Source organism: Erpetoichthys calabaricus, chromosome 7 (assembly GCF_900747795.2).
Source record: "Erpetoichthys calabaricus chromosome 7, fErpCal1.3, whole genome shotgun sequence".
Classification (NCBI taxonomy): Eukaryota; Metazoa; Chordata; class Cladistia; order Polypteriformes; family Polypteridae; genus Erpetoichthys; species Erpetoichthys calabaricus.
The window spans coordinates 54,909,013-54,963,791 of record NC_041400.2 but is presented as its reverse complement, the minus strand read 5'-3'; the positions used below and the strand labels follow the sequence as shown (position 1 = coordinate 54,963,791).

Here is a 54,779-nt window from a genome sequence, read left to right as displayed (position 1 = left end):
TGGGTTGGCACCCTGCCCGGGATTGGCTCCCGTGACCCTGTGTTCGGATTCAGCGGGTTGGAAAATGGATGGATGGACGTTAGATTAAGTATTTACCTGGACAATTGTCTGCTCCCAGCAGGAACCACAAAGAATCTGAATCTTGCATCCATTTTTCATACTTAAAACCTCTAAAAGAAGCTTAGAGGAAACGTCACAAACAGCAATACGGTTGCATAATGCCTCACTGTCACTATGATGGCCATGTCAGCAGTTTTTCTTTCTTTTTAAACTTTAATATATTTCTTTATTTATCTACCTACCTAAGTATTAATTTATTGAGATTCTGATAAAAGCTAAATTCCCTCCTGGGGGCAAATAAAGTTCTTTTGATCTACGTATTCATAGAAATGTTGTCATGAACAGCTCTGGTTGGGTCATGTCAGAATTTTCCTGATGTGTGCAGACTTCTCAACTATAAACATTAACATATAATTTTAAATAAAAATGGGTGTCCCTATTTTGCTTAAGTTCATACACCTTTTACATCACTAAAAAATCCAATCAATCAGTGTATATTGCTGGTGCCTGCTATGTCTCAATTAGCATCAAATCACTGTGATAGATACTTTCTGACATTATCATCATCGTTCGACAAAATACAACCATATGTATTTTAAAGGTATGTAAACGGAGGCTTTCAACTACTACAAACCTTAATTAAAATGGCAATGCCTCAATTTTAGAATGATAGGGTTTTAAGGTGAGAAAGGACATGCCACAATAACATGAAAAGAATATGCAGACTACACAGACTGCACAACTTGAACCGCACATCTGGTAACAGGGCTCACTGCTGTGCTCCCAGGTGTTTGTTGGTCAGCACACAATTGAAAAAATATTTTCTATATATACATGCCTATTCTTTCTACACCAGGATTCTACATTTTTTTGGAAAGTGAAGCCTCATACTTCTTTTTTACAAATTGTAAGGAGCATACATAGGCGTCCTTGCTGGCTTTTCCAAATTCAGTGCTGTTCTCCTCAGGCGGTAGGTGAAAATCAAGATGCAGCACAATGTCTTGTTAATGAAGCTTTCTTGATAGTGGCCTCTGACCCAGAAAAAAGCTTGCAGCACCAGCCACAGGGTTCTAGGTAAATAATTACATTGAGTCTATGATAGAAAATTGAAAAAAAAAATCTTAAGAAAACAAGGTTGGAGTTGTTATAATAATAAGTTAAATTACGCCCCTTAATGAGGAAACGCATCTGCTTGTACATCAATTTAATCAAAACTGACATAAAATTAAATACTTATCCACATAGCACATATGGTGCAAATCAATACCATTGTAATTTTCCCTTTTGTTTGTGTTGTATTTATATACTGTTTTATTGGCACATTCACATAAAATGCAAAAATCACCTGGTGTCAAACAGAGCATGCCAATTAACTTACTGTTTCAAATTTATCTTGAGAGGTTATTTCAAGTCGTATATTTTCATATTTTACTTGTCTCATAGTTGTGCCTGAAGAACTGAAATGCCAACAGAGTCACACTTATGGTAGGGAACACAACATCACATCAGTGATTTGCACACAACTCTGCAACATCTACTCACTTCTTCTGGTGAAGTCATACCAAGTCAGTTAAATGACCATAAAAGTAAAAAATGCAAGCTTGGAAAGCAAAAGTCAAGTAACTTTATTTAGAATTTTACACAAATGGCCAAATGCCCCAGTTTGTATCTATAAGGAGTTATATATACAATGAACAAATGTACTCAGTCTTTATGTTACACTATTAAGGACTTTGCAGATAAATTACAAGTAGATAATAATTTAACATTTTATTGACAATGTTAAATTATTAAATCAGTGCCCAAATGACCTGCTATCCATATTGGCCCGTGGAAGCTGAAATTTTAGCTTTTTAGATAAAAATGAAATCACTTGAGTAGGAATCTCTTATCTACAAAAGATATTTACATTATTGTAAAATGCCACATTTTGTGTATTCTAATGCATGTATTATCAGTGTTATTTTTGGAGGACTCATTGTTACAAAAATATCTCTCTATATATAAAAAAAAATCCTGGAAAGGAAATTTCCTGGGCGACGATATGTGATCTTCTCGGAAGTTTTCAGAAGACATTTAAAAGACACGCGAGACAAAAAAGACTGGCCACGGAGCGTCTCGCGGGGACCGTAAACATGAGACTTGGTACCAAGAGATTGTCCCAGGGCCGTCTCACGGGGACGTGGAACATCAGATTCTTGAAAGACACGCCCTTCTTATCAAATAAGAGCACAGCCAGCTGTAGCACACACAGATCCTGTGCTCTCATCAAAGAAGAAAGAGCAGCACGGAGAAAAGAGACCTTTGGGAGAGAAAAAAAGGCAGATAAAAGATTATGAAAGCAGTGGAATTATAAAGGCTCAAACAAACGATGGTGCGATAAACATGCAGAGAAAGTTACAGAATATGAAAGCAGTAAAATTCGAAAGTATTGTAGCATCCCAGCCAAGCTGAAGCCTTTTTTGTTTTAAGTCACTGTTAGGTCCAATTGATGGAGGGCACTGTACTATCATGTATCTTGCATTTGAACTTATGTTTATGTAACTTATGTTTATTAAATTGTATTAAATTGGTTAATAACATTTCCACTTCCAATCAGAAATACCCCCGTTTCTAATAAGCACAGGATGCTGCCTATGGTTAAACAGAAAGATTTTGTTGGTTATACAGCAAGTATATTGTAAATGTACTTCTGTAAGTCAAAAGTCATATTAAAATATATAAACCATCATTTCAGACTCTGCTATTTTATGTTCTAGTTATAATTATGACTTAAGATGGCAAAATGCACACAACTAACATTACTTCAAAAAACAGCCACTTTTCATAACTATTTAGACAAATTCATGTTTGTAAGCAACTGGAAACTATCATAAAGAGCAGAAGGCTCATTGTAAGGAAAATCTGTACAAATCTGTAAATCTATAAAAAGTATTTTATTGCTATACAACACTGAAATCATGATGCATTGGTGTATTTAATTTGGCCTTCTTGACACTAATTAACAGAACTCTTTAATGTTGTCTAAATTAATTACAAATATAAGACATAAAATAATTACTTGAACCCTGTTTAATATGACACCTAAATAATCACAGATTCAGCCAGTTGGTTTCAGAAGTCACATAATTATTTAAATGGTGATCACCTGTCTGCAGTCGACATGTTTCAATTGACTGTAGCATAAATGTACTTTTTTCTGAAATGTCCAACTGGTGATAAATCAATATCATGGCAGTGTAAAAGGATCCGGGAAACAAACCCAGGTCTCCTAACTGAGTTCAGAAAATTAATGGATCAGTGATTTATATTTCTAAATCTGTGCATGCATTCTGAACCAGTTTTCTAATGACAACACTAAGAATAAATCAAATCTTCTAAATAAATACATGACAGCAAAAATAATAAAACTAAATTTTATGGTGTACTCATGTAGACATATAGTACAGTATGTTACTGCTGGTCTAATACAATGAAGTGTGCAAAAACAGCAGAAATGATGGATTGTACAAAATGAGCACTTCATTTTAGTATCAGTAACACTTCCTGCTTCAGACAGACTGGAACCTATTCAACACTTTGATATAAGGTAAACATTCCCATTAAGTGCAATTAAAGTTATGAGTCCATTTGGTTTAAGTCCCCCGGTGCTCTTTTTTTTTTAAATGGGGAATGCAAATTCCAGCAATGGTGAGAGCTGTGCACTATGATATTTAGTCATCTGACTCAAAGCAATCTGATAGTACAGTACTTCTAATTTTAATATAGAAGGATTATGGAAAACAATCACCATTTTATCCTTGTTGTAACATTTTACACAGGCAAAATATAGGGATGAAAATAATTAACCTTTAGTTCCTTTTCTGAGCCTACTTCTTCCAATACAGGGATATTGAGAGGGAAAAGTCCATACACTGGGCACTGGGCAAAAGATGGGAAACTTCCTAGGAAAGGATGCCAGCCCCATTATAGGATACACTGGCTCATAGACTCACGCAGATTCATACAGGGCCAGTTCAGAATTACCAGTTAACCTAATCTTTATATCTTTGGGTGTGGGATGAACAATCCAAAGAAAGACATGGGGGAAAACATGCAGACTCCACACAGAGTGTTTAAGTTGGGTATATGAGCCCACTGCCTTGAAAGTAAACCCTTCACGATTAATTTTCCAAAAACACAACTTAACATTCTTAAATTTGCTTAATCCAATTCAGGGTTATGGGGGGCTGAGACCTATCCTGACATCAACAGGCACAAAGAAGAAACCATCATAGTGTCCACTGATGCACAGACTCACACTAGACCAATTTTGAATCACCATTTAACTTGAATTAAAGTAACAAAAGTGAAGTTAATCACAAGACTGGAACAGGAACTAGAACTAGAAGGGCAGTTTTCAGAAATGTGCAGCATCATTCAAACAAATTTATAGAATTACTAACTCACTATCCTTGGTCATAGCTTAAATGCTGCTTTGGATGTTTACTTTATGTTGTCTTCATATTCTCCACATACATCTGCAGGTCTTCGTTTAGTATCTACTCTCTATTTAAGGGAATAAAGTTAAGATAACTGGCAAATCTAAAATGGCCTAGTATGAGTTAGTGCATACAAGAGTGCCCTGCAGAAGACTAAGGTTTATGATTGGATTCTGATTCATTGACAAAGCTGCCAGAATAGGCTCCAACTGCCTGGGGCATTGTATTTAAAATGTTTCAGAAAATAAATAGTTTTCCATGCTTAAATTAAACAATACACAACACCTGTTTGCGGATAACATGGTGAATAATGGTTCCCCAATTATCCTGTCATGTACAGAGATTTTTGTTAGGATAATGTGCATTTCAAACTCGAGCTTAAACTCAAAATCTATTCAATCTTTCATAACTTTGTTGGTTGCTCAAAGTTTTTGTCAGACTGCCCGTATTATGGTGATAGAGGCATTGTTTTACCAGATGGAATCCCTCAAGGCAGGAAATCACTACTATAACTTAAAAGCCAGGTTATCACTCAGAATCATTAAGTAACAATTATTGCTGAGTTAACCATCTAAGGGAGCGAGGGTTCCCAAATCACATGATGGAAATGCACTCCATTTTGATATGGAATCATCACTGTTTAAACCAACAATTTAAAGAAGTATGCACCACAATTGCCTCTTTGAGGCTGGTATTATGAAAGATGATTCATTTGATCTAATTACATCTACCTGTTTCCTGATAGTCTGTTTTCTATGCTCTTCACACCATTCTATTCACAAATATGAATTGCCAGGTATGACAGTAGAATTAAAATAAAAAGGAAGTGGTTATTTCTAAGTGGGATTTATTTTTATCTATATATTTCCATAATTAGTGTATTGGATTTTTCAATCACAATAATGTAAAGTTTCTTTGCATCTTCCTATGGACAGCTAATGACTGTTACTTAGTTTACTATGCTGGGTTTACTAACATGTAGTAATGTTTATGTCTGAAAAATTCTCATAAAGAAATTTATGAAAGTGCATGTTCTTTTTAGTAAGGATGGTACAGTGTTTAGCACTACAGTGTGAATGAGTGTGTGTTAATAAGTGATTTTGCCTAGCGGTAAGCTGTTTTGTGCCTTGGGTACTACATAAATTGAATTAGGAGAGATTGTTAATGGACGGCTGGATGCTTACATGCCAGGAACTTAAATGACAAAGTGGTTAACTAGTGCTGGCTAGTCAGATTGGTGACCCTTAATGGAATAACTGACCATCCTGATCTAAAACAGAATATTAATTAGCAACTTCTTTAAAAATGATTATTTTGTTCTGTCACACTTCGCTACCAATTATATAGTCCAGTACTTCCATTTTCTGAATGGACAGTACACCACACTTATGCACATTCAGTTTGTACATTTAACCTTTGTTTTCAGTTTTATCATAATTTTCTGGGAGTGCAACTTGAGGAATTTATATAGTATTTCTTCTTTATCTGCATACTAATGTTCAATATTTGCTATATGCAATTTGTTGTTGAGAGCTTTTCCAATTTTGTATATCATATTTCCAACAATTTCAAATGTACTTATATCTATTAACAACATGATTCATTGTGCTTTCCCCCATTTGTACTACTACAGTAGACTTTATACAGTTTCTACTCATGAATTGCTATTTTTGCATTTCTAATCTTATTGTGCATTGACATTTTTTTTGTTTGCTGATGCAACACGTGTAATGCAAAATGTTTTTGTTTGGATGTTTTTGAAAGTGTTTGTTGCTTACCAGCATTGATTTGAATAGACCACTATTCTATCATAATTATTTGTTTCCATTTTTCATGACTTTCAGAATTTTTATCGGTCATTAAAACAAAACACATGTGGTAAGTAACATACAGTATAATAAAATTTTTTTTGGTTTAGTATTCCCTTAATCTCATGTTTTCAACGGAGAACAGAGATAAATACTTTGTGTTAGAATGGGCATCTATGAAGACCAATCTGGGACAATAGCAAACAATATAAAAATGACCAAGAAAAAACCTAATTATTCATGTAACATAATTCTCATGTCAGCTTATACAGTTGTATGCTCACAATGGGCAAAACAAATGTATTTTGCATAAAACATACTGTTAAATAAACACTTTAGGAAAACCAAACCAGTATATGCAGAGGAAACATGTTCACATGGGATTGACCATTTGAAATTTAGACATGTCTCTCTCCCTCATTTACTGGTCAAGAGTGCTGACTTCAATTCAAAAGGTCTTTCCCATGTGAATGCATTTCCTATTCATGTACTGCTCTGAATTTCTGGAAATATTATTGGTTAGGTGGATTGGCGATTCTAAATTGGCCTTAGTGTGTGCTTGGTGTGTGGGTGTGTTTGTGTGTGTCCTGCGGTGGGTTGGCACCCTGCCAGGGATTGGTTCCTGCCTTGTGCCCTGTGTTGGCTGGGATTGGCTCCAGCAGACCCCCGTGACCCTGTGTTCGGATTCAGCATGTTGGAAAATGGATGGATGGATAGATTATTTAACAATATAAATGAATATATTTTGCCTTTTTTGAGCATATAACTGGATGACCTGACACAAGAATTATGTGACTTGAGTAACGTGAGATTTTTTTCATGGACCATTGTGATATTGTTTTCTTCAGCCAGCGTTAAGTTTCAATAGATGCTCCTAATATCAGAAAGAATGTTTTCTCTGTTCTCCATGAAGACATGAGTTGAAAAAAATTTTCGCGGCAATACCATGTAAAATATAAAATTGATTTTTGCCCATTAAACCTGAACTTTATTTAAACATGCTTACAAGTCTCCTCCTCGAGCCACCACCTTATCGTGGTGGAGGGGTTTGCGTGTCCCAATGATCCTAGGAGCTCTCTTGTCAGGGGCTTTATGCCCCTTCGTAGGGTCACCCAAGGCAAACTGGTCCTAGGTGAGGGATGAGACAAAGAGCGGTTCAGAAAACCTACCATGACGAATAAAAACTTTGGACGGCGTTTTCCCTCGCCCGGATGCGGGTCACCGACGTCCCCCTCTGGAGCCAGGGCTGGAGGTGGGGCTCGATGGTGAGCGCCTGGTGGCTGGGCCTGCACCCATGGGGCTCGGCCGGGCACAGCCCGAAGAGGCAACATGGGTCCCCCTTCCCATTGGCTTACCACCTTTAGGAGGGGCCAAGGAGGTTGGGTGCAGTGTGAGTTGGGTGGTGGCCGAAGGCAGGGACCTTGGCTACAGAAGCTGGCTCTTGGGACGTGGAATGTCACCTCTCTGAAGGAGAAGGAGCCTGAGCTAATGCGCAAGGTCGATAAGTTCCGGCTAGATATACGAGGGTTGTCTGGGTTCCGCACGGAATTTTATCGTTTGTCGAGTGTCAGCCTGTCGAAACCTGTTCTGCTGTTTAGAGGGATTATTCAAGTGGTTGCATGTTTTTGTTCAGATGTTTTGCTCCCAGGTGGCACGGTGGCGCAGTGGGAGGCGCTGCTGCCTCGCAGTTGGGAGACCTGGGGACCCGGGTTCGCTTCCCGGGTCCTCCCTGCATGGAGTTTGCATGTTCTCCCCGTGTCTGCGTGGGTTTCCTCCAGTTTCCTCCCACAGTCCAAAGACATGCAGGTTAGGTGGATTGGTGATTCTAAATTGGCCCTAGTGTGTGCTTGGTGTGTTTGTGTGTGTCCTGTGGTGGGTTGGCACCCTGCCCGGGATTGGTTCCTGCCTTGTGCCCTGTGTTGGCTGGGATTGGCTCCAGCAGACCCGTGTTCGGATTCAGCAGGTTGGAAAATGGATGGATGGATGTTTTGCTCCCTCTCTTCCTTCAGAATGAACACGAGAAGCAAACGAACCGAGAGTGCGCAGCTGGCGCTAGCGGCGAAGCTCCCGACTCCGTGCGTGCGTGACTTTCGAGTGATGATTTTTTACGACTTTTCTGATGGTTTAATCCGCTCGGTGGAACGCACCATGTTTGCCATCTTTTTCAAAATCGATGGCATTGTCGCGTCAATTCCGCTGATGGAGAGGACAACTGTGACCTCTGAGTGGTACACCACTCAGTGCCTGCCTGACGTTTTTTCTGCGATGGGTAGAGGCCGGTCCAAGAACTTGCAAAGGCACTTTTTGCATCATGACAATGCGCCAGCCCACATGGCTAATGCGACGAAGCATTTCATTGAAGACAGTGGTGTCAACGTTTTGAACCCGCCACCCTACTCGCCTGATCTTGCACCATGTGACTTTTGGCTCTTCCCGAAGGTGACAGAACCCCTGCGAGGCCACAACTTCGAAACTCGAGAGGAACTGATTGCAGCTGTCAAAGAACAGCTGGACAACCTCACAAAGACAGCCTTTCGCGAGTGTTTTGCGGCGTGGGTCAGAAGAGCCCAAAAGTGCATTGATGTTGGCGGTGAATACTTGGAAAAAGTTTAAAAAGGATCGAAGTACATGAGAAAAATAGAAAAAAAAATCCTTGGCTACTTATTTCGAGTGATTCCGCGCAGAACCCAGACAACCCTCGTAGTTGGGCTCACCTCGACACACAGCTTGGACTCTGGAACCAATCTCCTTGAGAGGGGCTGGACTCTCTACCACTCTGGAGTTGCCCCCGGTGAAAGGCGCCGAGCAGGTGTGGGCATACTTATTGCCCCCAGACTTGGAGCCTGGTCATTGGGGTTCACCCCAGTAGACGAGAGGGTAGCCTCACGTATGCGCCAAACAGCAGTCTGGAGTACCTATCCTTTTTGGAGTCCCTGGAGGGGGTGCTAGAAGGCACACCTTCTGGTAACTCCCTCATTCTGCTGGGAGTCTACAGTGCTCACGTGGGCAATGACAGTGAGACCTGGAAGGGCATGATTGGGAGGAATGGCCCCCCCGATCTGAACCCGAGTGGTGTTTTGTTATTGGACTTCTGTGCTCGTCACGGATTGTCCATAACGAACACCATGTTCAAGCATAGGAGTGTCCATATGTGCACCTGGCACCAGGGACCCTAGGCCTCAGTTCGATGATTGGCTTCGTGGTCGTGTTGTCGGACTTGCGGCCACATGTCTTGGATATTCGGGTGAAGTGAGGGGCGGAGCTGTCAAATGATCACCACCTGGTGGTGAGTTGGCTTCAATGGTGGGGGAGGATGCCGGTCAGGCCTGATAGGCCCAAACGTAATGTGAGGGTCTGCTGGGAACGTCTGACAGAGTCCCCTGTCAGAAGTAGCTTCAACTCCCACCTCCGGCAGAACTTTGACCACGTCCCAAGGGAGGTGGGGGACATTAAGTCCGAATGGGCCATGTTCCGTGCCTCTATTGTTGAAGCGGCTGACTGGAGCTGTGGCCGTAAGGTGGTTGGTGCCTGTCATGGCGGCAATCCCCAAACCCGTTGGTGGACACTGGCGGTGAGGGATGCCATCAAGCTGAAGAAGGAGTCCTATAGGAGCTTTTTGTCCTGTGGGACTCCGGAGGCAGCTAATAGGTACCGGCAGGCCAAGTGGAATGCGGCTTCGGTGGTTGCTGAGGCAAAAACTTTGGGGAGTTTGGGGAGGCCATAGAGAACGAGTTCCGGACGGCTTCGAGGAGATTCTGGTCCAACATCCAGCGTCTCAGGAGGGGGAAGCAGTGTAGTGTCAACACTGTATATAGTGGGGATGGTGCGCTGCTGACCTCAACTCGGGATGTTGTGGGTTGGTGGAGGGAGTACTTCGAAGACCTCCTCAATCCCACTAACATGCCTTCCAACGAGGAAGCAGAGACTGGGGACTCGGAGGTGGGCTCTCCCATTTCTGGGATTGAGGTCACCGAGGTGGTCAAAAAACTCCTTGGTGGCAGGGCCCTGGGGGTGGATAAGATACGCTGGAGTTCCTCAAGGCTCTGGATGTTGTAGGACTGTCTTGGTTGACACGCCTCTGCAACATCGCATGGACATCAGGGACAGTGCCTGTGGATTGGCAGACCGGGTTGGTGGTCCCCCTCTTTAAGAAAGGGGACAGGAGGGTGTGTTCCAACTACAGAGGGATCACACTCCTCAGCCTCCCTGGAAAAGTCTATTCGGGGGTCCTGTAGAGGAGGGTCTGTCGGATAATTGAACCTCGGATTCAGGAGGAACAGTGTTGTTTTCGTCCTAGTAGCGGAACAGTGGACCAGCTCTACACCCTTGGCAGGGTCATGGAGGGCGCATGGGAGTTTGCCCAACCAGTCTACATGTGTTTTGTGGACTTGGAAAAGGCATTCTACCATGTCCCTCTGGGAATCCTGTGAGGGGTGCTCGAGGAGTATGGGGTACTCGACCCCCTGATAAGAGCTCTTCGGTCCCTGTACAACCGGTGTCAGAGCTTGGTCCGCATTGCCGGCAGTAAGTCGAGCATGTTTCCAGTGAGAGTTGGCCTCTTGTCTTGTTCACGAGAGAGGGAAGAATGGAGCGGGAGATTGACAGACGGATCGGTGCGGTGTCCGCAGTGATGCAGGCTCTGCATCTGTCTGCCGTGGTGAAAAAGGAGCTGAGCCGTAAGGCAAAACTCTCAGTTTACTGGTCGATCTATTTTCCTACCTTCACCTATGGTCATGAGCTGTGGGTAGTGACCGAAAGAATGAGATCGTGCATACAAGTAGATGAAATGAGTTTCCTCAGCAGGGTGTCTGGGCTTTCCCTTAAAGATGAAAAGGGTGAGAAGCTCAGTCATCCAGGAGGAGTTCAGAGTAGAGCCACTGCTCCTACGCATCAAGAGGAGTCAGATGAGGTGGCTCGGGCATGTGATCAGGATGCTTCCTGGACGCCTCCCTGGTGAGGTGTTCCGGGCACATTTAACCAGGAGGAGGCCCCGGGGAAGACACAGGACACGCTGGAGGTGGAGGGACTATGTTTCTCGGCTGGCCTGGGAACGCCTCCGGATTACCCCGGAAGAGCTAGTAGAAGTGGCCGGGGAGAGGGAAGTCTGGGCATCTCTGCTCAAGCTGCTGCCCCTGCGACCCGATCTCAGATAAGGGGAAGAAGATAGATGGATGGATGATTACAAGTTTACACACTTGCTGATCAGACTTCCAAAGACAATTTAAATCAGTTAAACCAAGGTAGAGAACGTGTGTATATAAATTTCCCACCCTATTTTTTTTAAAACAAAACTAGAAAATACCTAATAAATATTTGATATGAATGTGAGTTTCAGTCATTTACATAAACTACAGTTATTTCACATGAACGCCACTGCAGGAAAATGTAATGCGGAAGTATGAAAGATATCACAATCTACATCTTCATCCAGCAGCATCACAAAAAACAAGTTATTTCAAATTACCCCGTATTTCACTTCATGCTATACAGTAGTCAATGAAAACACGACATATGCTAGATTTTAAACCTTGAATATAAAAATGCGACAAGCAAATCTGACACACATTTGTCACTGTTCACAATCTTTCACAAGTAGTAGTGTCTAATTACCAACAATACCATCAATTTCTAACCATTGCTTTGCTATTTTTCATTCTAGCACCGTGTGTCTGCCTGTGAAAAGCAGCAAAACCTTGTAGGCTGCATAACCTGTCATCTGCGTCTGCTATATTTTGCTTCCCTTGCTTTTGACGTCTACAGCTGCAGAATGCGAAAAGGCAGCAAAAATGGCAGAACTACGTTAGCCGTATATATCACATTTTGCTTCACTTGATTTTCACGTCGACTGCAGCGACGGTAGCGAAGGCAGAAAAGATGACACAGCATGTTTTTGTTTTTAAACATGAAATAATCAGACAGTTTCTAGACAATTACTTACATTGCCACGAAAATCTGTGGCCGCTGCAACTTCCCAAGAAATAGCATGTTCTGAATTGTCTGCACCTTCTCGTTCTATTCGACATCTAAAGTGATGAATTCCGGTAATAAAGTTTGTTTAACGTTGTTTTAAATGCAGCATTGATTTAATGGAGTGTTCTACATTTTTGAAGCGTCGTTTATCAATATATGGTATTGTAGGCATAAATACAAAATACATGAATACCGTAATCGCGAATATAATAAGGAATTGCATTTACTCTAAGCAATTAAGCAAACAAAATATATTGCATTTGTTTATTCATGTTTCTTAGCTTACCGAGAGAACAGAGCGCTTGGCAAGCTAACGGTTGTGACAGATTTACATAATACCGCCTTGCAAGCATAGCTCCAGCGTATACAAGGGCACGGCTTATCTGGGGCACGCATTCCTAGTACCGCCCCCAAAGATCAGTCAGTCAGTCAACCCGGCTATATTCTAACACAAGATCACGTGGTCGAACATTCCAGTTTGAAAGCGTCACTCTCTTCTAGTCCAATGAATAGCATCTCATGAATGTAGGCGGAACTTCAATTAGTCATCTTCTAGAAAGCCAATGAGGTTCGAGAGAGATTTGTCAATCGTTAAAAAAAAAGTTTAAAGGGACGCCCTTCTAGGGCGCTAATGTGTTTATTCCTTGCTGCATTACTTCTACGTGGGGGAGAGGAAAGGTAGTGTTTTGTGCGCAAGCGCATTGGTGTAATCTGGTAAGGGGTTATTTGTAAAGCCAGTGTACTGCGGGTCCTGCCTCGTTTGGAATAAAGGAGTTTGGTAAAAGAGCAGATGGAAAGCAACCAACTATGGAAAACCTGGTGTTGCCTTCATAGCAGGAGCAAGATGATGTAGCGTGGGTGGGTGTAATAATCCCATGCTTGTCCTCCCTTTAACGCTGTGGGAGGAACACCCCATCGGTAGTTGCAAATGTGCTGAGTCGTAAACTTCTGTCATAGTGTGATATTCGTTACTGAATACAATCATACTCATTTTAACTAAGCAAATTTACTTTTGTCACAAATTACATTCCGCAGGTACAATTTTTTAGTTATTTAGTCAAATCACAGTAACCAATAAGTACTGTAGCCATTAGTTTTGCAGTAGCATGCGAGTTTAGCACTATGAATTTGGAAGCTATTCCGTATTGCTACACTGCTTGATGTTATGCAACATTGTTGGATAAAATATATAGTCGATTTATTAGCTCTGTATAAAACCATTGATACCTTTTAAAGTATTCAAGAAGCTTGGAGAATTGATCTACTGTTAAAATACATCCATACATTTTTAATTAATCACCCCCTTTAAATAACTCCCTGCATGCCAGGAAACTGCATGATTGAAAATGATACTTTTGCAGAGCTGACTTCAGACTCGTTTCCAGGTGTACATAAACAGACTGTTACGTTGCTTATATTTTACATTTTACAATTCAGATTTGACGCACCTCTCAATAAAGTAGAGATCAGGTTATGACAAATCAGCAGCCGTATATTCATATTCTGGTGATCATTTATTCCTAACGTTGTTCAGTATTCTGGAGATAGGAGATGTACTGTGTAGATAAATGGGGAAAATTTGATCTCTTGTTCAATACATAGATTATTCTGTAATTCAGTGTGCATTCTGTGTAAAATCTGAACTGATGCTGACTAAGTAAAATTATAAAGAATTTAAGAACACAAAAATGTTGACTCAAGTAATGCCTTATTTGCAGTTGTGTCTTATGGCAGAATTAATAATACATTATTATTTATCTGTGTGTAGTTGAAATGTTGCATAATTACAGGAATTTTGCAGGTCGGCAATGGCAGGAAGGGGTAGAGGGCGTGCAGCTTTTACATTTAATATCGAGGCCTTGGGACTTGCCAAAGGTGAAAGCTTGCCGGAGTCCGCATTCCAACCAAAGCCTTTATACCCTGTAAGTATACAGACCAATATTAGTTAAATACATTCTAGATGTTTGTAAGACTGGCTCATCTGTCTAAATTCTTGCAATTGTAGTAATGAAAATTAATATATACTGTAGATAGTGCTATTTCAGATAGTATTCTAGAAATTTGATTTATGGTCCCATTGCAGATCAGGGTGCAGTTATTTCTTCCATGAACAATTGTTTTCACAGTGAGACGTAACGGAGTTGAATTTGACTAAATGTAACATTTACTGCAAGGCAACATCTTTGCTAGGAGTTTGCTCCATAAGACATGTATAATACACAGTTCATGACATTTTAACATAAAATTCTCATATACACTTAATGTAATACAGGTTTGAAGTTGGCCCGTTGGAATTTGGTTCAAAGAAGGGGTATTCACACTTGGACAAGTATAAATTTGGAATTATCAATCAAGCTAGCATGCAAATATTTTACGATGTGGAGTGAAAACTAGACTGCCAGAGGAAAATTCATGCAGACATGGAAAAAATGTGCAAACTCCAAACAGACAATGACTGGCTGCTGGATCCATGAGGCAGCAGTGCTGACAACAGTACTATCATGCTGCCCATTTACTATATGATCACTATATTATTTACAACCACAGTATATTAATATAGTGCAAAAAACATATTTGGTACATAAAATAATGTGACAATGTATAGAACTGCACTTATTGTATAACCTTGCACTTTATAAGTAAAATTCAATATTATTTATGTTGTATGGAGGTGTTTGGACATTGGGGGATTCAGAGGTTAGTACGAAGTTAGAATTAATCAGAGCAACTTTAGTAAGTAATAAGGCAATTACATTTCAAGTTGTTCTTTCTTTCAATGACTGGTGACACTTTTGTAATGGTGATAATTAAAAGAGGTAGTAGCCTGGGTGAGTGTGATTTTTATTTTATTTATTTGTTTATTTTTTTTGATTAGTTTGAGTCTGAGCTAAATTAAGAGCATTCTGCTAAGCTAATTCAACATGAACTGTTAATATTCAGGTTTTATTTTGCATGTGTTTAATTAAAGGTCATTGTATTCAGTTTTATTTTAATCTCTTTCAGAATAAATTTAGACCTTCTCAAAGCACTGTTTTTAAATTTTTTTTTTAAAAAGATTTTTATTAATACTGTCCCCTCATAAGTGTTGTAATTGTGAAGGCAAAGTGAGTGTTTGTTGTGTTTCATTCTAAGTGAAAAACTGAATAAGATCTGTTTGTACTGTTAAATGTTTTAGAATAATGCTACATTTCATGTTCTAGCCTAACATTATAGGGCATGAGTATTTGGACATACTGTATTAGAATAAAATAGTATAAAATCTAGTATTTGGTTGGAACTTTTTAGCATGCATTAAGACTTCAGCTCTTTGAAATAATTTAAGTCCCATTTTTTTAAGATGTTTTACCAAACTTTTTTTTACAAGGTATTTCTAGTTGCTGTTTGTTTGGAGTATTTCTTGACATCAGACTTGTTTTCAGGAAATTATATTCAGTTTTGATTAGTTGTGGATTATCTGACACTTTCTCCCTTTATACCGCGATAAAATCTTTTGATTTTTTTTTTTTTATTAGTGTTTTGAATTGTTATCTTGTTGCATGATGAAGCTCTGCCTAATTAATTTGGAAGCTAAGAAAAAGTGAGTTGGATGAAGAAATGGCCATGCATGCTCAATGTTTTAGTGATAACATTGTGTGTTGTGCAGTTTCTTTGTACATACATTCATATTGTAATCATTGTGGTAGACATTTATCTTGTTTCAACTACAGTATATATAATTCTTAGTTCCATAGCTGTACTAGATCGTTTCCATACAATGTTAACTTTCTAAACCCATGGCCCCTCTGCAGCATATACAATGTTTCAGGGATCATTTGAAAAAGACACATTTGCATCTACCCAATAGGAAGTATATAAAAGGTGATCTTATTTATTTAAGAAATGTAATAAATGTAGTAGATCTTTGTTTTACATCCAGGAACTACAACGATTTGAAATAGAAAACAAGTTTGGTATTCAAAAACGTATGCATTGATTTAAAGCCACTGCAGGTTATGATCTTAATGAGGTAATAACTGTTGTAGCCTGCAAATGATGTGTTAGTGCTCATGAAGATCCTAAATACACATATGTCATCTTAAGGGTTCAGCCTGGTCCTTTAAGTTTTGAGGGCTGTCTTTGCAGAAAATCCTGACTCCCATAGTTAGGTGGTGCACTCATTTGCACTTTTTAAGTGCAACATCTTGACACACTTGATACTCTGTGCAATGCTGAGACTTAGTTAGGGTACCATCAGATGACAAGTCAGTTATTTCTTAAAAGGATTTGAATGAGAAAGTAACAGTAAGGTTTTCCTAAATGTTCTCAATGATTGGACTTGCAATACACAGGTATTCTTCTTTTGTTTCTCTGTGAGCACCTGTAAACAAGAGTTACATTTTTCCAAAATCCTTGATATATGCTCTATCACTTGGTGTTTGACACTAAAATGCATATGTCTCACTAGAATAATCTGTTTGTTCAAACATGTCTGTAGTTTCTAAAGCTCTGGTTTTCTTTTGAAGGCTTCAGCTCGATTGTGTTTTGCAGTATTGTTTGTATTTACACCCTACATTGTTTTGCCTCATTAAATATGATTGAAAGTTATCTGAGTTGAGGAAGCAATTATTTTTTTCCCATTTTCTCTTTCATAGTTAATGTATGAGTTGATAACACATTTTAGACTTGCCCAGTTGGAAAGCAAAGTTATTCTCCTGAAGTAGTTGAACAGTGGATGAAATAAGATATCCTTAGATGTGGATGAGATTTAGCATTTCACAATGTCATTGAAGATTGGTATTCTTTGCAATTCTTTGACTTTTTATTCTTCAGATAGTTTACAACCTCAGTAACACAAAGCATGATCATATTTTTCCAAGTATATGTGCTTTTTGTTTTCCCGAGCACTTTCTGAAGCCACAACTTGCAAAATCTTCTAGTCTCTTACTTACTATGGATATGACTTTAATCATTGCCCCGTTCCCAGGACATAACTAAAACCCTTAGGTAAGGTATCTTTTTTTTTTTTTTTTTTTTTTTTTTATTTTATTTTCAACGTTTTACCTCATTGTCCTTAGCCTTGTGTGTCTGCCTTTTACAGTACTTACAGGTGCTGTGTGTGAACTCTAGCTCATATTCTTCGATGCTAGTGAGAAGGTGATCAAAGCGGTGGTATGGTACTACTTTTATACTGTGGGTTTGTAAGTAAGCCACAAACATGGGAACACATGTAAGAAATTTTTATGTCAACATTTATGGCTTAATTAACTTCCATTGCTGCATAAAAGTTGCAAATTGTTAACCCATTACTTGTTCCCAAAAAAATACTTTAACTATTATTTTTAGTTTTTGGTAACCTAAACTTTTTTTAACCTCTCTGTTTACTGCTTAAGTTTGTACCACTTCAGATTATATGGGTGATATGCCTTACAGTAAGGACACCAGGGTTTGTGTCCCCTGTCCTCCTTATGTCTGAACAATCTGAGCCAATTCTGCACCCATCGAAAAACATCATCCTGAACTCCAACTTCTTTTTCATTTTCCAGTCCTTTGGAATTTCCCCACCGCGCAGTGACTTCCTAAAAATAGGCATTATGGATTTATATATGTACTTGCTAGCCTCCTTAAGAACTTGAGAGTAAATATTATCTGGTTCTGGTGATTTGTTTGATTTCAGCCTATTTAATCTGAGCAGCACTTCTCCCTTTACAATTTCAAAATCCTTCAGTGTCTCCTTAGTAGTCCCATTTACTGCTGGGAGGTTCTCTACTTTCTCACTTGTGAAGATCTCAGAAAAATGTAAGTTTAGAGTGTTCACTATTTCACGGACTGTATCTTTTTTAATTCCCCTTTACTATTTCTGATGCACTTCACCTCCTCCTTGATACCCCACAATTCACTTTGGAGTTATTAGTCTTGTATGCCTTTTAAAGCTGTTTTTTTTCCCCCCTTTGCAGCTTCTTTTTTTTAACTCTTTATAACCCACTGATTTTTTTTTTTTTTTTTTAAATTTCCTATTAATTCCAAATTTAGTATGTACCTGTCCTGGATTACATGTAAAACATTTTAAAATCTGTTCCACTGCTCCTCGATGGTCTCCACACTTTAAAAGCTTATCCCAGTCTATCCTCCTTAGACTTTGCTGCATCTGCTCAAACTTTGCCCCACCAAAGTTAAACTTAGCAATTTTAGTCTTTGCATCCGCATTCTTACAAAACAGTGAGAACTGTATTATATTATGGTCACTTGACCATAGTGATTCAATCACCTCTTCATCCTTGGTTCTTTCTTGATTGTTACAAAATACTAAATCCAGACAAGCTTCACCCCGCGTTGGTGCTTTAACATACTGTGTTAGAAAACAGTCACTGATTACTTCTAAAAACTCCTGCTCTTGTGCTCCTCTATTTGCAAGGTCATCCCAGTTAGTATTTGGATAATTAAAGTTCTCCGTCACTATAATATCCCCTTGTAAACTTGCCTTTTTTTAATATTACTAATAAGATGTTTGTTGAAATTACTGTCTTCATTGGGTGGTCTATAACACACTCCTCTTTTCCCCAATGCGAAGCCACATATCCTCACCAAGATGGGGTTCGTCATCCAACTGAAGAATATTTGCATTTTAACTCTGTTTGACGTAAACAGCAACTCCACCTCCTTTTCACTTCTATCTGTCCTTCCTAAAAATGTGTATCCCTCTGTTATACTCATCCCCATCTTTGCTATTTAGCGAGGTTTCCGTTATTGCTGTAATATCATAATTATGCTCTCCCCTGCATGGGTTTCCTCCAGGTGCTCCGGGTTCCTCCCACAGTTTGAAGAATTCCAGGTTAGTTGGATTGATGATGCTAAATTGGCCTTAGTGAGTGTGTGTGTGTGTGTGTGTGTGTGTTCACCCTGTGATGGACATGGGCCCTGTCCAGGGTTTGTTCCTGCCTTCCACCCTATGGTAGCTGGGATGGACTCCAGCCCCAGACCCCCAAGCCTGCTTAAGGACAAAGCGGTTGAAAAAAATCAATGACTGACATTTCAGATTATTCACTAGCAGGGCTGGCTTTACAATAGAGGCGAACTAGGTGGTCGGTGAGAGTGATAGCATGTTGCTAACTATAATAAACCTAGCCAGTAGAGGTGGACTCTAGGTGATTATTCCCTGCTGCCATACAATTTAGTTTTGTCATACCAGTTACTTTTAGTCCTCTTGTTAGTGTACTGCCTGCCAATGCTTGATGCAGGGATTGCTTTATTTACTATAAGTTAATTTGTCCCAATACTTGTGCTTACATGATAAGTGATGGTATTCTAAAATTTTACAACATATACTGTACAATATACATGGAGATAAATTTAGAAATTTTATGTGTCTCATACTGTATTATGTTTCTATCTGAAATCCAAATTGCTTGTGATTACAGTAAAAAAACATCAGTTTTGACCTCACTATCATTATAGTTATGGAAGCCACTGCTTCTTAAGTACGTGCTAACAATATTTTTTTTCAAAATTTGATTTTAGATAGTTGATTCCAAACCTGTGCCATTAAAAACTGGAGAAGGTGAGGATTACATGTTGGCATTAAAGCAAGAGATACGGGGAAGTATGAAAGCACTCCCTTACTATATATTGTTACCTGGCCATAAAACAGGTAATTATTTTTATTTCCTTGTATCTGTTTTTGTACATGCTTAATTTAGTTCTGTGACATCAGTTGTAAAACAGCAATATGTTACAATTGATCTCGTATTACAAGATTTGTATCAAAATCAAATTCCATAATGTCAGCCACATTTTTGTGCTTCTTAAAAATAAATTGTCTGTGTTAACCATTTTACAATGACTAATGAAGAATATGGTGGATTTCCTGTAAAGCTAAAAAAATGTTTATATTTACTTTCTGTATTCCATAGAAAACCTTGGTGTGGAGAAAGAAGTAATATGGATATGTTATAAAGAAACTGAAATGCTTTTAGCTGTTTTTGATTGATTTCAATTATAGTATACACATCATACAAGTCATCCAGTGTGTGTGTGTGTGTGTGTGTGTATATATACTATAGGTATACCTTGCACGGATCTCCACACCATATGAGCTGTTCCTCCATCCTGTTGAAAATAGGTATACACCACATCCATTTCTTCCAGTTGGTGCTGCAAAAAGTTCTCTAGCAATTCAATCTAACATTCTGAAGTGACGGTGACTGTTGCACCTTCCTCCCCAGAAAAAAAAATAAGGGCCTACAATGCCAAATTCTGGAAATGGCACACCAAACTGTAACATGCTCACTGTGCAGGGGTCTCTGAAGTTCACAAGGGTTGGTTTCAGCCCAATAGTGAAAGTTTTGCTTAATTATGAAACCATTCAAATGGAAATGTGCCTTGACGATGGCATCTCAATGAATGGTTTGCAGAATGTTTCCACACAACTCTCGACAGCTCTCTGTCTCTCTGTGAGTTCCTGCACTAACATCATTTTGTATGGAAGGAAATTAAGGTCCTCATGCAAAATCCTCTCCAAAGATGTGTTGGAAATGCCAAGGGCAGAAGCATGTTTGCGTACTGAAAGTCTAGGAGATTACAGAATTGATACTCTTAGAGCTTGGATGTTTTCAGGCGTTTGTACAGTCCAAGGATGACCTGGAGATTTTTATGTTCAATGTTGCACCTGTCATGTCTAAATTTAGCCACCCACTGAAAAATTGTTTTTCGATTTGGGATGTCATAGTTAGAAGGAATGCTGAAGTGTGTTTGGAAGGCAGCGTTGCATAGTGATGATGGATTCATTGTTTTTGAAGAGCGCTTCAACAGCAAAAGCTAAATTGTATTATGAAACTGAAAACTACAAGGGATCGCCTATTAATGGACCACCACCCCAACCCACTTGGCTGCCTCTACCTTGAACAATGACCTGGAGAAATGTGGTACTTCAGTTTGGCTCACCCTGTGTAGCATACCACATTGCTGTATTGGCCAACTACAAATTAAAATAAGTTATTAGCCTAAAATGCAGTGCTATGAAACAATACTCCTGAATATCATCATATTAAATTAAGACCTATGATTTTTGAAACCTATTCAAGAGTATAGAAAATGTTAAATGTCAATGAAGTGTGAGTTCTTTCATATTGCATAGTAACAACATCCTCAAACCCACTCAATCTCCATTTCTGGATCATGGAAAGCTAGCACATAGAATGGTGCTTGTCCATCACTGAACCCACTCATGCACACTCCCATAAGCCCACTTTCACAGGACCAATTTGAAATCACAAATTAATCCAACACACTCTTTTGGGGGAAGTTGAAGGAAGACCAAAGTAATTGGAAGAAATGCATGCAAACATGGGGAGAACATGTAAACTTCACAGTAACAGATTCAGTCTCAGAACCCTGCATCCTTGAAGCAGCAGTGCTAATGACTGTGAAACTTCTATACTAATGAAGCCAATAGTTTTTTTTTAAAGGTACTATACATACAGTTAGTTGAGCTGTTACACAGGGTAATACATTAAACCAAACATCAATTTTCTAAACTTGTTTATTCAGAATGGGGTCAGAGGCTAGCTGGAGCCCACCAATAGTAACAAATAGATTAATACAAAAAATAATTATCCCATATTTTTATCTGCAGTTATTTTTCCACAGAATGGTGTTTGAAGGTATATCAGAATTACAGTACAAGCATCTTTTTGTTTTGATGTAAGACCTTTTGTTAAGCATGTGAAATCATAATTTGTACTTGTATATAATAAACAAAGAACAACCAGCCCCCCCCCCCCCCCCCCCCCACATGCATGCGAAAGAACTTCGTGCATGGATAATGATGAGCTGATGCTGTCAATAACAGACTAGTAGGTGGTGGTAAAATGGTGAGACCTGCTGGAATGTACCACAGGTTTACATTAAAGGCAGTAACTTTAAAATACAGAGGATCAAGCTTGCTGTCCCATCCAAAGTATTCAGAATAACTCCTCTTTAGAATGTTCACAACAGAGGGAATCATTTTTAAAATAAGCATCTAAAAGATGGAGCAAACCCCTCCTTATCAGTAATATGGACAAATTCAGACTGCATTTCAAAGTTATTATCACACATTACAGCTTAAATTGTAATGTGCTGGGATTTATAGTATATCTTTTTCAGATCAGTCTCCTCCATACCCTCTACTGCTTTTTCCACTCTCTTCTGATTGTATCATGTATAACCCATGCAGTATTAAGTAGCATTTGATATATAATTGGTTTAATATGGTTCTCTGCAATACCCACAATATGTGCTTTTGCATTTTTTCCCCTCAGTGTATAAAGTTGCATGGATGCTTTGAGGATACTTTAAATTATAACTTCAGTGAGTATACAGTAAGTGGCTATGTAAATCATAATACAAGATCATCATCAATGCAGTTAAAAAAGAAATAGTTTTCTGTTTCATTATCTATATCTAAATGAATCTCTTATCCATTTTACCCAGACCACCAATGCCTTGTAAGTGTGTTTTAGTCGTAAAACCTGCGTCTTAACTGCAAAACTCTGTGCCACAGTGAAGGAAGAAGGGTGACTCTTGGCACAGACCAGTGTCAAACAATTTTGTTCAAAGATTAAATTGTTTTTTCTTCAGGACATTGCACCTTTATACTTTGTCATATTCTTGATTTCCATCAGAATTAAATAAATAATACTTTATTATTCTGCATTATAAAAATACTGAACTTTACCCTTTAAAATAATATCTGAAATAAGAAGTTTAAGCCTGTTCTCCACAGTACCTGAACTCACTGTAAATCGCCATGAGATTTGACAGACCACCCAACATTTAAAAACAATCCAACATTCCTCATTATATGGAGGTAGGCAAGGTCTGAAAAAATTCCACCTTACTTTTCCTCATCCTCATTCTGGATCTTTGCCCTTTTCATCCTCAGATGAGCTGCTATGGTGTAACAGAGCTCCTTAGGTGGTAGTGACCGCAATGCTCCCAGCTGAGTATGGGAATATTTAATGTATCCCACTTTATGTTCCCTGCGGTGGGCTGGCGCCCTGCCCGGGGTTTGTTCCTGCCTTGCGCCCCGTGCTGGCTTGGATTGGCTCCAGCAGACCCCCATGACCCTGTGTTAGGATATAGCGGGTTGGAAATTGACTGACTGACTTATGCTCCTTAGTGTCTCTTACATTCTCCGATATTGTAGATATAAGATTCAGATCCACTACACTCACTTGGTGACGTCTCTCAACTTTGCAACTTGTCAGAAAGACAGTTGGTTTGTGTTGACGGCAGCAAATCTTCAGATTGAAAACTGACTTAACAATTTATAGTGAAAAGCTAGTAGCATGATCATATCAGATTTTAACCTGAATAACTGATAAAAGAAAAAGTTTAACAAAAAGTAGGAAAATTTGACTCCTTGCTTTTATTTTTGATTTGATTTTGTTTTTGTGTAACTTATTCATCCATCCATACATTTTCTTAACCCACTACATTATTATGAAAATGACTTGCATTTCTTATTTTGACCAAAATAGAATATTTATTTTCGTTTTGTTGGTATAAGATATAATTCTAATGATAACATTTAGTAGTATACAATGAGTATACTATACATTTTCTTAGGGTATGATTTACTTTGGAATTGTTAACAACTAAGCACCAAATGTCAGAGTGGCTCTAATGCTAATACAGTATTGAAGCCAGTATGATTTGAAGTTTTATTAGTAATATATATAGAGAGCAGTAACCCTTTGTTCAGAATAAATGTGATTTTAAACTATTAGAAAAGTTTGTACTTTGTGGTTTTGGTTTCCATCCATCCATTTTCCAACCCGCTGAATCCTAACTACAGGGTCACGGGGGTCTGCTGGAGCCAATCCCAGCCAACACAGGGCACAAGGCAGGAACCAATCCTGGGCAGGGTGCCAACCCACCGCAGGACACACACAAACACACCCACACACCAAGCACACACTAGGGCTAATTTAGAATCGCCAATCCACCTAACCGGCATGTCTTTGGACTGTGGGAGGAAACCGGAGCGCCCGGAGGAAACCCACGCAGACACGGGGAGAACATGCAAACTCCACGCAGGGAGGACCCGGGAAGTGAACCCGGGTCCCCAGGTCTCCCAACTGTGAGGCAGCAGCGCTACCCACTGCGCCACCGTGCCGCCCCCGTGGTTTTGGTTTAAATAGGTTAATTTTATGTTAATGCATTTGTTGTGTTTAAACTACTTCCTGTAAGTTACTGATAGGATATGCATTTTTTAAAATTATTTTATCGACTTGCAGATTTCATTATAATAAAAATATTAAAAATCAGCAAGAAATACAGTACTTTTTCAGATCAAATATCCCCTCCTCTAGCCACCTGGAGAGCAAAAATAGAAAAAGATTTCCTATGATGTAATAACTCACAGATAGTAAAATATCCAGAACCTTAGCAGTGGTTGTCAATGTTCACTTAACTGTGAACAACAGTGATGGATATCTGTCAGATTAAAATGAATAAAACATGACACAGATGCAAGACTGTTTCATGGGGCATTACTCCTCAAAGTGATGTTACAGGGTTAGGGATTATTGTGATTCCAAGAATGTCTCATTAAGCAAAGATATTAATTCAAAGGTTTCTAAACGGAGGATATTCCTAGTGAACAGTGAGATATGTGCTTGATGATATTGCTTAATAGAGAGATACTAGAAATACTGTTTACTATAGATATGGTGTAAATATACAGTTGTCTTGGTAGTGTGCAATTGATAGTAACATCTCACGTTTCAGCTATCTCTTGTATTAGTTCCATATTCTAAGTGCTTGTTGTTCTACTTTGTTGTGGAATATTAATTGTAATTGGTGTACAGCATGTATAGAGGAATTACTGACTAATTTATTGTCCATCATGGATAACCAAGTATGTACTGCATTCTCTTAACTGAATGTTAAGCAGAGAAAAGTACTGGGCTACTTCAGATTGTTGAAGGATGTTTTATTATTACCTGGTTTGGTTTCATTGGTATTATCATTTATTGTGGTTTTTTTTTTTTTTTTTTTTTTTTGGTCTATGTTCACTGTCTGCGGGGGTACATGCAAGCAAGCATTTCATTGTACATGGTACTTGTACACATGACTAAAAAGAATTGAATGAATTGTTGTTTATATACTGTATATAATATAATATCTGTAGTGACATTTTGCCATGGTTTGAATGCACACAATATGTACTGCATTACAGTGCATAGGTCCTCTTTTGGTTTTTAATTTTATTCTTACTTTTTACAACATAATTCTATGAAAATGGCCAAACCTTTATCCTTGAAACTTAGCAGTTAATTTATTCAACTGTTTGTTTTTTATTTTTTTGTGTAATTTCAATTTTGATAGATGTTGCTAGATGAATCCTTACATTGGCGAATTCATAAAAGTTCAACTTGTTCTGCTTTGATAGGAGGCAGAGGAAAAGAACATATAAGGTTTTTAAACTATCATTTTTTTCTGTGGTTCCCCATGCCCCATTTGCTTCCATTGTAAAGCACCAGTGAGGGCAAGATGTTTCTAAACATTTATAGAAAAGACTTGACTTTAGAACACAATTTTGAGTGGTAAATGCATTCCTCTATATACCATGTTTGTGAAGAAATAACTTTAACTAGAAAAATACCAATCTTTTAAAATTTTAAGTATCTGAATTCATTACGTAGCTTTTGTGGCAGATTGCTTTAATTTTTACCACAGCATGCAGTCTATATAAAAAAGCATCATTTCTAGATTTGTTTCCTGCTAACATACTATTGTGATTAAAAGAACTCTTGAAAATCAGAGTTTCTAGTACACTGTGTGCATTTACTCTTAAATCAGGCTGTAGGTTTCTGTCGTCCTATACATTAAAACCATTCCAGCTAATACCTCTGAATAATTCAGATAAATTAACAGAAAGTAGACGTAGATATCATATTTTATGTCTTTTGTGAGAATGGAACCAGCTCTGGACAGTCCACCATTACACACTCTTGACTATTCTCATATACACAGGGCTAGTTTTGATTTACTAAACGTGTGAGAGGAAACTACTCAACTAAAGAAACTGAAGTAAACACATGTAAAATTCACACAGAGGGAAATAAAACTAGTACTCAAGCACAGCTTTCCCATTATGGATTGTCTCATATATGGCTAGTGTTCTATCTGCAAGTCTCTCCCTGTCCAAAGCAAGACACATCATCAGCCTCCTCAACTCATCAGGCCAAAGTGATGTTGTTCTGTTGAATTAATTGCTTCAGCTTTTGATTGCTTGTCCTTTATCTTGGAACAGGCTTACTATAGTTCTGCACTGTCATTTTTGTATTGCAACACCGGTTTAAAGTTTATATTTACCATGTGCCACCTATTAATGCTGCTGCCTATTGGGGGCATTTCTATGCTCACCAAAGTGATTTAAATGATGTGGTTTAGTAAAGTGAAAAAATTAATATCCTTGACTTCCTGATCATTTACTTCAAACTTTTTTTACCCTCATGTGCGTAATGGCCCTTAACACTGCATTCAATTATATTGTGCTCACACCACCTCTTTTAGTTTTCTGTTGGCTGTATTTTGGGACCACTGTAGTGCATGCATGTTTGGTTTAAGCAAAATGCATTAGACATTATATAGCAGGCTTATTGATTATATTTGATAATTATTAGTTGCAGATAAAATTTAAGGGTAAAGTCCAAAAATGAATTATGTTGAAAAGGGGTATTGTCTTGAAAACCTCATATCAGAAATGTAAATATGCATACCTGCATTGTTACACTGGTAATGCAAGGGTGTTGCCAGTGCTGCCACATGGTTAAAAATATTAAAAGTATATTTTCAGTTGCACATTGTATAGTTTTGTAATATGTACAATAATGATAACCTTCTGTCACTGTTTTACCCTATATGTATGCTTGTAGATGTGGAGCGATACAAGGAAAGGTATACACAGGAAATCCTGAAAAAATTGGATGATAGCTGGATACCAGGTAATCTGAGATGTTGTTGATATTTTGAACTGGATTACCAACTGAATATTTGAAATGTGAAAGAAATTTAAATAACAGTCTTGAACAAATATTAACAATTTGTATGCCTAACTGTCCAATGTGATCTTCAAGGAACACTCGCAAACTGACCTCAAACCCAAAATAAGCCAAGGAGGCCAAAGTATAAAAAAGATATAGATGTTTATCACAAAATAAAGGACAGACAGGAGAGTACAGTAGCCATAACTAACGATAATTAACCTAAAGCATTTCTTATGGTAAATCCCCATATAATTAACCCATCTTCCAGGTGGGGTGTCTACTATACTTGCCAATCATGTTTCACCTTAACAAGTTCGCTCCTGCTCACTACTCTTGTTTTTTCTCTTTATTCTCTGGTTTCACTTTTCCTACCACCATTCATACTGTTGCAAAACCTAATCCTTCCATTCCAAGTACACTGTAACTACTTTAGGTATAACTAAAGTAATTACTGCTGAAGTAGTAGAACTACTAACTACTACTAGTAGTACTACTACTAAAGTAACTAATTTAGATGCAGACCAGTTAGTTACTTCCAAAGTCAGGAATATCCTTCCTGACTACCCTGGGGTCGCCCTTGTGAGACTACAATGCTGAACTCTGTATTTACTTTAATAATGCAGATAATCCCCAGAACAACTGCCTATACTAATGAATAGGGAACCACCTGTCAGTCTGGAGAACTACTGACCAACATTCTGTCATCACTCTTCAAATCTCCATTCATATTTACTTTCCATTGGGATTTAACTCCTGGGTGTCACCTGTTATATTGAGGCATAGCTCCCCTGTTGTGATGTTGTGATGCTGGCAATGTTATCACTGGCAGTGAACTGATCACCACAGGGGATCTTATGACCCAACTCATGCCATGCATTGTGTCAAACTGTCTACAACTGTGGTTCACAAGACCTCTGTCATGCCAGTTAAGAGCTAACTTTCCTTAGTATTACTTTACATGAACAAGTAAATCAGCCTTCTGGAATTATTTTAATTGATGCAAGATCTTACAATGGAATTGTAAAATGGAGCATAGAGTACATTTTTTTAGCAGAAAGCTATATAACACATTGTGAAGTTTCTGCTTTAAAAAAACAACCTTTATTATGCTACCTAAAGATAAAGTTTTAGTTTAATTTAGACATATAGAGGATTCATAAAATATTCAGACACCTGTTTTTTTTCACATTTTGCTGTATTGTAGCATTGTGCAAAAATCATTTAATTTTTCCTCCACATCAAGCAACACTCAAATACCACAAAATGACTTTGCAAAAACAGGATTTTATAAATTTTAGGTCATTTGTTAGAAATGAAAAACTGAAATATCAAGTCATACTAGTATTCAGACCCTTTGCTTTGGCACTTGAAATTTGGTCCAGGTGCATCCCATTCTATTGATCATCATTGAAATGTTTGTACATCTTGTTTGTTGTCCACATTTGGTCAGTTCAAGTGATTGGACATCATTGGGGAAAGTCACACACCTGTCACTATAATGTGTATCAAAGCAAAAACCAACCCATGTGGTTGAAGGAACTGTCTGCACAGCTTAGAGACTGGATTGTGTCGAAATATAGACCTGGGAAAGTCCACAAAAATTCCTGCAGCACTGAAGATTCTCAAGAGCACAGGTGCCTTTCATAATTCTTGCATGATAGAAATTTAGATCAACCACAATTCCTTCTAGAGCTGGTGACCTTACCAAACTCAGCAACCATGGGAAAAGGACTATAGTAAGAGATGTGACCAAGAACCTTTTGACCATTCTGGCTGAGCTTCAGAGAACCTTTGTGGAGATGGGACAAACTTCCAGAAAGACAATCATCACTGCAGCACTCCACCAATATGGGCTATATGACAGAGCGGCCAGACAGAATCCTCTCCTCAGTAAAAGACACATCAAAGCCTGCTTGGAGTTTGCAAAAAGGCACCTAAAAAACTCTCAGACTGTGAGAAACAAGATTAGTATCGTGTCTGGAGGACCACTCATCACATGTTTAATGCCATTCCAATGGTGAAGTGTGGTGGTGTCAGCATCATTCTATGGGATTGTCTTTCAGTGACAGAGACAAGTGGACTAGCCAGGTTGAGGAACAGCTGAACAGAGCAGAGTTCAGAGGTATCTTTAAAGACAACCTGCTCCAGGGCACTCAGGATCTCAGATTAGGCTGCAGGTTCTCCTTCTAACAGGACAATGACCCTAAACACAAAGCAAAGACAACATAGGAGTGGCTTCGAGACAACTCTATAAATGGTTTTGAGTTACCCAACCAGAGCCTGGAATTGAACTCTGTTCATCTCTAGAGAGACCTGAAAACAGCAGGCCACTGAAGGTCTCCATCTACCTGGACAGAGCTTGAGAGGATCTGCAGAGAAGAATGGCAGAAAATCTCCAAATCTTGGTGTTTGAAACTTATTGTCATGTCAATGTTATATTTTCAGTTTTTTTCTTTCAAAAAATTTGCAAACATTTTTAAAATCCTCTTTTGCTTTGACAATCAGGGATATCGCGTGTTTCTTGAAGTGGGGGAAAAAATTAACAAATTCAAATTATTTTAGCATGTAATATAGCAAAATATGAAAGGGTCAGAATACTTTATAAATCCAGTGTATTTCTTTTATGGTACTCTATATCCTGTAATTGGATATATTTTATTATTAAATGTAGCTTGAAGTAATTATTATTGATGTATAGATTAAAATCATAAGCCTGATTTATTCTTAAACTGTCTGGTCCTTAATGCTCTTAATTACTGGTATAAATCACTATAGCTTAATTGGTAACTGACAAATTCAAGTTCTAAACAATACAGTAAACTTTTTAAAATAATTATTCCTTTTTATTTCAGACTGGAGACGACTTCCAAAAGAGCTAAGGCCAATAATGAAAAAGAAGAAGAAAAGTAGTAAGATTGTATAAAATATCAACATTATTTAACCATTTCATACTTCATAAAACTAATGGCCTAACTGTAAAGAGACACATAACTGTCAGTCTCCCATAATCAGTTAATAATCATTAAATTAGACAGACTTTAAGTGCAGAATTTTATACTAAACCAAATATCAAGCTGCTAATGCTAGAAAATATTCCATGGCGCCTTGTAGGCCTAACAAGATTATAGTCTGGTCACAGCATTTTGCCTGACTTAAGACTTTAGCAGCAGCATTCTGAACCTTTTGTAAACTCTTGATATATCTTGCAGGAATAGCATTGAAAAGAAAACTGCAGGAATCTAGTAGAATGCTAGATGTGTGTGTGTGTGTGTGTGTGTGTGTGTGTGTGTGTGTGTGTGCGTGTGTGTGTGTGTGTGTGTGTGTGTGTGTACGCATACGCATGTACAAGCGGTCTCTGCTTATAGACTGGAGCCACATTCAGGGTTAGTTGCTGCCTTCTACCTGATGCTGGTTTAGGTTCTAGCCCTCAGCAATACTGAATTGAATTAACCGTATTTAAGAATGTTGTCTTTATGTGTTTTATATTTTTGGAAACACATTCAGTGTATACACTTTATAATTAAAGTAAGCTTAGGTACATAGAGAGCATATAACACATTTGTGTAAGAAGAAATAAAGAAGTAGCTCCCACGAGCATACTGATAAAAATGTTATATATTTAACATGTTTTTTTCCATTGTGTTCCATTATTTATATATCTAAAGAAAATGTAAAGAAATATCAATATATGTATGCTAATTTTTAATATAATTTTATTAATGGAATCTGAAACTCAATTCAAATGCTAACTTTTGCTGTAATAGCTTACAGATATCAACTCTAAAAGAGATTCATTCATTTTATTTATTTTTGTAATTGTAATTTATTTTACTTTTTTAATGCCTTAGTCACATTACATAACTTTTCCAGAGATTTTTCAGTTGTAGTCCTCATTTATATAATCTTAGCAAGTTGGAGGCAGTCGGCGGCATACTCCTGTGAAGCCAACTGCCTAATGTGACATACCCAGCAAATAAAACCAACTAATCTGTGACTCGCTCCAATAATATCAAACAAGTTTGATTTTTCTCTCCAATGGGAAGGGCAGGTTGTGTATACATGATAGGTAAATACCTGTGTTCATCTAGAAGTACAGCGACAAGGAATAAGAAACATGCATGTTTTGAATCTCACAAACGGAAGAGAAGTGCATCTGTCTGATGTTTTATGTACTAAAACAGAATGGGGAAAAAGAACAAAAAGGCAAAGACTGCAGCTGAATGTACCACAACTATTAAATGCCATTGTTTTTATTTGTTTGCTATCAAAGTTGTATTTACTATTTTTTTTTTTTTTTTTCTTTAAATGTCAACAAAATATGGAATTTGGCCAGAGGTGTCCAAAACTTTACATGGAGCTATATGTGAAATTGTCTTTTTGTTGGGTTTTACAAGCCTGTTTCTGCCTAAAGGGCCAGACCAATTGACAGTTCAGAGTTCTTTATACCGTTGCATGTGTTTGCTTGTGTATAACCTGAACTTTCCAGTTTAGCTTTTAAAAGCCTTTTGCTTCTAAATTTTATGTGCTGCTGGTTTAATTTAGGCAGTTCATATCCATCATACAGTGTTTTTGTGAGCAGCGTGTGGTTGAGAAGCTATCACTTTATTTAATGTGTTAATCTGTATGGCACAGTTTTTTGTCAGCTGTTGATGATACCAAGGTACAGCAATGATCTGATGCCAATTGAGATGGACTAGACACCAGCATGGCATTGTTTGATTAATATTTTTTTGTGACCTGCATGTTTTACGATTCATTAGCAAAAGATGAACCATATTATTACATTAGGAAAGGTAATGTTTACATTAGAGAAGTCTGCACCCATACAGGAAAATTCTGATATGGCCCCATCACAATGTTCATGCCAAAAGCACCACTGGTTATTAATTTCTGTAATAAAAGACATTTTGCATAGTTAGGATTTTTTGGAATTATTTTAGGTTGAGTAATGCTACAAGAGGTCCCCTACTTCTTCACATTACCTATCTTACTTTGTACTGGGCATAGTAAGGATTTTTTTAGAAATTCTGTTTCAGAGTCTTTTCAAAATCTATATGCCAAGGTAATTTTTTAATTTCCTTTTGTACATTTTTCCTCAAACTTTAAGATGACCAATTACAGTGGTAACTCAAATTAAAAAAATAAATTTAAATTTCTATAGTCTCATCACTATAAAACCTGTAGGATGGTAGAATAATATTAAAGAGTAAAAGCAGATGCATGTGAGAAAAGAACGGTCACTGCTAAGCTTTACTATTTAACATAATTATATAACTTTATTTCTAATTTTGATAAACAAAAGTAAAGCATAAAATGCATCCTGTAGTTTTGTCATTTTGTTTAAAAAAAAAAAAATTAATATGAATGTAACTGGTTTGTATATGGAGATGTGTTCATTTTCCAGATATACAAAAGAAGGCAAAGCCCTCAGCAAGCCTAAACAAGGAGGATGTTCTGAGTAAACTAGAGGTACGATTCATTATTTAACTTTGTTAAAACTGTACAATTTTTGTATTATATACAATTTAATAAAATTAGTGAAACTAATAATTTGTGTATATATATATATATATATATATATAATATATCTTTGTCATTTGACCACTTGATTCCTAATCAAAATTAGGGTTAGGGTCCAATTTTTCTATGACATATGGACATCTATTCGTAGTCATTGATAATTTATTCCTACTTGGATTAAGTCACCTCACCTAGAAGTACTATATGTGGGGTATTAAAAATTATTTTTCTCAAGTCTGAATTGGCAATAACGGAATGGAAGTTCTTATCTCATTCTATATACAGTCTTTGGTTTAATTTCTGATAGATGGTTGATTACTCTGCATTTTCTAGGACTGCAAAAACAGATTTTACCCAGTTCAAAGCATTGTTGTTTAAGAAATAAATGGAGCAGAACGTTTCTTATTTAGACTGTTGTAGTTATGTTCTTTTCATTTACCTGTATTTATTTTTAACACATGATTTTGTAAGAATATAATTTTCCTAATTTGTATATGCTCAGTTTATTATAATACTAAGATGACGGCAGAAGGCTGGATTGCGCTTTACTGTATGTCAAGGCACTAATGTTGTAGTAATTCTTTAGCAGCCAGTGACATGTCTGTTATTTTTCTACTTTTTCTCCAAGCTGTCTAGCCACTCTGTATCTGCATGTTCCAGATTAAGGGAAATGTGGCTATTAGAGTCTTTAAATTGATCTGTTGCAAGTATATCACATAATTGTGGTTGTGTGTTTTCTATGAAAAACTGTTTACTTGTTCATGGTGTTTTCCTTTGCTGGCATGTAAAGATGTGTATGACCTACAGTGGTGTGAAAAACTATTTGCCCCCTTCCTGATTTCTTATTCTTTTGCATGTTTGTCACACAAAATGTTTCTGATCATCAAACACATTTAACCATTAGTCAAATATAACACAAGTAAACACAAAATGCAGTTTTTAAATGATGGTTTTTATTATTTAGGGAGAAAAAAAATCCAAACCTACATGGCCCTGTGTGAAAACGTAATTGCCCCCTTGTTAAAAAATAACCTAACTGTGGTGTATCACACCTGAGTTCAATTTCCGTAGCCACCCCCAGGCCCGATTACTGCCACACCTGTTTCAATCAAGAAATCACTTAAATAGGAGCTGCCTGACACAGAGAAGTAGACCAAAAGCACCTCAAAAGCTAGACATCATGCCAAGATCCAAAGAAATTCAGGAACAAATGAGAACAGAAGTAATTGAGATCTATCAGTCTGGTAAAGGTTATAAAGCCATTTCTAAAGCTTTGGGACTCCAGCAAACCACAGTGAGAGCCATTTTCCACAAATGGCAAAAACATGGAACAGTGGTGAACCTTCCCAGGAGTGGCCGGCCGACCAAAATTACCCCAAGAGCGCAGAGACGACTCATCCGAGAGGTCACAAAAGAGCCCAGGACAACGTCTAAAGAACTGCAGGACTCACTTGCCTCAATTAAGGTCAGTGTTCACGACTCCACCATAAGAAAGAGACTGGGCAAAAACGGCCTTCATGGCAGATTTCCAAGACGCAAACCACTGTTAAGCAAAAAGAACATTAGGGCTCGTCTCAATTTTGCTAAGAAACATCTCAATGATTGCCAAGACTTTTGGGAAAATACCTTGTGGACTGATGAGACAAAAGTTGAACTTTTTGGAAGGCAAATGTCCCGTTACATCTGGCGTAAAAGGAACACAGCATTTCAGAAAAAGAACATCATACCAACAGTAAAATATGGTGGTGGTAGTGTGATGGTCTGGGGTTGTTTTGCTGCTTCAGGACCTGGAAGGCTTGCTGTGATAGATGGAACCATGAATTCTACTGTCTACCAAAAAATCCTGAAGGAGAATGTCCGGCCATCTGTTCGTCAACTCAAGCTGAAGCGATCTTGGGTGCTGCAACAGGACAATGACCCAAAACACACCAGCAAATCCACCTCTGAATGGCTGAAGAAAAACAAAATGAAGACTTTGGAGTGGCCTAGTCAAAGTCCTGACCTGAATCCAATTGAGATGCTATGGCATGACCTTAAAAAGGCGGTTCATGCTAGAAAACCCTCAAATAAAGCTGAATTACAACAATTTTGCAAAGATGAGTGGGCCAAAATTCCTCCAGAGCGCTGTAATAGACTCATTGCAAGTTATCGCAAACGCTCGATTGCAGTTATTGCTGCTAAGGGTGGCCCAACCAGTTATTAGGTTCAGGGGGCAATTACTTTTTCACACAGGGCCATGTAGGTTTGGATTTTTTTTTCTCCCTAAATAATAAAAACCACCATTTACAAACTGCATTTTGTGTTTACTTGTGTTATATTTGACTAATGGTTAAATGTGTTTGATGATCAGAAACATTTTGTGTGACAAACATGCAAAAGAATAAGAAATCAGGAAGGGGGCAAATAGTTTTTCACACCACTGTATATGATTGGCTGCCACTTTGCTCAGCTTATGAATTGCATCCAGTTCTGCCAGGGCTCTGTAATCTCAGGCAGTGACTTTGATTGAACAGACCATAATGAATGGTGTTTATCTAAGAATCTTTTGCTAGAAAACTGAAAGAAACATAAACAGTTGTTGGCTTCAGTCTAAAACTTTTGATGGAAAAAGAATTGTTACAATTTCAGAGTCCTCTCCTACTGAAACAGTTCTGGCAATTGGACAGACTTATGGATATTGTAATCTTGAGATACTATGGTGTGTGGCAGCTGCCAAGTTCCTCTACATTGTCCTATTTTGCAATGTAACTCCCTATGTAATTCATTTTTTAAAATAACAAAAGTAATTGTTTGGGTAAACATTGGGCAGATATGAAAATCATCTCAAATACAAGAGCCTAATTGTTAAATTATATAAACGATTTAGTGTAGACTCAGTTCTGAGCTTGGGCTTCATAGTGCATCATTTGAAATTAAAATAGCTGCCATTTCTGCACATTGACATTTTATTTCATTTTAGCAGGTTTTTACAATTGCAGACTTGCTCAATTCTGCACTCTTACCTATGGACTGGCACTGATGAGTCCAACTGCAGAACACCAAAGAGAGTCCATTATCCTCCTGAACTAATGGGATGTTCTTCTAAACTAGAAAGCTACAATACATCCATTCTACACTGCACATGTACCAGATTAACCCCTTAATTCTGCTTAACTGTTATTTCATAAATAAATACATAAATTCTCAAACCCACATAATCCAGTTTAGAATCCTGGATCATATTCTGGCAGCACTGGATATACAGTAAGTAACAGCAATGATTCTTTTGTTTTTTTTTTTTATCTGTTTTTCACTTTACATGCATTGCTTACAACAAATTATCTGTTTATATCTAACTTAGCCAGAATTATTAAGCTATTAATACTAGCATAGCAGTGCTTCTTAAACTATGGGTCATGATCTAAATTGGGTTAAGACATGATTGAGTAGTAAAATTAGCTGAATTTGTCCAAACACCAATTCTGTGGTGAGTGACGCATCACAGAAAGCTTTCATTTAGATGGAACAAAAATGTATTTAATATTTCTGAAGATTATGCCACCACCCCTCTCACCACCTGTGAAACAATCAAACTGACATAACTGACAACCAAAGACGCATATAAGAGAGGGTGAAAACAGCCAAACTTGTGAGGTGAAGGGACCATAGTGCTAGTTTGAGAGAAAAAAAGAAATAGGCACAGGGTGTTGTGAGGGTGTGTCAATAGGCAGGGGATATATATTGTGCTTTGGCGGTGTTGTATTGTAAATGCAGTTTCATAAGCCAAGGACAACTAGTCTGTGTTTCATCTTATGTTAGGCGAAATAGCATGCATTAGATCTAAATCTTTAATAGAGGTGCAAAGAAAATTCTGTGTTATGTTTAACATGCCTTCGCAGGGAAGTGTTTCTTCTTGTAACTCTATTTTAAAGTGGTTCAATAAATTTTAAATCGGTAACACTTTACATTAAGTGTCCATAATTACACTGTAACTACTATGTAATTACCTGTATAAGTACAGTGTAACTATGAGTTATTACTCTATACTTACTGTGTAATACAAAGTAACGCTATAGTTAATTACTAAGTTGTCATTGTTATTTCACTGTTTATATAATTACAATGTAACAATTTATCACTGATCCAAAAACAAGTGTACGTGCATAGTTACGATGTATCTGTACTTTCAAAATGTAATAAAAACATCAGGGTATGTAACTACAACTATGTAACAGATGTTCCATGGTCTGGGCAATTTTAATGGAGGATTGCAGTGATAACTGCATAGGTTTTCAATGATATTTCAAGATCTGTTTTAAATGGTGAAAACACCTTTGCAAAATGGTTAACGCTTTTTCCCCAAAATCTAGAGGGGCACCTCCTTGAAATGTTTTGCTTAAACAAGCATTTGTCACATTCTTGTAGTTGTGTTGCACTATTTATTGAATTTTTTGGGCTATTATTATACCCATCCCTAACATAATACTGCCAAACTTGCATCATTCAATCAAAGTACACAGGGCTGCAGAGCCATTCCAAGCATCACCAGGCACAAGGCAGGAAATGGCCCAGGATGGGGAGCCATTCCATTGCAAGGCCCACTGACAAACATACCAGCAGTCACGCTGTCACACATATGGCCACATAACCCAACCTACATGTCCCTGGGATGTGGCAGTAAAACCCATGAAGAAGACATAGAGAGACATGGGTAGAACGTACAAATTTTACACACATTTCCAGACAGAATTCCATCTCAGGATAATGGATCTGTGAGACAAAAGCGTTAACCATTTTGCAAAGGTGTTTTCACCATTTAAAACAGATCTTGAAATATCATTGAAAACCTATGCAGTTATCACTGCAGTTCTCCATTAAAATTGCCCAGACCATGGAACATCTGTTACATAGTTGTAGTTACAATGTATCTATACTTTCAAAATGTAATAAAAACATTATGTACCTATGTAAGTACACTTGTTTTTGGATCAGTGATAAATTGTTACACTGTAATTATATAAACTGTGGAATAACAATGACAACTGAGTAATTAACTATAGTGTTACTTTGTATTACACAGTAAGAATGGAGTAATAACTCAGTTACACTGTACTTATACAGGTAATTACATAGTAGTTACAGTGTAATTATGGACACTGATAGTGTGAATTACGTTATTGTTGGGCCATTTGAGAACTGTAAGACCACCAGAAAATATCAAAAGAAGGTAACTGGCTATAGAGAAGAGTCCTTAGCATTATTACAATGTTAGCCAGTAATGTTAAAAATTGATTTGTTTTTTTGTCATTCTGCTTCAAAGACCTATCCTAAGACCCACATAAAATACAAATGGCACATGCATTCTGTTAGTAATAATTTAGCTACATAACTTAGCTTTTTAACTCTGTTTATTCAATTGTTAAATGAAAACCAGGATATGCTGAACAATTTGCAAACTCATTTAAATTAATTTATTGCTTGTGGCAGAGTTCATTTAAAAATGTTATTTTAAAAAATACTCTGACACACTTGCTTATCCATGCAATTGTCTAATTTGCTAATCATGTGGCAGCAGCAGAAAATGTGATCTCAGTGATTTTTGACCATGGCATGACCATTGGTGCTGGATGGTCTGGTTGGAGTATCTCCTGGGATTTACACACACAACACTCTCTACAGTATCAAGAATGCTGGAAATGCTGTGTTGATGAGAGAGGTCTAGACTAGTTTGAGCTGACAGAAAGGCTACAATAACTTGGATAACAACAACATTGGGTTCCACTTCTGTCAGCCAAGAACATAACGATGAGGCTACAGTGTGTATAGGCTCACTAAAACTGAACAGATTAAGACTGGAAAAGTGTAGGATGGTCTGAATTTTGATTTCTGCTGAGGCCCACAGATGGTAGAATTAAAATTTGGTGGCAACAGCATGAATCCATACACCCACCCTGCCATGTGTCAACATTCCAGGTTGGTGTTGGTGGGGGTGTAATGGTGTGGGGAATATTTTCTTGGCATACGTTAGACCAATAAATATCAATCAATCATTGCTTAAATGCCATGGCATATTTGAATATTGTTGCTGACCATGTGCATCTCTTCATGGCCGCAATATACCTCTCTCTCCTAGTCTACATGATAATGCAGCATGTCACACAGCAAAAGTCATCCCAAACTGGTTCCAAGAACATGACAATGAGTTTAGTGTTCTTCAGTAGCCTTCCCCATAACCAGATCTCAATCTCAAAGCTCACCTTCGGGATTTTGGAGAACAGGAAATTCACAGCTTGAATGTGCAGCTGGCAAATTTGCAGAAATTATGTGATGCATGGCTGTTTTGAGAGCACAAGGAGGCCCTACCCACTATTGGTATACTGTTCATAATAATTTGTTCTGCGAGTGAATAAGAGAAGGAAAATAAACTGCATCAATTAATTACTTTTTGAATACTTCATTCCTTAACTTTCCAAATGAGTGAAGTGACCAAGTTGGATGATCACTTACAATTCAGTTTAAAAAAAATCACATCCTTACATTGTACTAATTATAAAGAAGAATTTGATTATCTCAGCTTTACTAAATCTTGCACTAACAATTTACAATGGTATGTACGGCTCTGTTATAATTTAATAGTTTCTTGTTGGGTCCAATTATTCATTTTCTTATTTGGGTCCACAGATTAAAACTTTTAGTATCCCTTATTTAGGATTTTTTTTTTTTTGAAAATATGTATTTTGTCCATTTGAAACAGTGGATTAAGACTAGTTTTTTCACACTTGTCAAACACATGTTAGGTTATACCACAAATGTCTCTGTTTACAAAAAAACATATTAGAGTATCATGCTGCTTGAAACCCTGTGTGGAATTTGTGTGGTGTTCTCATGATTGCTTGCTTTTTTTACCAGAGTTTGAAGACATGCTGTTAGCTTCATTACTTAGTGTAGCCTGTGATTGACTAGCACCTGTTCAGGGCTGGTTCTTGCATTTGGCCCATTATTCCTTGGATGTTATTCCACGAACCATGGGCTGCATATAGTAGATTCATAAAATCGGAAACAGATTTTTTTTCTGTAATCTTTTTGCGGTCTGAAGAAAATGATTAAATGAATTTGGGTGAAAACTCAGATGAAGGCTGAACTTTTTTGTATGCGGCTATCACCCTGCCTTTTACTAAAGGACATTTATATTATTTAGAATATATGCCACATCTGTTATAATTAAATGCAATTTTTGGGTTTATTTTAAAATCCAAAGTTTTTTTGTTTGGTGGTAGGGAGATTGTAGGGGAGGGGAGTTGCTCAAGTTCCACACATCAGTATTGTATTTTGTGATAAACAGGCATTGGAGAAGCAGGATGGAGATAAATCGGATGAAGAAGGAGAGAAGAAAAAGAAGGAGAAGGAGGAGGAGGAAGATGAAGATGCAGAGCCAGAGGAAGAAGAATATGATGAAGAAGCTGAAGAGGTAAGCATTTTTAAAGGAAGAGAACCAACTGATACCTGAAATAGAATGTCTTCAGTTCCCTTTAACTTATAAAATAGTTAAATACTGTACTTCCATATTATATTACTTGCTGATTTTTTTTAGATAGTAACATTTAAACATTACCCATTTTTTGATACATTACTGTTGGAGTGATGTCTCTTATTAGACAAAATTAATAAATTTGTTTGGGGGATCTAATTCTGTTTTTCTTTTCTTTCAAGTAATTTCCTCATGAATGAATAGATGTGAAATAAATTAATATCAGAAAAAAATATAAACTCTAGCAGTGCTCAATTTTAATTATATAGTGAATGTAACTACAGTGTATACAGGGATGGCACACAGGCGAAGAGTCCAGAATTTGAGTACAGCCACGGTCCCTACCTGGTACTGTACATTTTTACCATGTCTGCAGTAGAAGTCAGAAGTTTCCATACACTTAGGGGCAAAGTCTTTAAAACTTCCTTGATAACCCCTCCACAGATTTTATACTAACAAACTATAAATTTGGCATATCGTTTAAGACATCTTCTTTGTGCAGGGCAAAAGTAATTGTTTCCAACAATTTTCAGACAGAGTATTTCACTTTTTATTGACTATCACGATTTCAGTAGGTCATAAGTTTACATACACTTTGTTAACCGTGCCTTTTAAACAGCATGAAAATTTTAGTCAATTAAATAATTAGTTTCTAACCGCCAATTAATCTAATTGGAGTCAACATGTGGATGTATAGATACTTTATTAATCCCATGGGGAAATTCACATACTCCAGCAGCAGCATACTAATAAAAAACCAATATTAAAGAGTGATAACAATGCAGGTATACAGACAGACAATAACTTGAATAATGTTAACGTTTACCCCCCCGGGTGGAATTGAAGAGTCACGTAGTGTGGGGGAGGAACGATCTCCTCAGTCTGTCAGTGGAGCAGGAAAGTGACAGCAGTCTGTCGCTGAAGCTGCTCCTCTGTCTGGAGATGATACTGTTCAGTGGATTCTCCATTATTGATAGGAGCCTGCTCAGTGCCCGTCGCTCTGCCACGGATGTCAAACTGTCCAGCTCCGTGCCTACAATAGAGCCTGCCTTCCTCACCAGTTTGTCCAGGCGGGAGGCGTCCTTCTTCTATGCTGCCTCCCCAGCACACCACCGTGTAGAAGAGGGCACCTGCCACAACCGTCTGATAGAACATCTGCATCATCTTATTGCAGATGTTGAAGGACGCCAGTCTTCTAAGGAAGTATAGTCAAAGTTAGTATGGCAAACTACATGTCTGTTTGCTTGACATAGTAGGAGAATCAAAATAAATTAGCCAAGATCTTTGAGGGGTGGAGAATTGTGGATCTCCACAAATTTGGTTCATCTTTGGGAATAATTTCCAAATGCCTGAAGGTTCCACATTCATTTGTACAAACGATAATACACATGTAAAAACACCAGGGGAGTACACAGCTATCTCCTCAGGAAGGAGACACAACCTGTCTCCTAGAGAAGGATGTACTTTGGCATGAAAAGTGCACATCAATCATAGAACAACAGCAAAGGACCTTGCGAAGATGCTGGAGGAAATGGGGATACCAGTATCTATATCCACAGTAAAATGAATCCTATATCAGCATAATCTGAATAGCTGTTTAGCAAGGAAGAAGCCACCGCTCCAAAGCTACGACAGAAAAGCCATACTTCAGTTTGCAAAGGCACATGGGGCCAAAGATCTTACCTTCTGGAAAAATGTTCTCTGGTCTGATGAATCCAAAATCAAACTGTTCGGCCATAATCATCGTTATGTTTGGAGGAAAAAGGTTGAGGCTTGCAAGCCAAAGAACATCATCCCAGCCATCAAGCATGGGGGGTGGGAGCATCATGTTGTGGGGATGCTTTGCTGCAGGAGGGGCTGGTGTACTTTATGAAATAGTTGGCATTATGTGGAAGGAAAATGATGTAGATGTAGCAACATCTCAAGAGCTCAGCAAGAAAGTTGAAGCACAGTCACAAATGGGTCTTCCAAATGGACAATGAGCCCAAGGATACCTCCAAAGTTGTGTCAAAATGGCTTAAGGACAACAAGATCAAGGCATTGGATTGCCCATCACAAAGCTCTGACCTCTATCCAATTGAAAATTTACGAGCAAAACTGAAAAAGTGTGTGCAAACAAGGAGGCCTACAAACCTGTCCCAGTTACACCAGTACTATCTGGAGGAATGGGCCAAAATTCTAGAAACTTATTGTAAGAAGCTTGTGGAAGGCGACCCAAAACAACTGGCTCAAGTTAAACAATGCTACCATGTATTAAAGTGTATTTACATTTGTGACCCACTGGATTTATAATATGGTCAATAAAATGCGAATTTTGTCTGTGAACATTGTTAGAAAAATTACTTTTGCACTGCATAAAGTAGTTGTTTTAAACAAAATGCCAAATTTATAGTTTGTTAGTATAAAATCTGTGGAAGGGTTATAAAGTGAGTTTTAAGGAATTCACTCTAAGCGTATGTAAACTTCGAGTTCAACTGTGTCTTTTCCCCTGGCAGTGTTTCCTCCCGTATCTCTTAAGACGATACAATAAGGAACTCACAAATGATCCAGTGTGAATTTGTGTATTACTAGGCCCAGTGATGCACTGTTGCCCTACACAGAGTTGATTTCCTTCCTACACCCAATGCATACCAACGCTATACCATCTTCATGCACCTCTGAATTAGTCAAGTGGGTTAAAATTGTTTGTATAAATAGAATACCTAATTAAGTATTTTTCCTTGGCTCTTGACTTAACAGAGCACAAGAGAAATAATGAAACTCTCAAATCAATTTAGCAGAAAAGTGCTGATTAGCAGGCATTTAAGTATAATAAAAAAAAAGTCTCACCAAAAAGTGTCTATTTTATGTCTGAGAACATACATAATTATGCAAGATAAGCATACTTTTAATAACTTTTAATAAACAGAATTTAATAATTTTATGGCACATCTCCCTGTTAATTGACTGATTACACAGATAACAGAATCCTTATGCGTCTTTTACATTGCACTTAATTTTGTCTCATTAAAGTTAATAAATTACAGTGTGTTCTTTGGACACTATAAAACATTTAAGTTAACTGCAAACAAATTAAAATGTGTTTATGCTCCGTATACAGTATTTACTGTAGATTTCTTTAGAGAGCTTCTTACTATCAGCAGTAATAGAACAGTAAAATTGGTGGCAATACAATATTTAAGAACCACAGGGTGGCAGTCTGTTACTGCAGTGCGCCAGTCCTGTCACAATACAGTGGGAAGTTGGACACTGCAGAGCATGTCACTTTTCTCAGAGCCTCATTTGTTTATTGTTGATCTCATTTAATTTTATTATCATCCTGCTGAACTAATACTAATTTAGTACATTTTCCCCCACACAGGAAAATGACTATATTTCTTCATACTTTGACAATGGTGAAGATTTTGAAGCAGGCAGTGATGACAATATGGATGAAGCCACATACTGAAATGCTGATAAAATTGTTTGCATCTATGATCTCAAGCTGGCCAGTAACTGCAGTAATGTTAAATTCACATATTTACATATTATTTACAAATTATTTGTGTGATTGCCTAACTTGTGTTTTGCTTGTTTCACCATGCTGATGACTAATATAATGCCTTAACTTAATATCTCCTTAGGGTTAAATTAGTATTAAGAGCTTATATATTTATTAGGCTGTATTGAATGCTGGATATGGAGTGCATTCTGTAATCAGAATAGTTAACCAAGAAGTTAGATATTAGGTTAGTTGATTCAAAAGTTATAAATGCATTTTTTTTTATTTTGCTTCCAACAAACAAAGGTACCATGCAATAGAAGACTAATTAGTAAGTTGCAGAGAGTAATATTGTCTTATTTTTGCATTGATTTCTCTCTTAACGGATACTTTGTTTTTTTTAAGGATTAACAATTACCTCAAGCCATTTAAATAAGCAGAAAAACTGTTTTGATTAATGGTGTTTTGTCTGCTGTGTAGGCTAACATTTATGATTATTTTGAAGAGTGAAATGTAGACAAGTAACTGGATGGTGATGGATTTGAGTTTGTGTTTTCCAGAGTTGTAACTGTTATAATTTGAAGGTTGTTGCAGGACCAGACGTTTCTTAAATGATGTAATCCTATATCTCAATTTCTGTTATGTGATTTTTATTTGTAGAAACGCTGAATTGGAGGATAGCATTCTTTCTTGGTTTGTGTGGATTTCATTTTCTTTTCTTTCCTGACTGTAAAAAGTTTACTTCAGTGACTTTGTTTACTTAGAACATTAAATATATTACATGCTAATTGCCGTAACTTATTTGAGAACTTTGTATTCTTTTACATTGTAAATTTATAAATACAGTCTGTCTTAGTTATCCACTACCTCAAAAACTCATCTTATACTCACTTTTTCCTATTTTTATCAAGTACTTATAAATATCTGCATATACTATTTTTTTTTTTTTTTTTTTTAATAAACTTTTGAGAAATCAATATATAAACCAAATCCTCTATTTCACATTTATTTACTGGTTTAACAAAAAGAGTTCTTCTGAATTATGTGTGCCCCTTACCTTTAGAATAGATTAAGCAGGTTTGATTAAGAGTATATGAATGATCTACACATAATTAGGACATTTAGCTAACAGCAAATACTTTTTGTGCTATAAAGCTACTGTATATAATTTCATATTTGCACTTGAAAATGAATTAACTTGCAACTCAAAAGTAGATTGTTAAGGAATTTCTCAATACATTTCTCTCTGATATAGCTGAGATCAACTGCCGCTTTCTGTGTAAAAATTGGTCTCTCATTATGTAGCTGAAAATGCATTTAAACACTGTTGCCATAAAATTGTTTACAAACCTCTGTAAAGCACTTTCTATTGAGTTTACATTTATTTTGATGTAGTGTTAAAAATAAAATATTTTACAATATACATTTCAAGGTTTTGATTTTAATTAATGTTCGAAGAGTTTTGTGTGTTTTAGGCGAAAGTCCCTCTATAATACCATGGTCTTTTTTTTTTTTTTTTTGTTCTTAGGTATACTTCTTTGAACTGGTCATAAATAAAGAACAATAAAAAGAAATCAAATTAAGTTCTGACATTCATCTTATTTTTACAAAGTTGTAGCCCTTTTTCATCAAGGGGCAGAAAACAGGTTTCACAGCTTACTAACCCCATATTCTACTTTAAAAGGTCAGTGAGCATATTTAACATTTATGTTATCCATCCATCCATTTTCCAACCCGCTGAATCCGAACACAGGGTCACGGGGGGTCTGCTGGAGCCAATCCCAGCCAACACAGGGCACAAGGCAGTAACCAATCCCGGGCAGGGTGCCAACCCACCGCAGGACACACACACAAACACACCCACACACACACATACACTAGGGCCAATTTAGAATCGCCAATCCACCTAACCAGCATGTCTTTGGACTGTGGGAGGAAACCGGAGTGCCCGGAGGAAACCCACGCAGACACAGGGAGAACATGCAAACTCCACGCATGGAGGACCCGGGAAGCGAACCCAGGTCCCCAGGTCTCCCAACTGCGAGGCAGCAGCGCTACCCACTGCACCACCGTGCCGCCCACATTTATGTTATTTTATAGTAAATTTTCAACATCTGCTGAATTAACATGTCTCCTAATATTACATTTTTGTTCTGAGATCTGTCAGGTAAAAAATACAGACGTTTTCAGGTAAGGTTGTGGAGAATGCTGATGTATTGCATGTTGATTAGTACATGTAAGTAAGAATTTTGCTCTACTCTAAAATATAACCCTTAATAATAATTATAAATTATAAATAAAAATAGTACCTGAATTTTGAGGAAGTGACCTGCTATCAGACACAGTGCTTGCATCAGTGAGCTCCATAGAACATACTCTAACAAGGCGCTATATAAGTGCCCAACCTAACACAGATTCACACCGGAGGCACGTATAAAATAAAAAGACTTTTTTTTCTTTACCTGTGGGGCACGTCTTCCCCATAATCCCCACAGGCACAACACAGTCCCAAGTGTGAAAAAGCACCATCAAAAACACACTACACACTTTCACTTTCTCTCTCTTTCACCACCACTCCTCCCAGGCAACTTTGTCTGACTCTGGCCGCTCAGTGGTGGTTGCTGGCTCCTTTTATTAGGACCCTGGAAGTGCTCCAGGTTCTTGATTGCCAACACCTGGCTGCACTTCTGGGTGTGGTGAATATGCAACCCACACGGGCTCAGGAGTCCCAGCTGCAGCACCCCCTGGCGGCGCCTGCGGGACCCAACAGGGCTGCACCCAACTCCAATTACCATGGAGCCCTGTGGGGAACTGAGGCACCACTCCAACCCAGGGGGCGGACATCTAACGTCCAGGGGGAGATATTGCACCGTCCAGGGCTGCTTCCCCTGAATATACAGCAAAGGGGCGGCCGCCACAATACATTGTACAAAATAACTCTTGGCCCTTACAGACCTCAAAGTTCTTGTTCTCTTGCAGCTCTGGTTCACACATAAATAGTTACCATTGTAATTTTTGCCAACTGTTCACACTTGTGTGTGTGTATAATATAATATAAAAAAAACTGTCCATCTGCTTTTTATTTATGTGAAGTATAAAAGTTTTTCAACATCATATTTACTTTTTTTTCACTTTTTTCGAGACCAAACTTAGTGTATTTCTTAAATGCTGAAACGTATAGACATTTCTGTCCATCACCTCAACAAGATTTTCAAACTAATGGTGAATCTAACAAACGAAATATCCTGAAATGTAATTTTATGTTAAGGAAACAGTAAAACCTGTACCTACTGCAGCGTCATGTCTGAGTTGTCATTATGCTTAAGAGTCATATAAGACTTGGTAATCATTAACAAATATTTTTTCCGCTAATTAAAAATTAATAATTTTTAAATAAAATTAATAATGACAAGGTAAATAACTCACAGCTGTTAGTAGCGTGTGGCATCCCCAGTAGAATTACCGGTATTTATCAAAATGGTTATCTGCCTTTACTGTCCAGTCACCCCAGTTGTCCAAGACCTGGAACATCATAACTGAAAAACAGGACGTGCTGGACAAAAACGGTTTTCAGATTTGGAGTCAGCAAGTGAAATTTGTTAAAGTACAGGTGAAAGAATCCCAGTAGCAAAATGCTTGTTAACCAGTGTTATGAATAAAGTGTGCTTTTAATAATATCAGCTATGAATGTTATAGAAATTGTGCATAATCTCTTTCGGAACATAATGCTTAGAAGATAGAAAATATTTAAATAGTTTTTTATTCAGTGCTGCAGGCCTGTAATAAGAGAGGGTTCTCCTCAAAAGATGTACAGTACTGCAGTGCCTTTCAAAGTCCATTTACTGATCAGAGCTGCCTGCGGAGGCTTGATCACAAACCCCTACTTAATCTTGCATTGGATAATTGAAGTTTGAGAATGCTAGGAGTTTTCTTGGCATATTGTAAGCCGCCAGGGTATGCATTTGCCCTCAATAAATGTTACAGGATTGTGGTGCTTGGGTATTGAAAATTTTCACTGGGAATATTGGTCCTTCATCCTTGATCTGGATGGATTATCTACCAGGGACTGAACATTTGTGTGGCTATCTTCTAAGCAGTCATCTTGTTGGACAAAACAGGACACATGTGGTGGCCTTAAAGCATTTCAGAGAGGTCTGCCTTTCTGCTTTGATAATTTTGAGATACATAGGCAGTAGCAATCAGAGTATAGCCGATGTTTTCAGGAAATTAGGTATTCGTTGGAATCTGGGAAAATTTCTGGGTAATTCTTGTTGAACTTACAGTACCTGTGAAAACCCCATGGATGTTTTTAGAATTTATTATACAATGGTGAATCAAAGTTGATTTATTTTGACCTTTTTAGGCACTGATCAATAGAGAGAATCTTTAAGGTTAAAGTGAAACAAAGATTTTGGCAAAGTGGTCTACCTTAATTACAAAATAATTGTTCACATAAATATTAACCCCCTTCAATATGACACACCTACATCACTGATGTATCCAATGGGTTTTAGAAGTCAAATAATCAGTTACATGGAGATCAACTGGCTATAGTCCAGGGGTTTCAACTGATTGTAGTATAAATGCACCTTATCTAGAAGGTCCAAATTATACTTAGTCAATATGGTGGCCTTATCTACACACTGAAGGCCAAAGAACACCCCAAGCAGCTCTGTTAAAAGGCAACTGAAAAGCAAAAGTCAGTAAACGAGACAAGAAAATACCCAAGTTACTGCCTATCTGTTGGGAGTCCTGTTAAATTAATCATTTAAAAATTTTAAAGAGTGCACCACATGTGTAAATCTGACTAAGGCAGGATTTCCGCAAAAATGGAATGTTTGTGCGAAAAGACGACTAGTGATGGAGGCCACCAAGAGGCCTCTGAGAACTCTGAAGGAGTTAGAGACTAAACCGGCGAAGACTGGAGAAACCATCCATACAATTGTTGGCCAGGTGCTTCATAGTTGAGGGGTAGAGAAAAAGTGCACATGACAAAATGGCTACTAGAGTTTGCCACAATGTACTTGATGGAGTCTAAAGTCAGCTGGACGAAGGTCCTATTGAGCTTTTCAACAATCAGACTAAACCTCACATTTAGCATAAGCCAAACACGGCACTTTATCAAAAACGCCATTCCATGGTGGTGATGGTAGTAGCCTTATCGGAAAAAGACCACCCAAGAAGAACATGTAAACTCCACACGAGGAATACCAGGGACGTGAACCCCATTCTCCTTTACTGTAGGACAGCAGCACTACCATTGCACCACAAAATAAAATAACAATATGAATTATTACTGCTATTCTCAAAATCTTCCTTCTATGAATATATTTGTATATTTTTCTCTGCTATAGGCACAGTAATAGGAAACCTAATAATAATTCTTCCATCTTCCTAGGGCAGGATCGCAAGGCAGCTGGAATCTACTGTAGCAATAACACAGTGCAAGGCAGGAAGAAAACCTGGATAATAATGTTCTAATAATAATGACAACATCATTGTCGTTTTCCTTAATACCTTCCATCCATTAATCCATCCATCCATTCTCTTCCGCTTATCCGAGGTCGGGTCGTGGGGGCAGCAGCTTGAGCAGAGATGCCCAGACTTCCCTCTCCCCGGCCACTACTTCTAGCTCTTCCGGGGGAATCCCGAGGCGTTCCCAGGCCAGCCGAGAGACATAGTCCCTCCAGCGTGTCCTGGGTCTTCCCCTGGGCCTCCTCCCAGTTAGACGTGCCCGGAACACCTCACCAGGGAGGCATCCAGGAGGCATCCTGATCAGATGCCCGAGCCACCTCATCTGACTCCCCTCGATGCGGAGGAGCAGCGGCTCTACTCTGAGCCCCTCCCGGATGACTGAGCTTCTCACCCTATCTTTAAGGGAAAGCCCAGACACCCTGCGGAGGAAACTCATTTCAGCCGCTTGTATTCGTGATCTCGTTGTTTCGGTCACTACCCATAGCTCATGACCATAGGTGAGGGTAGGAACATAGGTCGACTGGTAAATTGAGAGCTTTGCCTTGCGGCTCAGCTCCTTTTTAACCACGACAGACCGATGCAGAGCCCGCATTACTGAGGATGCCGCACCGATCTGCCTGTCGATCTCACGCTCCATTCTTCCCTCATTCGTGAACAAGATCCCGAGATACTTGAACTCCTCCACTTGGGGCAGGATCTCGCTACCAACCCTGAGAGGGCACTCCACCCTTTTCCGGCTGAGGACCATGGTCTCGGATTTGGAGGTGCTGATTCCCATCCCAGCCGCTTCACACTCAGCTGCGAACTGATCCAGAGAGAGCTGAAGATCACGGCCTGATGAAGCAAACAGGACAACATCATCTGCAAAAAGCAGTGACCCAACCCTATCCCAATCAATCCATTAATCTATTTGTTATTTTTTTCTGTTAAAGGCACAATGATAATAATAAAAAAAAACAATCCATCTTCCTAACCCTCTTATCCACAGAAGGGTTGCGGAACAGTTGGAACCCATCGCAAGAAGCATCAGACGCAAGGCACTAGTCCACTGGGGGCCAAACTCATATATATACACACACTAGGGCCAGTTTAGCAACATCAGTTCACATGAGTTTAATCAGTTTAGTACAGTTGTTTTAGCATAGGCAGAGTGGTAGCACAGTGCTGTCATTTTGCAGGTTCTACATGGAGTCAGCATGTTCTTCCCATGTTTTTACAGATTAATTGGTATGCTTAAATGTAATCAAATATGTTGTCTGTTGTTCTTTTACTACAATATCCTCAGGAAGAACGACTCATTATGCATTTAAAAAAAAAAATCTATTTAAATGGCTTTTTGATCTTAAATGGCTTTTTGGTACATCACAAACTGTCATACCCCCATGCACGATGGCCGCTCTAAGCATGGAAGCAACCAAGAACTGTAACCTTTACTCAATAAAATAGTACCAAGGTTTGATAAAATGTATAACTTCCAGTTTACTATTGTTGTTGTAAGCATGAGTCAGAAATGTGGACAGCACGTTTTCTTAAATTAAACCCCTGCTGTGTCAAATGGTCATATTCAATATATTTTAAGGATTTTCTTTACAGTGGGACTCCAGTACCCTTCACCCTCATTATAAAATGCAAGAGCGAGCTAGTTAATTTTTAGTATTTATAAAATATGCTTCAATCTTAAATGCAGTTTTATGCAGCAAACTAATATATACCATGACTAGCAAAATACCCGCGCTTCGCAGTTGGGAAGTACTGCTTTAAAATTTTAAATAATAAACTGAGGGAAAATGTACCAATAATTATTTAAGGATCTCTTTGTATACCACATTGTCAGTTCGCCCCTCCGGTTGTAATATGACCAAGCTGTGCGCTGAGCTTACTCTTGAGCATGCAATGTATAGTTGGCCATGTGAAAAGCAATCTTGCCTCAAATCAATGCCAACCTTTTGTAGGGTCTGTCCCTGAGACTTATTAATTGTCATTGCGAAGCAGAGCCTTACTGGAAATTGGATGCGTTTGAATTGAAATGGGAGATCAGAGGGTATAACGGGGATGCGAGGAATAAAAACTCTCGCCCGAGCCAACACCAGTAAAAATAGTTGCCTCAATTAGGTTCTTTTGCAAGCATGCGACCTGAAGTCTCGTGCCATTACAAAGTTTTGGTGGCTGAAAGTTTCTCAGTAACATTATTGGTGCCCCAACCTTCAAAATTAGATTATGCTCAGGAGTGCCTGGAGGATTCAGAGTGTGGACCGAGGTGCAGGCTATGGACGTATATATGTACGTAAGTAGGATTCAGTTAGCGTTGGGAACCCGCGTACCAAATTTCTTGAAGATGGGCCCATTAAGTAACAAAGATCGTTGGAAAGTTCAATATGGCGGCCGACAGTGGTGTCATACCACCGAAATAAGTACGTACATCGGTTTCGGTTAGCACAGGGAAGCCGCCTACCAAATTTTGTGAAGATGGGGCCATAAATAAGGAAGTCTAACATGGTGGACGTTGTCGACCGTTACGTGTAAAATTTCGAAATGAAACCTGCTTAACTTTTGTAAGTAAGCTGTAAGGAATGAGCCTGCCAAATTTCAGCCTTCTACCTACACGGGAAGTTGGAGAGTTAGTGATGAGTGAGTCAGTGAGGGTTTTGCCTTTTATTAGTATAGATGTATATGTGTATGTATATATATATATATATATATATATATATATATATATATATATATATATATGTGTGTGTGTGTATCTATACATATTAATAAAAGGCAAAGCCCTCACTGATTCACTGACTGAGTCACTCATCACTAATTCTCGAACTTCCCGTGTAGGTGGAAGGCTGAAATTTGGCAGGCTCATTCCTTACAGCTTACTTACAAAAGTTAGGCAGGTTTCATTTCGAAATTCTACGCGTAATGGTCATAACTGGAACCTGTTTTTTGTCCATATACTCTAATGGAGGAGGCGGAGTCACGTATTGAGTCATCACACCTCCTACGTAATCACGTGAACTAAAAACAAGGAAGAGATTTACAGCACGAGTCAAACGCGGGAACGAAGGTAAATGACGTTAATTTTTGAGTGTCTTTTAATACTGTGTAAGCATACATATTAACACATGCAATTAAACGTGTGCATTTACGGGGTGATTTCTCAGGCTTAAAAGCTCGCTTTTATTAAAAAGGTAAATGCAAACTGTTTTCATTCTGAAGGGCACAAACCACGTTAGATTTCAGACGTTAAACGCGCAAAAATGTCGGTACACCAGATAAATAAGCGCAACGTATTATCAGTTATATTGTATGCTTACAATACATATAGAAATGTGTTAATCGTTAACTAATATTATGGGATGGTGTTTTTCGACTCGCGCCTTGATTTAAACGATTGCATTTCTTGGTGGGTTTGCGTAGCTTATTGTCAATATCTTTACACCTCTTTTTATGACTTAATTTAAAAAGGTTTTCTTTTTTTCTTAATTAAAATTTAAAAGCAATACTTCACCGCTGCGAAACCCCTCTAGCGCTGACGTCCGATTACCGTAAGCGAGTGCAGTGAGTGTGTACGCCTGATGAGCCAAGAATAAGGGGGAAAGACGTGTCACGTAATCTTTGCATTATTTGACAGTAAACTATTTTCAATCATTCTATGATCTGCTTCTCACAACTGAAGGCACCGTGGCTGATGTTACCTCACTTGCTGGCCAACCATAAGCGTTACCTGGTAGGTAACCAGCCACACTAAAATTGCGCCACGGCGTGTGGTTCGTTTATTTGACAACATGTAGATCGGGGTAATTACATTCACGGCATTCGTAGTCTGATTCACAATCTGATTGTATGGGTGGTTACCTACCAGGTAACGCTTATAGTTGGCCAGCAAGTCAGCTCGAAGTGATCACTCGAGTGAAGGCAGCTTCACAAAAAAACAGATCCTTAAACTGTTATTAGTATATTTTCCCTCAATTTAAAAAGGTTTTCTTTTCTTCTTAATAAAAATTTAAAAGCGGTACTTCGCCGGTGCGAAGCGCGTCGATTTGACCAACTGACACATACAGACATATTCATGAGTGCAGGTACTTTGGAAAGAAAGCACCGTGTAAACCTAAAGTTTAAATTAAGTTCATAGACCTACAAAAGGTTGCCATTCATTTGAGGCAAGATTGCTTTTCTTCTGTACAACTATACCTTGCATTCTCAAGAGTGTGCTTGCACGGCTTCGGATATAGATATATATATATATGTATGTATGTCTATATATAAATATGTAAGCTTTTAAGTACTGCCTTACTTCTCTTTAAGAAAGGAAGATATAATGATACTTGATTTAAACGATTACGTGTCTTCCTGGGTTTGCTTAGCTTATTGTCAATATCTTTACACCTTTTTTTAAGACTTATTGACTGAAACGGGCTTTCACGAAAAAAGTTAGGGCTTTGCTACAGGATACACCCTCCACAAGTTAAGCAAGTAAAAATAAAATATATATTTCTGTTTTATTTAAACCTTTTAAGTTCGTATGCATAGCCCCATTTGGCTGTTTAATTTTTTTTTTCTTTCTTCAGTAATATTTAATCTCCTTAAAGAAAAAGAACATGTCCATTTTACTTTTTTTGTATCTCTTTAGTAATATTTTAGTGTAAAAGGATAACCAGTATTTAAACCTTTTATGTTACTTTATAAATTTATTTTACACAATGTTGAAAAATTAATAAGAAAGCTACATATTTTGGCAGCTGCTGCTTTAATTTTCAATGAAATGAAAAAAGCTCTCCAAGAGAAAACGTCAATGAAGAAGAAACAGTTTGCACTATCTAAAAATGAGAAACCCTCATTTATAAAAGTTTGCTGCAGATGACTTAACTGAAAATAAATGAATAGTTCCTATGTGTATAATACATATTTATCTATTTTACTTATGCCTTTATTCCAGCAACTTGCAACATCTGAGGTACAATTTCTTACATTACTTTTGTTTTTTGCAGCACAGGCACCTGAAGTGACTTCCTCAGGGTCACACAGTGGTGTCAGTACCAGGATTTGAACTGACAAGCTCCGGGTTTACTGAAATATTACTGAAGAAAGAAAAAAAACGAAAACGGGCAAATAGGGCTATGCATACAGATGTCCATCCATCCATTATCCAACCCGCTATATCCTAAATACAGGAGCCAATAAGTAGATATGTGTATGTATATATATATATATATATATATATATATATATATATATATATATATATATGTGAATGTATGTATGTATATATATGTCTATATTTATATATATATATATATATAATATGTAGATATGTAAATTTGTATATGTATATATATATGTATATGTGGATGTGTATATGTATATGTAGATATCTGTATATGTAGATATGTATATATATGTATATGTATATATATATGTTTACATAACCTCTTTAACACACTACTTCTCCGCTGCGAAGCACGGGTATTTTGCTAT

At 37.9% G+C, this 54,779-nt stretch overlaps 1 protein-coding gene across 8 annotated transcripts; it reads left to right on the top strand.

Annotated features, from left to right (window-relative positions):
• The first annotated feature begins 12,906 nt into the window (after positions 1-12,906).
• polr3g (polymerase (RNA) III (DNA directed) polypeptide G) lies at positions 12,907-44,161 on the top strand. Of its 8 annotated transcripts, none has more exons than XM_051929535.1 (8): positions 12,907-12,997; positions 14,121-14,241; positions 19,814-19,943; positions 27,220-27,288; positions 30,183-30,247; positions 32,746-32,799; positions 40,172-40,297; positions 43,719-44,161. In XM_051929535.1, the coding sequence occupies exons 1-8, from the start codon at positions 12,951-12,953 to the stop codon at positions 43,803-43,805; spliced, it is 699 nt and encodes a 232-aa protein (XP_051785495.1). In that variant the 5' UTR covers positions 12,907-12,950; the 3' UTR covers positions 43,806-44,161. The 8 variants fall into 8 exon arrangements, with proteins under 8 accessions (XP_051785495.1, XP_028660576.2, XP_051785494.1 ...); XM_028804743.2 differs by having other exon boundaries at positions 12,908-12,997; positions 30,183-30,239; positions 32,735-32,799; positions 43,719-44,149; XM_051929534.1 differs by having other exon boundaries at positions 12,909-12,997; positions 30,183-30,236; positions 32,735-32,799; positions 43,719-44,138.
• The last annotated feature ends 10,618 nt before the right edge of the window (positions 44,162-54,779 follow it).

Excerpts from the sequence above, each read along its gene's own strand:
- polr3g (XM_028804743.2), top strand. The coding sequence starts at position 12,951 with ATGTGTTTATTCCTTGCTGCATTACTTCTACGTGGGGGAGAGGAAAG. Across the intron at positions 27,289-30,182 it reads GGATGATAGCTGGATACCAG|ACTGGAGACGACTTCCAAAA; the intron begins GTAATCTGAGAT and ends TTTTTATTTCAG. Across the intron at positions 40,298-43,718 it reads ATGATGAAGAAGCTGAAGAG|GAAAATGACTATATTTCTTC; the intron begins GTAAGCATTTTT and ends TCCCCCACACAG.